The sequence below is a fragment of the Polyodon spathula genome, chromosome 1 (genome assembly GCF_017654505.1).
Source record: "Polyodon spathula isolate WHYD16114869_AA chromosome 1, ASM1765450v1, whole genome shotgun sequence".
NCBI lineage: Eukaryota > Metazoa > Chordata > Actinopteri > Acipenseriformes > Polyodontidae > Polyodon > Polyodon spathula.
Window position 1 is genome coordinate 89,394,780 of NC_054534.1, and position 60,948 is coordinate 89,455,727.

A 60,948-nucleotide genomic window follows, 5' to 3' on the forward strand; every position below is an offset into this window, starting at 1 on the left:
CCAAAAGAATGTGCCTGTGACCATAAGGATTTAGTTGTGGAAGACAGCAAAGGAAAGAAGGTACAATTTACTTAGCAAGTACTGTGGAGTTACTACTATACATATTTTGGAAAGTAACCGAAAACAATAATTTCATACCATAATAAAAGGCAAAAGCCCCCCAAAAAAACTATTTACATGAAACTTGAAAATAGTTCAAAATAAGCACAAAAAATGAAATGAATAAAAACAGAAAAACAGAAGCAATAATCATAATCTATCACTACAGAAGGACACTTTTCCAGAGGATCAGTGTTTTGTCCATTTATCCTGGCATAATTCTCTTTCCCTAAAAGGCTTTAATATGGGATTAAAAGGTATGACTGACTTTTTTTTTTTTTTTTTTTTTTTTTTTTTTATTAACCTGTATCTTAAAACAAGGGAAAAATAAAGCACTTGAAATATAATAGCTGTGACTAAAAATGTACATGGAGACAACAGTCTCCCTCACCCTTCATATCCAGTAGTTATCACTTAAATAGCTGGATAACTGCCAATGGTTCATGCTGTTAGATGGCAACTACTTGTGGAATAGCATAAGTGTGTAATTGTAAGAACATGGTCTGTACCATGGTGCTACTGTGTGTAAAAGAATGAGCATCCCGTCACTGGCTTCTCAGACACTGTCTGCATACCTGCTGAGTTTGGTTGTGCAGGTGGGGATTGGCCAGTTGCAGATCTTAGCTGCTGACACACCTCCAGGCAGTTGAGCTAGGGCAACCAGACCTTTTGTTTTACTTGTGAGTAAAAACTTCAAAAGAAACCAAGCCTCTGATCACTGTGTGTGAAACCGGAATTAGGACTTTTCACACTCTGCATAGAGCAATGATTAATTTTGTGGTTCTAAATCCTGTATAGTCCGGAGTGTGTGTCAGCAGGACCTCCTTTAGTAGAAACAGCACATCGCCATTAAATGACAACCTTTTATTTATTACTTTGTTTTGAATGTTTTATTTTACATTTTAGGGTTTTTTTGTACATTTGTTGTATGTGTAACTGTTATAGGTTATATTTAAATGGTTAATCAAGGGGTAGAAGTTTTAATAATTAGAAAGTCTAAATAACATTTATTGTTAACTGAAAGTGAAGCCCAGTACAATGTGTAAAAGTAAATCAATAAGAGTTTATGATATAGTGTTTGCTAGAGGGAATGTTTTGACAGGAGAACAGTTTCGATTGGGGAGGAGTAAGAGCACATGACTTGTGGTGGTGTGCTCACGTTATGCAGCGAGAGAACAGTCTGTGAGTTTAATGTGGAATGCCTGTAATGTTGGACTGTGATTAAAAATCACCTTGTTGAAGACAATATCTGGAATGGTCTTGATTTATAAATCCACACACTCTCGGCAGTCTTACGTATGATTGCCCGTATTATACTATTGCTGGTAGAAATACATGGCTATGAACTTCTGAGTCTCTCTCTCCCTTCTTTCAGCAGATTACCCACACCCCCTATCACACCAAGTAATTCAAAATATTTTTCACAATGCAATTTTCATGTAATAACAAACAATTTGGCATGGAAGAGCTGGGACTATTTGTAGTTACCCAGTTATTACATGGTTATTCATACCTAATCACATGACTTCACTTGACAAAGTCTTAATCCAGTCTTTAATGAACCCATATTTTGGAAAGGAGGAAAATGATATAATTAAAGGTCTCTTAAGTATTCGTAATGTAACTTAACATTAAAAACATGACCTTAAAACATAGTCACTGACATTTGCAGGAACAAACAGTTCCTGTAAGTAAAATATTATATAACAGGATTATCAAAAAGAACTGTCAAGCTTAATTCTTTCGACATAAAGAATGTGTGATGGAGATCACCATTCACCCAACTCCGTGGTTGCCTTGGTATATAGTAAATGTTAGAACTGGCCTGCTATAAGTACTGTAGTAACATCTCCAGGTTTTGCAAATATTGATACGGGTCACAAAAATACCATTCATCTTCCCAGAGTTGGCATAATATCTGAACTGTGTTAAGAAAGTAACTACTTTGTCTCTCCAAAAATTAGTCTCTCCCATCATACCTTAATTAATGATGTAGTTACACTCGCCTAAACCAGACAATTAGTGTGTTTGCTAAAATCAATTCTTAACTTTGAAGTATGATTCTGAGAAGTATATTAAATACTACTGTGTTCAAAAACTTTTCCAGTTTTGCATTTGCTTTGTCTTCGATGACAGGTGGCTGGAAATACTTTACTACTGTGCTTTGTGAAAAGTTCCTTTTGTTCCACTGGATTGACCTTAAAAAACTATAACCTCTTGATCTGTCTTTACATCCCACTGAGGGCTTGGGAACTTAAATATTCCACTGTGAATTTTAATAAATTCAGCACATAAAAGGACAACATTGTGATGTATACAAATCTCTTCAGGATGTCGATCTGGGGGGAGGGGGGTGGGCAGTTTGTCTGGAGATTTTAATAACCTCAACAGTCAATTTGATAAGCCTGAGACTGAGAGCACAACTGGGAGATAATAAGAATAATAATAATAATAATGTAAGGAGTTTGTTAGCTTGCAGGACATTTTGAATGACCTGGATGATTGCAAAGAAAATATGATTAAAGAAAAAAAAGAGCTACTTTCAGTTTTCATGTTGTAATGCAGACAGCTTTGCAGTTCAATCAACTTGTGTCATCAACTGCAAATCTGTATCTTGCTGTGACAGACACATGCATCGAGAAATGGCCTCAAGTTGTATATTGCCTAAAAATAGGTCAGGATGGAATCAGTCTTTGTAAATTCCCACATGACAAGTTGCCAGAAGTTTGTAACTTTGAAATGTCAAATTACAGCATTAAAGATCCAGTATCACATTTTTATCTGTACATGCATTTTTTTTTTTAATTCTAAACAATTTGACCTTACTTAAAAACTTTTTTTTGTGTGTGTTTATTGTCACACTTTCCTATTTCGGAGAGACCCACCTCCTGCTGGGTTACCAGTGGAAATTATTTGTGTATTTTCGATGTAGGAATAACATTCCAGCTGTCAATGTGCTATTTAGAAATAGCATTGACTTATTTTCAAAAGACTACAGGAATCAAGACTTACCTGTTCACCGCAATAGAAGTAACCTGGCTGTCAAATATTGCCACCTTGTCAGTGGAGGAGAACAACACTTGGGTTAGCTTTTTTTTTAAAAAAAAAAAAAGACTAATAACCGTATACATTAAGTTCTTAAAATCATGTTTCTTATAAGAATTTTCAAATGACTTATTAATAGGTGTGCTTTCAATACCCATGGTCCTGACCTCAGTCAAGAATAAAATGATACAAATAGACAAAATAAAATATAAAAGATTGTGCCCATAAGTGTACACATATTCTAGTCAGAGTGACAATCATGGGGTTTCCAAGAAAAATGTTTCATGTAAAGTGCTTTTTTGGGTTTCCATTCGCTCAGTTTATTTTACTAGAGTAAACCGGGCTTTTTCACCTGACATGCAAATGAATGGGAAAGGTGGGGGTTGATATGTAAATTAGCTATGCGTAAAGTACTTGTGCTGTTTTTGAAGATTACTAGTGAAATTTTGTGAAAATATGGTTTCCATACACAGAAAACTGGTACACAAGTGAATCTAAGCTGCTGTAATAAAGCAAAATACCTCATGTCTGGTTGGTTAATAATGTGTTTTACTGCTCTTGCCCAAATTGTTTTTCAAACATCATTCATGGGGTGTCATGTCATTAGTAGTAAATACTGTTTCAACTAATTTATCTCACAACTCATCAATTTAAAAATAATCTTGGAGGTAGTAAATGAAACTGACCAACAGTATTGCAGATCACCATGGCTGAAAACCGTCGGAGACGTTATGTATATAATCCTTTCATTCAGGAAATACAGCAGGGGATCAGGTGATGCTGCGTGTACTACCCTGGCTTTGATTTAGAAACCCTACCGTCCGGACAGCTGACCGCTATTGATGAAGCATTCAACACCACTCTTGGGCAAATATGGGTAGTGGGCACTTGAAAGGGAGGTGGTGGATACTGATGAAATGGACTGAAGTGCATTAATTCATTCACAAAATTGCCACTGCCTGCTGTATCCTGCACAAACTCTTGTCAACAACAAAATGAGGTGTTTAGGAATCAGTGGCTGCCTGTGACAGACAGGGAAAGTTATCAGTTTTGCCAAGTCTCACGACACAGCCTTTCAAAACAAGCTCAAAACAAGCAAACCCATGTTAAAGTATGGGTGTTTATGCAAGTTCCAACCAGCGACTCTCAAAAACAAGCCCAATTCTGCTTGGTAACTGTGAAGGTTACCTCAGCCACTAGTTTCAATTGGGCAGGAGCGATCTGAAGAGTCTCGTACTGTCAGAGATTCTCTCATTTCTTTTAAGTTGTGTTGGATTTACTGTTGTGTTAAATATTAATGATGTAAACAAATAAAACACTGTCAATACATTCATTTGCAATTTTATTTGGTCAGTTCTGAGAGTGCATCAACAACTTGTTGGATGTTGTTGTGCTGTTTTGGGAGATTGAGCTGGCTCATGACGTCCAGTTCACCAACTATATTTACTAACGTGGCGCACAGACAATAACAGGAATTAATTCAGTTAGACATTTAAGCAGCAAGAGTATTCTGAAACAGCTGCATTACTAAGGGTATTACAACAGGGCATAATGCAGTTCATGGCAAGTGGTTTTATATAGAACTATAAACCCACAAGAGATACAAAACATGACAGACCAGACACAGCAAAAAATTATGAAAACAGCCGCCCGCATTATCATTAAGGTGAACTACACCACGGCTAACCTTAAAATTGCCCATCAGCCACTATTTTCTGCCATCTTGGAATCCACAGTAACAACTGACCTGCTCCCTTGTATAATATAGTTAAGGATAAACACGCTCATTAACATTTACACGTGAAATGCGGGTTTCCATGCGAAACTAGGCATGGATTTGCCTGTGTGTTTCGTTATTTACAAGAGTAAATGAGATTTACCCTATCCATCTCTTTGGTCTTTTTTCTTCGGCCACAGACCTGATTTACACGAGTAATTCTCCCAAACGTGCACGTGCATCGCCATTTCACATGTAAATTGACCTGCATGGAAACCCCATGATTGTTATAATGTTGTAGCAATAATAATAATAATAATAATAATAATAATAATAATAATAATAATAAAAATATGATGATGATGATGAAAGAAAAGAATAAAATTAAATAAAAGTAAAATGCAATTCTCTTTTATTTCACAGTATACAATATGCAGAAAGATACTTTTAGGGACAGTTTATATTTTTTCTAATATTACAGTAATGGTACTGTAACATAAGAAATGAATGAATTAATAAATTGCCTATACAAAATGCTGGAATGACAGTTTGGAATGACCAGGCTTCTTATTAGGAATAGGGCACGAAATAACAACAGAACACTGGGTCTGACCTCAGCTCACAATCAGAGTAGTGTTGGTATGTAATTTACTGTATAGAATTATAGTTGCAGAATACATTTAAAAAATGATGCTTTAATGGTATTTTAGCAACCTAAGCAGCTACTGTATGTAAATGTTAGCTCGGGGGAATAATAAGTGTATCTGCTGTTTTTATCGGGTGCATCATGTTGGAACGAATGAAGACACTGATTCTAGGTCTGCAGCCAACATGTAAACAATAGCTCCAAGCTTTAGAATTGATCAAAGTTGCTGAAAAAGTACTGAAAGTAATTTCAAGTGATCCATGAAGATAGTAAACAGCACAGTGAGGTTCAATACATCTTTTAGGTATCATTATAATGACGTATATGGACATGATACCGACTCTTAAAATGTTAAATGATGGTGGTCCGTTAATGGCCTGTAAGGGTAAAGGGTAAAATGAACCTGTAGGGATAAAAATACTTGGGCCAACCCAAAATGTTAAATCACGGTTTGGACTTTTTCTGAATGAAAATTAATGCCTGAAATGCATTAATGGCACTTTTGGAAAATTAGCTAAATCTCCTAGTCTTTTGTTCACCTATGCAATGGGCTTAGCACTCCTCTGCATTCCCTTTCCGTATGCCCTCTCTTGACTGCTTGAATGCTGCTTTTTAAATTAATGTTCTCTGGGTCTCAGTCGGAGCTAGCCTGGTGACATTAGACGTAGAGGATCTCAAATATGCACGACAAGCTCCACGCAACAGATTGTTTCCTTTAAAAATAAATTGAAAGTCATGCGAAAGTTAAAATTGTACAATTCCCAACTGTGCAGTCTTTGAAAACAAGGTTCGTGCTTTGAAGGTGTTTTTATCTTTACATCTTTTGTTAGTAACATTTAATAATTGCTGAAAACTCATACTCTTCTACCTCCCACACTCTGTATATTGGATTGCAATGCCATGCCAAGTTGAAATGCTGGGAATTTTAATTTAGGGACAAGATGTTATTGCACTTCTGTCAACAGTCTACAGGAAGAGCCTAATTTAAGAGATTTTCCCTTTGGTTGTCATTCTGAGACCCGACAGCAGTACCATGGCAATCAAAACTCCATCCCTGCTGCAGCTTGTTTATTCTAACTACGATAGGCAGGGTTTTAGACTAAATCAGAGATCCTGTCTCAGGAGAGCTGTGCAAACAGAATTAGATTTTCTGGATAATGTGAGCATCAGGTGCATCCTAGTGTTTTTTTTTTTTTTTTTTTTTTTATTGCAGTGGTCCAAAGTTCTAATATAGTTAATGTTAGCTTCACAATTCACTCATACCAATAACCATAAATCAAAAATCATGCCTCTTTCAGTCAAGCCTGTGCAGACTGAATAATATGAAAGGCTGCCTTTGCTGTATACAGTACACCAGAGGACATATTCAGGACATATCTGTTAACAAACAGCAAGGATTAAACACAACGTTTAGTCAAAATAAACCTTCAGAAGCCAGCTTGTGATAAAAAATTGATTAAAAGGTTTTACTTTGAAGCCCCTACTTCCTGAAGTTTTTTTTTTTTTTTTTTTTTTTTTTTTATAACCTCAAGTAGAGTAATGAGATCTCTAATGAGATCACATGAGTGCAATCATGGGGCAGCCCATCCTCCTACTTTCAGGGAACCATCATAATTACTGCATTGATTAATTCAGCAATTTACGGTAACTAGAGTTAAAATTTAAAAAATGTGCTTAATTCGACAGAAAATGTAATACATATTTTTGAAAAAGACAAGGAAATATTGTATTAAAAAAAAGATTTGTAGCTATATATTGGCTTTGTTGTATGTCACTTCATCTTTCTCAAGAATCCATTGTCAAAAAAGCTGGCAACATGGGGTTAATCAACTACATATATCACTAGAAATCCAATGCTCAACTGGAATACATTTACTGGAAAATGGGAACAGCTAATACCACAGGCTTAAAGCATTATTATATGCAAATGTCAAAATTGTCTTATACTCTATAGAATTGGATTGATATGAATAGGATTCTAGGGAAGAGTAAAAGAAGAAAATAATAATGAATGTACATACAATCTGTAACAGTGAGTGTTCCAATGTAATGCTTATTTCATACATTAACTTTCTATGACATTTCTATTCCCAGTATTAGTATTGCAAGGTTAAAGTAACAACATTTCTGTCACTTTATAATTTTTTTTTAATTGTATAATTATCATGTAATTATGTTTTTCTTGTAGTTTTGATACTTTACTGGTACAGTATATATTATGAATGGACAAATTATCTATAATAAATGTGCAATGCCTTGTGAAAAGAGCACACACACACACACACATACCCACACACCCACCCCTTAGAATATTGTATACCATTTTGTACTCACTTAAGCAGTTAATACAGCATGAAACCATTAGCATGAATATACTACTGATTTCCTTAAGGTCTGCCTGGATTTTAATGATTATACAGTGGAATGCTGTTATTGGTCCTCTTCCACTTAGTTTTATAATGTAAGCTGGCTCAGGCACTTTGCATGATGGTTCAATAAAGATCTTATATATCTGTCAAAAGCTCTTCTCTAGCTGCCACTGACTGATCTTTGTTATGGAATCAGGAAGATGTGAATAAATGTGAAACAAGCAGTAAACAAAGGTAAACACAGACAATCAATTCCTGCACATGTGAATAGTGTGCTTGTTCTGTGTTTGAGTTGTGTAAATAAAGTTTTAAAGCATTTGAATTTAATTTGGGCAGGGATGGGGTTAAAATCCCATCTCTACTAAATCCATGTGCAGAATGTAAATGGGGTTTAATTGAATAATTGGTTATCAATTAAGTACAGCCAAATGCTATAAAAGAAGACCAATGTTGTTTCTTTGGAGAGCAGCAGATGGTTCAGTGAAGGTTTTGCCAAGCCAAAACAGTGTAAAGGAAGGAAGGAAGGAAGGAAGGAAGGAAGGAAGGGAAGGAAGGAAATAGAATATTTTAAATGCTGAGAGAGCTGTGCTTCGGTATTGTTTTTGTGTGTGAAGTTTTTTTGTATAAACCCTTTGTTTTGTTCCTATGTTTTTTTGTTTTGTTTTGTAATTAAAAGTGTGGTGAACTGCAGTTACTGCCTCTGAGTCCGGTATTCCTGCTGTTGGCCAGCTTTGAGCTTTGCCACAATACATATTTGCATTTTTTGGAATCCTTGATAAATTTAAAAGTAATTTTAAAATACATGTATTTAAAGGCATAAAGGCACTTTAAGATTGACCAGTACTGTAGTATCATGCATATTTACTTTAACATAAGCTTTAAACATTTTGTCAAGTCATAATTTATTACAAAATTAGAACACTTCCGAACGAGAGGAAACCATTTGGCACCTCCATGCTCGTCCGGTCCCTAGTAGCTCATTGATCTTAAAAATTTGTCAAGTTGGGTCGTCAACAACACGACTAGGTAACCACTCTGTATGAAGAGGTGTCTCCTACAGATATGGTGAATGAAAATTCAGATTGCATTTGCGTATTGTGTATTTCAACATGTCATATTTGCGATTGAGTATGGTGTGCATATGCACAACCTTCATACTTACATACCGAGTATGCGTATGTGTACAGCTCGAAATTTCTAAATGTACCACTTTTGAAAAATTATATGCCAGTAATCATGCAAATACATGCATTTTATGAAAACAGGGCTTGAAATTAAGTCAGATCTTGATATGTCCAGTAAAAATGCAAGCTGTCCGCTAAAATATCTAATAATTCGGCCCGGGGGCCTGATTCTTTTTTTTCTCTCTTTTTTCTTTCTTTCTTTTAAAGCACAGGAAGTTCTGTGCATGCTTGTCGCATGATGACACACTACATGTGAGTCATTCTGGACTACATTGCATTGAAACTTTTTTTTATGATTTATTTTTGACACTTGTTTGTGTATGTCTATCGCTTCAAGAGTGGACAGGTGATGATTGTAGAGATTATGGTTATTACTTTGTTGTGTTTATGTATCTATGATCCATTACCTCAGTTTAGTTAAAGGGTTCTGTTCTAGTAGGTTCCTGGAGTGAGACTAGTGCTTGCCTTGTGTGGCCAACTTTTACTTTTAGCTTTATATCCCATTAAATTTAATTTGTTTTCATTTTGATGAATTACAATGATGGTATGTAGTGAAAAAACTTAAGCTGACAAAAGTTTTTTGATTCAAAAACACTTTATATACAAGAAATGTATACCTCCAACACAATAATATAGCACAAGTTCCAAACTGACTTTGGACAAGGCTTCAGTACAGCTCAGTGCATACGCTTGTATGGCTATCCATGGAGGCTATCCATGGAGTCAATTCAAATTGTGTGAAAGCACACAGCGAGTGGGGCTCATTTGCATACAAACTCCAGATTTAGCTGGTCAGTTAAATATTTCGCTAAATGTTAAATCTAGTTAAGAGATTTAAGATTTAGCTAAATGTTAAACCTTGTTAAGAGATTTAATAGTTAAATATTTAGCTAAATGTTAAATCTTGTAATTAGATTTATAAATGCTATCTGAATGTACACATTTAAAACAATATTTATTTATTTTCACAACATTGAAAATCCTGTGATTGCAGGAAGGCTAACATCACACAAGTATCTGATATAAAAGAAGGCTTGTCAGATCTTCATTGCTGTGCACACTCATCGCTAGCTGCCACTCCAAGTATCTTGCATGGTATCTTAACTCCTGGGGTTTGGTTCAGTGGTGTAATTTCAAAGGGCACTTCCTTTTAGAAAAATAAATTGTCTGTTTCCAGTTTAAGTTTGCAAATAAAGTGTAATTAATGGTAAATGTACCTCTTTAGACAATAGGAAAACACCCATCAGATCGCAATTGATTGCACATGTACCAAAATATTTACATCGGCTCTACAGTCCAGGTCACAGCTCTATCAAAGTGAAAAACAAGGTCCACAAACTTGAACTTGAAGCTTATCTATAAACTCCAGGTACATTCAAACAATATTCAAACTCCAAAAGAAAAGAAGATAGTAATCTAGCTAGAAAAAATAAATAGAAAATATTTTTTGTGAATTATTATTTTTTATTATTTGTGCCTTTTTACCCCAAGGGATATCAGACACCGTCCGTTAGGTAAACTGTTCCCCCTCTACTACCACTAGTTGAATGAAAATTAATTTGAGTTTGTTGCAAGGATTCAGACATGGACTCGAGACTTGAATCAAGGACTTGTGATAAGCATCCTATAAGCATAGTAGGTTGCTGAATTCTAACTGTAGGTGCAGCTGGTTGTTGAATTAGAACTGCAGGAGTTTATGGAAAACCATTTGCATTGTGAAATGTGATTGCAGGAAGGCTAACATCAGACTTTTAAGTGGGTTGGCCCAATTATTCTGCATTGTGGCGGGATGCTGCTTAAGTGCTGAATGTCCATTTCACTTACTATAAAGCAACTATGTACACTATGCAAACCCTCTTGTCACAAAGACGGCTGCAGTGGGTGACGTCAGACCAGAAACAAGAACCGACTCAAACACAGCTTTTGGAATGGTGAAGGCACTGATGCACAGTTTAATAATTAAATAGACAGAAAATAAAAGGTTTGTTACAAAAACAGCATGCGGCATGTGAGGCCAAAATAAATAGACAAACAAAATGAGTAGACACTAACAAAACAGGGTGGACAAAGGTTACACAAAACAAGTACGATGCTGGTGCTTCCAGCACTCGTAGCAATCGATATTTATAATTACGCTTCTCCTCTCTCTCTCCCCCATTCTCCACTTCCGAACACACAACCCTGAGTGAGTGAAAACATGCTGCTTTTTTACAGCTGTACCGAGACTCGAGTGCTAATCAATTATTCATTTGGAGTCATGGTACAACTTCATGTGAATTGATAAAGTGGAATTCCCCTTGCTCACATATTACATTTTACTTGCACGTGAAGTGCTGTGCAATCCTCGTGCCTAAATACAAATATACATTTTAAACACACAGACCCGTTTATATCCCGTGTACCAATGACTATACACCAACATTAACACACAACATACAACACAAAATACACACAGGGGCGGGGCACTTTGCCACACCTCTCTATACGGTTTGGGATCAACATCCCCTAAACTGACCTACTCTGGGTTCCTGGAGTCTTGGCATCCTCATGGTGGCTCCAGCCTCTTCAAACTGCCTTTTCAAACAGCCTTGGCTGGGCAGTGCCTTCAGGAGCTCCATCTTGCAGTGGAAGGGTTTTGTGTAGTAGTTTTCTCCATGGAGCACACTCTCCTCCTTGATGGCAACACAGCAAGCTTTCGCTCAGCGTCTGTCTATATGGCTCTGGCCGTGTAGTAGTCACAAGCTGTGGCGCACATGCTTTTTGAGCTGTGCACAGTCTCCCCAGGCACTCCCCCCAGCCAATCTGAATATGCTGATCAGCTCAGAGACGGATGGGCCTACCTGCTCAATTGGTTGCCTAGCAACACATCTGCCCAAAAACCAGTAACAGGGCTCTCCCTGTCACAGGTATCATTAAAGATTATATAACAATAAAATACACAGCAATTGATGCATAATTGCCTTCTTAAAATAGTAAATAGGATTATTATAAGCCTAAGGAAGTCCAAATAGCCTGCTACAGTGAGTTATTATAATTACATAAGAAAAAGCTGATGTTTTTTAAAGGGTAATTTGAGGCGCCTGGGAGGCATATTCTACTGCAGTGGGATTCAAGCAGTCAGTGCAACCTGCTACTCCCTGTGAATTGTTAAACAAATTGGATGACTTCCAGTACTTAAAAAATCAGTATGTCTTACAATGGCAGTAGCAGTTTGGGGCAGGCCATTGTCCACAACAGCTGTGAATATTCCACATGAAGATTACTGAAATGGTCTGAATTCACCGTTACTGAATAATGGAAATGATAAGACATCGTTTATAACATAGAATGCAAGCCATAAGGACTTCCTGTAAACATTTTATTATTTTTCTTTTTCATCTGCCAGCTTAATAACTGTAAACTAAATGGTAAAATGTGAAACGAGAATGTACTTACCAATGCGGGTGTTGGGATCTTGGGTCTGGCGGGAGGAGGAGACAAGCAGGTTCGTGAAAGAAAAGAAGAAAAAAGTGTTTGTATCAGAACGGCAGGGTACGCAGTGATGGCGGAGTTCATTGAATGGAGGTCTACGATCAATGAACGGGCAGCATCTCTGTTAAGAAAATTAATTAATCAATACTAACTTTAATCCAGCTGAGTTATATGGTGGATTTGCACTTAAAATAACAAAGAAAGATCTAAGTGGGAAGTTAACATAATTTTTATGGGGAGGGAAGTATTGGAAGAAAAATGGTTTTATAGTCCATGATGTACCTCAGCCATGAAAAACAATAACACGTATTTATGACTAGTTAAAAGAAAAGTAGTGCTTATGTATTGCCTAACTTAAAGTAAGATATGCATATTTTTATATTTACTTATTTGGTATGTTCCAAGGGGAGGGGCTAAGTCTGGGTATAAATAGCCTGTATCAAGCAACACACTCAGGCTCAAATTTATTAGGAGGAAAAACCGACCGCAAAAAGTCACGTAATATGCGTGTTCAGTACAACCGGAATCAGTGTCAAAATAACAACCTGTTTTATAAGACTAATTAGGTGAAGCAAGCGATTGCACAATCAACCAATGTAAATACCCCTCACCGCAATTAGCGGTGGAGAATTGCACACCTCTCACAATAAATAACATGTTTGTGTCAACCCTGCATGTGTAGTCTACACATTCCAAAAGAAAATGAACGGCACACAAAGACCTCAGCCTGGTTCTAGCCATGGTGATGAGGATGCTCAGAAGCAAAAAATGAAATTTACCAATATGGAAGTAGAGATTTTGATACAAGCCGTACTTGTAACACATGAAGATGTGTTACAAGCTCGAAATACATCACCGGGACAAAGGAATAAAACATGGAATGTTTGGTGGCTTCTTAATAAACAAATATACCACTTCAGAGTTCGTAGTCTAGGTTGCTTATACATTAGGACGCATCATCCAGTTACTCTGCTTTGCATATTAATTCAGCTTCTTATTTCGTATAGAATAATTCCATGCTGTGACTGGGCAAGGAGCCCTGCATATGAAAAGGGGGCAGGGCAAAACCCTACCACAAATGTATTGGTTTAGTTTAGTTTTGTTATTTAAAAATAAAGGTATTTATTTATTTTTAGAATGGGGCACCCCTCCGCCCCTGTGTAGTTTATTAGTTTGTATTATGATTTTTTTATTGTATTTGTGTATTTTTTAATGACTTTTTGTTATTGTTTTATTAAATATGACTGCAAGAAGCAGTAGCTTTTGTTTGGTAGTGTGGATCGGAAGCCCCATCCACAATTAAAAACCTGGTTCAGAAGATGGCCATCTCCCTATTAATTAATTGTGGTCATCTGCATAAAAGCCTGCAGCTCTCTGCAGTCGGGGTGGGTGTTGGGAAGTGGAGAACGACAGCGGAGGAGACAAGAGAGAAATCAAATTAAAAATAAATCTAGGAACAGTGAAGGCGATTTGCCAATCTTGACCTTGATTACTTATTTTCTTATTGTGATCGAGAATTGTTTTTGTTTAAATATTTATTTTACCTTTTTGTTCTTTAAATAAATAAACAATGCCGCAAGTGTCTTTTGCCCTGCAGTTACCGGTGTGTGTTTGTGTTTGTGCTTGTGCTTGTGTTTGTGTTTGTGTTTGTGTTTATGTTTGTTTTTGTTTCTTCTTCTGGCCTGACGTCACCACATCGGCTACCTTGTCACACAGGTGTAGAGACTTTTCAAACTTCAGAAACAATAAGTTTTATTTACTTACATCCATGGCAGTCAAATGGGTGGAAAATCCTTCCATTGTACAGCAATATGTTCAACAAAAATAACTCCATACAGCTTCATACGATCAATCTTAACGACTTCTTATATCTTCTTAAATTCTTATGCAGTTACAACTCTCATATTTCCTAAGTATGTCTGTATTTCTGACTATGTATGATTTTAAAGCATATCTGTAAGGTCTATAATATAGCTGCATTATGTAGATGTGTCTACAACCAGCTGTATTGTATTTGCTCTAGCTACAAACTCTAGTTTTCTTTCAAACTCAAATTTAACAATACCACCTGAACCTTTATTGTTAAATACCAGAATGCCATATTACAAAACATATATTCTTTAGGCATTGCTAAAATAACGGTGGAGGATGAGCCCTCATTGCATATGAGACTTTCTTTAGTGCGTCTCGGGATATCATTCCATCTTTTCTTAATCTCCTCCACCGTTCTTATAGTAATGCCTACAATCTAGAACTAAAGGCTATCATTAGAACCTTGCCTTGCCACCGTGGGGAGACCTTTCTATAAATCAGGGCCTCCGTTGGGTTAGCTTTGTTATCTGGTTAAAGCTGTATAAAGGGCTGAGGGGGGAACCTGATTTTCAGTCAAGTGTTTTTTGTTGTTTTTTTCTAGATTGTTTTGTTTTGTGGTGTGGTCTTGTTTATTTGTGGCCACAGTTGTACAAAGTTCAATTCTGTTCTTGTGTTCCTCACTCCTGTTTAGATAATACAAGAAAGCCATTTTGGTGCAACAAAAACTCCTCTTGGTACTTTACAACATCTTAGATTTTGTTTTTATAGTTGATTTCAGTAAGATTGGCATAGACCTATAAGTTGAGATATTCAATTTAATTCAGTTATTTATTGTGTAACCAGTACCAGATCCCATTGAAATCTATGTATTTGCAATTCTAGCTTCCAAGGGGTTCCTGGGAGACAGCAATAGCAGCAACATGTAATCACACTCAGTCAGATATAAACTAATGGCAATTAAATTGTTAAAGTTTAAATGAAGTTTTCATTCTACCCAATTATTTTATAAATTGTGTAATTTGGGGGCACATTATATAGTTACCATGGATACTGCATATTTAAAACTAAATAACAATAATATAACAACAAACCAAAACTTCAAAGTAAATTATCTGCCAATCGGATTCATCTCCCAACATAGACATTGTGGTTTAATATTTTAAAATATAGTACTTTGCTAGTGTGAAATGGTGGATTTTCACTTTGCTAAAAGCTTTCATAATGAAATGCTTTGTATATGAGTTTATATATATATATATATATATATATATATATATATATTATATATATATATAACATTTTATATATGCCCCTAACTCAAAAAGCATTTTTTAGCCCCCTTGACTCAGACACAATGAAACAGTGTATGGAAATGACCTGGAGAGTAGTGACCAGGTAAGGAAACTAACAGTGTTTCTAACACATTTCTCTTGATTCTTGCTGAAACTGACATCACCCCTGTTGGTAAAATATACAGATCTCAGAGAAACCCAATCTGTGGCAGGAACAAGCTGTTGGAAAAAGGTCCAATTCTTTGATTGTAGCAGAATACATATTTGAAAGAGCTTTCATGATTTAGACCCACGTACACCCCTTATGCGAACACCAGCTCATTTCTTTGCACTTTTATGGCGCTTTACTGAGATTGACCCTGCAATCACTGTGTGTGTCAGCCATGTCATAGAACATTAATGTTACCATAAACAAGTCTGAGTAATTTAATTTTTGCCTCGGAAGCCAGACATTCATTAATCAAGCATCACTGTAGTTAAGATGGCTGCTTCCTTTATTGTAATGCATACAAATATTTCCAACAAAGATCTATGTATGAATGTAGACCTGTCAATGTTTATATCAATTATAAACCTTGTAATACAGTACAACCAAGTAACCAGAAATCTAAACCAGAAATTATTCAGAATTATAATAATCATATTCCATGAAGTCAGACTATAAGGGGGCTGCCCATCTTATAGAGTACAATAAACTTGATGAGAGAGCATACTATGTCTTCAATAAAAAAATACCCTTAAACCTATCTTACCCATCAAAACTGTAAGTGTACAGTATATATGCTCAGTTCTGCTTTGTAAGAAATACATGTATAAGCTTTATTAAAATTAAGTATTTTTCCTCTGGCTTTGGTTTCAAGATGCAATTTCTATTCAAAATTATAAATATAATTTAATCCAGCTGCTTTCCTCTTCTTATAATTTCAAGTCCAGTGAATGTCTCCCTCACCATCATTCTGCCATTCTGGATCAAGACATATTGCTGGCTACTAATTAAGGATAACTTATGTTGCTGTTTGTTAAGGCAAAACATAAGGAATTGTCTGTTTTCAATGTTATCATTTTTTCTGTTTGCTCTCAAATTGTTTGGAAGATATTTTAACATTTCAGATCCAGACACTGAAGAGATAATAATGTCACAGTACTGCTTGAGTAATTCTAGATTTTGAAGTATCTCATTCTTTTGATAAACTTCCCAGCACTTTAATTTTGCTTGTGCTGTTTCACTGATGGAAGCACTTCTATAACTGGCTGTGGGTAGGGGCACAATACCAAATTGTGTCCGCTCCCTGAAGTGCAGTACATCGGCATACACTAGTTGAGAGATGTTGTTGGGTATGAATGTTATTTGTTTAAATTGCAATTTGAAAAACATCCTAAATGAGATACTGAAGCCGTCTTTTTTTGCACTACAGGTCCACAGCAAAGCCATCAGACCTATAGTGCCAGAGGACAATACAGATTTGGATGGCTCCACCGCAGACCCACGGATGCCCTGCCGGCCACAGGTGTTGCTTGTGCACGGTGGACTCCCTGGATTACCCTGTCGACCCGAGCCCTCCCTACCCGGGCGGTGTGCGACCAATTATGCACTGCCCTCTTGGAACTCCCAGTCACGGTCAGCAAATGACATAGCCTGGATACAAACCTACAATCTCCAGGCTATAGGCCACATCCTGGACAACACGCGGAGCACCTTTACTAGATGCACCACTCGGGGCCTCTGACCCTCATTATGGGTCACTACATGGGTGCAAACAGATTTGAACTATTAAGTGATTTTGTTACCATTTATGCACCTGTGCTTCCACTGGGTGTGTTGGACAAACATTTGGCTTGTGGCCTCATGAACATACTCATCTGAGATGTTTTAAAGATGATGAAGAGGTCTGCCATTGAGCAGGTCTTATTAAAAAGCAAATGATGTTGCAAGGTATTGAACACACTGTCAAATTTGTGTTAGTTAAAAAAAAGGCATTGTTCATTTCAGGATAATAAAAAAGTATATGTGTCCAGAGTAAATATTAAATAAAAGCTATTTTTAAGCAACTATAGTATGTGTATACAATTCTTAGTTATAGAATTAATTGCTTTTCTCTAGACTGCAAAGCATCAGTTTCAAATTCCTTCAGAGTTTGTCTGGCTGGAAATGCTTAATCTATTCTTTCATTGCACCACATGCTGTGCTATTGCTAATGCTTTCACTGTAATATAAATCACATATCTATCTGCTAAGTGGACACTCCAGCTCACACTGCAGTTAAAGTGAGAACGTGAATACGTCCACTAAAATTTATTGTAGCTCTACTTTGCAAACTTGCTTGCACGATAAAAAAGTCTGTCAAATATATTTCAAATATAAATATATATAATATAATATATATATATATATATATATATATATATATATATATATATACACATACATTAACATTGTAGCAATTGGATGCAGGTGAAAAAAAAACAGTGCAGCATTTCTAAGTGCTGTTAATTGTAGGCAACTTTTCCCTTTTTTTAATCTAATCAAATCTAATTCTAATGAAAAGTGAGGAACAAATGGATGGCACGTGCTTAAATTAGACTTGGTGTGGAAGCAATCACTGTAAGAGCTTTCTTCCAAAGCTCTAGAAGCACACCCTAACTTTAATTTAGTCTTCAGCTTATGTTCTTAAATCAAGAGACCCCGGCTTTTTAAGCAGCTGACAATTGCTGAGTTTGAGTTAGCATTTGGTATTTACAGATATATTCTGTGTGAGAGATTCCCTGACTCAATTATATTGATATCTATCACCAGGGGTGGAAAGTAACAAAGTAGAAATACTTTGTTACACTGCTTAAGTATTTGTTTTTGGGATCTATACTTAAGTACTTATTTTTGGGATACTTTTACTCAAGTACGTTTGTTTAGAAAATAGTGTACTTTTTACTCAACTACATTTCTGTGGCAGGCTGGCGAGTGGATAGAGGCCCAGAGACAGTCTGTAGTTCAAAAATATAACTTTTATTATAAATAAACACAAATGAAAGGGCACAAGGGCCAAAATAAAGGGATTTAAACACAAATAAAGCAAGACAAAAAGCAAAAATAACAATTTCCAGGCTGGGCAATGCCTTCACTGGATTCAAACTTTCAAATATACAAACAAAACACCAACCTGCTTCCTCAGCTCCCTCTCCAAATGAGAAGCAGAGGCCTCCTTTTATGTCAGGTGGCTGGGCACTGATTGATCGTTAATTAAACTAATCATCTAATCAACCCCAGCCACCTGAACACAATCAACCCAGGCAGGTAGGGGAATTTAACCCCATCCCTGCCAATTTCTAAAGGGCAGAGCTGTGCTCTGCCACACATCTCCCCCCCCATGTACAACGTACACCGGCCACAATCGGCCAACTCCCCCTTCCCCCACACCCCTGTTATGGTGGGTGGTGGTGGGCGGGGTTGATGTCGAAGTTCCCACGCCTTCTTTGGTTGAGGGGGCCCCGGATCTCCAAGGTAGTACGGCGACGGCGGCCTGGCTCCCTCTGCAACCCTAGAAAACAAAAAGGAGACACCAGCAGTCCCAAGCGATGCGGAGCAGCAGGCAACCCAAGGCGATCCAAATGAGTCATCCCTGAGCGACGCAGGCGTGACACCCCTGGGCAGTGCAAGGCAGGCACCCTTGGGCCATAGCTCCTCCCCTCTGGGCTCAGAGCGGCGGCAGCTCCTCCTCTCTGGCTCTGGGGGCGGCGGCAGCTCCTCCCCCCTCTCTGGCTCTGGGGGCGGCGGCAGCTCCTCCCCCCTCTCTGGCTCTGGGGGCGGCGGCAGCTCCTCCCCCCTCTCTGGCTCTCGGGAAGGCGGCTCACCCGTCTTTATTGGACCACCATGAGGGCAATCTCAAGGTAAGGACACTGGGTGGTGTTGTTCCTCCCACTGTTCCCACCTCTCCCCATCTCGATGCCACAACATGTTGATAACTATGGGGAGATCGTGGACGAGGTCTGCCTCAGGGTGCATCAACCAGTCTCATATTTCCTGGGACGGTGGTGAAGGTGGTGGTGCTGGAGGTAGTAGGGTGGCCCCTGATGCCCGAGGTGAACACTGCATCTCTTCCTGGGCCTGGTTGTAGGGGCATCCTGCCCAGTTGTGGCCGTCCTCCTCACACCGGCCACACCAGTTTGCCAGTGGCACATCTGGGCAGGAACGCCAACGATGGTCCTCCTTCCCGCACCAGGAACACCAGGGGAAGAGGCTGCCCGGGTCCTCCAGCGGTGGCTGCAGCAGCTTACATTTCTTCAGCTGCTGCTTGTCCTGCCTTTGCCACTGTCTGCTCTTCTTTCCCATGTTTTTAAAAAAAAATAATAATTATCCCAAAAATTCCAAAAAAAAATAAATAAATACTGCTCTGAGCCTCTAGGTGGCGCTATCCCACTGTGACACCAAATGTGACAGGCTGGCGAGTGGATAGAGGCCCAGAGACAGTCTGTAGTTCAAAAAAATAACTATTTTTTTATAAATAAACACAAAAATGAAAGGGCACAAGGGCCAAAATAAAGGGAATTAAACAAATAAAGCAAGACAAAAAGCAAAAATAACAATTTCCAGGCTGGGCAATGCCTTCACTGGATTCAAACTTTCAAATATACAAACAAAACACCAACCTGCTTCCTCAACTCCCTCTCTCCAAATGAGAAGCATAGGCCTCCTTTTATGTCAGGTGGCTGGGCGCTGATTGATTGTTAATTAAACTAATCATCTAATCAACCCCAGCCACCTGAACACAATGAACCCAGGCAGGTAGGGGAATTTAACCCCATCCCTGCCAATTTCCAAGAAGCATCTTGTTACTCATTCTCTCAGAACACTGACATTTGCGCTGGCCAGGATTCTGATTGGGTAAAGCAAAGCCGCATGCACAGAGTCTGCTTACTTTAATGATGACATAGTATGTTGATGCCCAAACAGAGACCGTTTTGATTTTTAAAATAACCAATCAACTAACACAATGTTTAGCTGTGGAGGATGCATTATTAGGTTAGAAGAGTAAAAGTAATCTACAAGCAGTTTCTAAACAGGATTTCACATTTTTAACATTTGATCCTAGAATTGCTTCATGAATTATGTTTTATTTGTGGAAAAAGGTTGTTACTAAAATTTTAATTCCTGATTTGAGATTTAAATTTAGCATTTGAGCCTGAAGGAGCGGCTTAATCATGTGGTAATGCTCTCTTCATGCAGTTACATGCACGAGCTGAAGGCGAGAAGGCTCCTGAAGGCTCAAATGCTATTAAAATATGGAAATGTTAGACAAAATTAAAATATTGTGTTTTTCTAATAGTTTTATCATGATTTTATGAAGACCTAGTTTGTGTTGTTAAGCATTTACCTCAGTATTCCATGAGTAATGCTATTTTCTCAAAAAACATTTGTGGTCTGTTCAGGGCCTTTAACCCTGTAGGCTACTTCCAGTTGCGGCGTAAATAACAATTTAATACACTACCGTATTTAATTAAAATATTCTACTTACATGCAGTTGTTTGTATCCTGTTTTGTGAAGTGTTTATTATGCTTTATTAATTAATAATATTTAAATATTATATTATATATATATCTATATTATATATATATATATATATATATATATATATATAACTTATGATATAACTATTTGAGTGCATATTTGTACAGCCAGATAAATATCAGTATTTACTATTAGGCTGCTTTTTTAAATGTGTTATTGGTAAATATGCTATTGCCTTTGTGTTCATAAAGTTCATTCAAAGTACTGCCAGAGAAAAGGTACCATGTCTGTGTTGCTGGTGAGCCGTTGAAATAAAGTTATTGAATGTCGGTCTGCATCCATTTGTTTTACAACTTGTGAATAAAACCATAGAGTAGTTGCTATAGCTGCTGATTAACACTATTTTCGATTGAGTTTACAAAAAAAAAAAAAACTATTTGCTATTCTAAATTTAAATATATACAGTAAGGACAGCTAGGAAGTAGACATTGACAGACTGTGTTCAGTGTGTGTACAATAAGAACGGAGATTTTCAATAAGAATTTTTTTTTTCCCCCCAAGTAAAAGTACTTTTACTCAAGTAACACGTTTTAATACTTTTTCCATCCTTACTATTCACTGTGGTGGCACAACAATTTATAATTACCTTAAACCATTTTCTCTTAAGGCAGCTGCAATTTTGCAACATTTCAACATCCTGGTTAATTGGGCAGTTCGCTGGTCTCACTTCACTGGTATCAAAGCTTTGACCTGCTCTCTTTAAAGCTCTGCTTTTCACCAACTGTAATTTAGAAGCTCTAACCCCCTCCACTGTTAATTCAACCAGCGAAAGCCAATTATAGGTGAGGTCGTCAAGTCTTGTTGGCAGCAGGAAAGCAGATGTACAACAATTTTAAAGAGAATGACTGCTCATGGCCTATCCACAGGCCTTTGTACTTTACCATCGTGCTCGCCCCACTTATTTGGGAAAAATCATGGGCAAGAAAAAAGATTGTTTTTAGATCCAATAACAGAGCCAGGATTAAAATCATTAATAAAAGAAGATCCTCATCCTTAGCAATAATAAGCCCCCTAAGAAAGCTGACCTAGATTTCAGCTGTGGGAAACTTTTTAATCAAAGCTGAACATGTCCCAGGCACTCACAGTGTAATTGCAGATGCTATTTCCCACTTTGAATTTAGGAAATGGTTTTCTTTATTTCCTAATGCCAGTAAATCTCCCTCAAACTGTATAATGTTGTCAGAGTTAGTTATGTTTTAATCCTAGACTATGCAGGCCTCTGCTCGAAGTATAATGATGTCTGAAAATGTTTACTTATACTTCCCATGCTAATTTCGATGACCAAATAATTTCCATTTGAACTTTTACCATACACTTAACCCTCCTATTATGTTCAGTATTTAGGTACATCTGTTATGTTTTGGGTAATACTGACCAACATCGATGGACATAGAATAGCTACACTCATACTTACAATGTAATGGGGAAAAAAGTTAATTTTTCCAATTAAAAATGTAAACATTGCATCCTTACAACCACTGTGTATAACACATCAACCTCTTAACTATGCAACAAATATATTTTAGTACTACTTATGTACATAAAGCTTAATTAAAATAAAGATTGTTACTATTATAGGATTTAAATTGATTTTTTTAAGTAATGTTTTGTATTTTAATCCAAGTCATACCAAATACAATTCGCACATAGCAAAGTAATTAACAGTAAATGTATGAATATTTATAGGTCTGTTAATGTAAGCAAAAATGTATTGTAAATAAACAATGTTTTGGTAGATAAATATGTGTATAATTTTAAGCAAAACAATAACTGGTGAAATATACATTTCTTTAAATATTTATCACTAACCGATTTCTCTTCAGCAATTGACTTCACTCCACCAACTCAGTATGGGTACAACCTTCTTCTCTGTTAAACAATAACACTGCGCATGTTCACAACACAAAGCAAGTGATCCTTACTATGTGATTGGGCTGTAGTGTAGAAAGATGACGTGACTTAGGAGCTGCGCAGGCATGGCTACAGGGCTGGAGCTACATGGCTGGTGCCTCCTGTCTGCAGAGACACCCTTCTCACTGCGATTTGCGAATTTGTGTTTTGATTGACAGTTCACCAATACCACACACACACACACACACACACACACACACACACACCCCCCCCACCCATTCCGTGTTTTTAAATTACTCCAGTTGACTCTCAATTTGGGCGGGAGCCGAATTATCTGGTCTGATTTCACTCCTCCGGTTGGCCTGAATTCTAAAGTCTGAATTTGAGCTGGGATGAATTACATCACTAAATGTCAATCAAAAATATTGTAGGGGGCTGGAACATACCTTATAACGGGACATTTGGGCTGGTTTTAAATTCAGCGGATTTGCTACCTTGGGGGATTTTTGCGGTTTTTGAATTGCCATTTTTTCATTTAGCACGGTCACAAAGAAACTTGTTATACTAGCATCTACAATGTCACTGCAGCAAAACTGTTTTATACAGTACAGAACTATGGAAACGCCTCCTTTTTCACCAACTCGAGTCATCCATCAACTCGAGTTCTGGGAGAATTCAGACAAATTCGTTGTCCATGAGTTTCCTACTGTATGTTGTTTCACTGTTGTTTTTCTTTGAGGGGAGGGATTCTCTACTCTGCACCAAATAACTATCTACAAGGTGGTAGTACAAGCCTTGTTTCTTAGGTACCAATAAAATAGCAGTGGTAGCCCACATATATATGTGTGTGTGTGTGTGTGTGTGTGTGTGTGTGTGTGTGTGTGTGTGTGTATATGTGTATGTGTATATATATATATATATATATATATATGTTTATATTACTATTAGGAAAATGTAGAATACATTTGATTGGTAGAATGCTACTATGATAGTATGATACTATCATTAGGATTAGAGAGCATCTCTCTCTCTCGAGCAGCGCCAGGGAAGACGCGAGGAGAGAGATCTCTATCTCTTATATATATATATATATATATATATATATATATATATATATATATATATATATATATAATATAACTATCTAGATACTCTAAAAAATACAATCTATTTTCTAATGCTTTAATTTAGCAGTCAATCTCAGGAGTGAGTTACAGAGCAAGTTACTGTGTCTGTTGGCCTCCTGCCCACACCGTATTGTCTCTATCTCAAAGCCAGTCTGTCCAAAAACATTTTTTTTTGTTCACATTGAAATAATTTTAACTGTTAAGACTGATCTTTTTTTTTCCATATTACCATATCACCTTTGCCCTCCATAGGTTCCTTATAGATTTCCAGACTTCAGTACATCTCTCCTGGTCTAAGACATTGCATTTTGCATTATGATACCACTTGCATGGTTATTTAGAACACGCCATACTATGTACTGTATTTAACGGTTTTCTCTAAATTGCTATGTATTAGTTAATTGTATAAACTGTATGTGTTTATTTATCTGCACATAAAGTACCGGTATAGATGCATTTCCAATAAGCTTTAATTAGATGTACCCTATATGATGAAAAACTACAGCAGGTGAGGTAAATGTATAGATTAGACCATGTTACAGACTTGCTCAAGTGGTCTAGTCTGATTTTCCTGAGATTTTCTGAAAAGGGTCCAACACATTGTAAATCTTTGAAAGCAAAGTTGTTGCAAACAACACTAGTTTCGCTCAGAAATGCACAGCAGCGTCACTCTCTGAACGTGGTTGAAATATCCTGTAAAGCGGACGGTATTTTCACTATAAACAACCTCACAGTTATCAGTCAAGCTACTGCACAGGTCTGGGGGTCGGTCACACGAGATAACGTTCTTTCATTTCAGTTGGCTGAGAGTGATTCTTGTTAACAAGACTCCAAAGGAGCCTTTTTTTCATCAGGCTTTTCATTGCGCTCTGAGATCTTTGGCTTATTGTAACAAAACTAAGATTCCCGGGAACGGGATTAATGTAAATCTTCAGCAAAAGTGTTTTATAAACTGTTCGTAGATCACATCCTCCATAGGGAGAGTGTGTTTTTAAAGAGGAATTTCATCAGATGCCAGAAGACTGCTTCTCTTTTTCTCTCTTCTTTCTACTGGTAGGTGGTTTATTTTTTAAACCAGTAATTCAGGCTATATCACTCTGCATCACTGCTTTTGGTTACTTCTGCGTGTTTGTATGCATTTACCGCCTAATGAAGACATCCGCTGCAGCACTATGTTCTATTAATGTTTTTATTCTTTTATGTGCGCTAAGTGATTTATTTCGAGCCACTCTGTGCCTTCTCTCGAATGTATTGTTAATATTTTAATAAATGAATTATCTTCAATGTGTGTGTTAAAATCCGAAGCATCGTGTGCAAATACTTACTATATAAATACTATATGTTTAATACTGTGATTCTAAAATTACACGCCTGTGACATCTTCTTTAAAGCGCATGGCTTGTTGCTGATGAAAAAGATGAACTTACAGAAGCACGGTTTATTTTCAGTCACTTAATATATATTTTCCTGTTTAGTGTTGTGCTGGTATTTGCCGCTCATGTGGCCGACAGGAGTGGGTAGCAGGCTGCCCTGTCCCCGGGACTCTTCACTTCGCAGGGCGGCCCTCTGTGGAAATGTCCTCGCCATCTCTCCTCACCACGTACCGACAGGCAAGAGTGTCCGTGTCTTTATGTGTGCCAACCCCGATGGTAAGTCTACACAAAGTTTATACGGCAACAGTAATATTATGTATTCAAGATATACAGCCTCAGTGTTGCATTTATGCATATTTGTTGTTTTTACTGTTATAAGTAGGGTGGGCGAACAGTGCATGATCGAGTTCATCCCCTATGAGAAGGGCAGTGTGTGTGTGCATATCGTTAGTACATCAGTTTTGAAATCAATGTAAAAGTATCCCAGTAACAATCAATTGCAATATATATATATCATTATATATATATCTATAAGCTATATATAATATATATCTAATATATAGATATATATATATAGATTATATAATATATATATAGATATATATATATATATATATATATATATATATATATATATATATATAGATAGATAGATAGATAGATAGATAGATAGATAAACAAATTATTGTTCTGGTAGGGGTAGGTATATTTTCCGTTAAATCCATATACTGGCATTTCCAAAATGTACTAAATAATTGAATGTACTAAAAATGTAATTTTACATTTGGTGAATAACTGTTGCCAGTTTTAATTGTTAATACCTCCTGCCTCATTAGTCACAGAAAATTAATAAAACACATGAACTCCAAGTTTTAGAGATCTGTTTAACAAACAATATATTGTTTTACAATATGTCAATAATCTAACTGTGCAGTCATTAACTCAGCACTTGCATTATTTAAGATACCTGGTCACTCAGTGACCTCACTGACCAGCAGCAATAGCAGTTAGTTGGGGTGGGGTGAAAATTCCATCCTGTGTGGTATAGAAAGTCATTTCCCTAGCCAGTCTTTGTATGTGAAGGAAGACCTCCAGGGAAAAGCTGTAGCCCAGCTGCTCAGTCATCAGCTATATTGCTTGTTTGGCCCGCAAGGTACTGGTCTTACTAAAATGTTGAAAATCATTCAAATGAACTGTGACACATTGTAACCAGACAGGGTCTGTATCATAACAAACCGCTTTTTGTCTTGCATATCTAGGTAGATACCTTGTTACAGTAAATGTCAGGCATACAGCTCCTGGTGGTATTTTTCAGCACCATTTAATGAAGTCTCAAATTGGGCTGAGGATAGAACTAGAGTTTACTTAATCAAATTTGACTGTTATAATAATATGTGCCCTTGTTTTATTATTTATTTTTCGTTTTTTTGTTTTTTTTACAGCATGTATTGTATTTAATAATTACTTTAAACAGAGAAATGTAAAATGTTGTTTGTGCAAATTAAAAGTATATGGGCTAAGAAGTGAAGGATATACAGTTGGTGCAATGGTCTATGGGTGCCCATTTGTTATCTTTCATTGCTAGACCCAGTGAAATAAAATTTAAAAAAAACCTGAATGAAATACATTTTCAACCACTTTTTGCAGTATGTCTTAACTGTATTGTTGTAAACTGACAATTACCTAGCTAATTTATGTAAGAATAAACACTTTGTTTTGTTGAAGCTTTGATTGTGGACCTGGATTTTTCCTTTCTGTGCCTTTTACGGCTTCAACTGTACTTTTTTTAAATACATTTTTTCCCAGGACAAGGCACCCTGGTTGAGAAAAGTTTGTAAACTTTTGCTTAGCACTGGTACACACATACTTTAATAGTTCCTATTGACCCTGTTGATCTATATCCCTGTTTTTCCCCTTTGCGGCCCATATGTTTGTATATGATATCCCCGATTCTTTTTTTTTTTTTGTATTTCCCACTGGGGAAAAAAGAACAAAAAAAAAAAAAACCTCTTATATAGATATATATTATATATATATATATATATATATATATATATATATATATATATTATTATATATATATATTATATATATTACTTTTTTTTTTTTTTTTCCTACTAATCATACATAATTGGAACACAGAACTACAAAAATAAGTTCACATGACATTTACATTATACCTTAGCCTGCATATTAGTTGATTTAAAAAAAAAATGTAATTAAATGTACCAAAGTCATTTATTAAAATATATACATTTTAAACATTAGCAGTGTTCTAAGCATTTCTTGTAATTCACTATAATTGTATTGTTTTCTTCATCATTGCAGACACAGAAGCTGAAAGAAATGCATTAAGAGAACACGTTTATCCTAAACTAAGGGAATTCTGCAGGGAAAACTATGGGATAGAATTTCAGGTATTATTTATTTTTCAATTATTTGACAGAAATGTTGTAATATACAGATTGGGTACATATTACAGAATGTATGTGTGACAGGGGGCAGTGTTGTCTTAATTTCCGAAGTTGCTGCTTTTTTGTTTCCGCCGTCGCACAAAGAGATGAATTTGAGAAGCGATATGTTGGGTTCAATGATTGAAAACAGCACCATACATGAGCCAGTCAATCACACAATGAAATGGTGCTGTTGTTTTATTTCCCTATTTACAAAGAATATGAAAACTACATATGTTTTTGTATATGTCATGTAACCTGTTCTCAGAACCTAAAAATAATAAGAAGAAGAAGAAGAATATGAATGTGATACTTTTACAGCTGTTTACAGCAGTGTTTTCATTGATCCACAAAAGGAGTGGAGGTGAGGATGGGAGGAGGACATTGATAGGCTTCCCCTTGATATCTATAGGGGGAGATTTGCTGCATAATAGCTCATTTATTGACACAGCAACATCTTGAAGACAGGCTTGTGAGCTAAACATCTCTGACCGTATATTGTACGTGAATTGCCATATATGTCAGTATGAAAATATTTCAGGAGCCCAGTACAGCATTTGTATATATTTGCATATAGTCATAGCTTGGATTCACATCACAGTATGTGATGTCACAGTATGTTATTATGTCAGCAGCAATATGGAGTTTTCAGTATCTTTTTGTATTGTAAATTGCTAGTGTCACCTTTTCGGTCACCCTCAGTGGTTACCTGTGAACTAGTCCCTTATAAGGACTTATATAGCTGATACTGCCCTGGTGAGCTCTACCACATTTGTAATAAACTTGTCAGGCTGTGAGTAGTGTGGGAATAATGGAATATCCAAACAGTGGGTGTATTTACAAATAACTGTCTGTTTATTTAATAAATAATCCACCCTCTATACCAGCAGTGGTTGAGGGAAAATGTCAGTACAGTCCCCAAACAAAAAGGTTTCACAAAACAAATACAGTACACTGATCCACCAGTGCACAGGTTGAAGGGGTGTGCAAGGGAAGGTGCTCCAGGTGCAGGTTCAGTTTGCAGGTGTGTGGCAAGTCATGTGATCCGAGTGAAAGTGCTGACTCGATAGCTTCAGCTCCTGAACGGCTCTCCATCTGCCAATAACAAAACAAAACACACAGCGCTCCGGAACATTAACATTTCCTCGTAAGGGGCCGTACTCACGTAGCTGCGTCCCCTTTGTACTGCTAAACTCCTTCCTGTGATCAGTGCAGCGCCACGCTCTATCCAATCACAATAAAATCGGTCAGCAGTCTTACAGCTGTGCCATAGATATAGAAGGATTAGATAAGACATGATGTCATTTGGATGTGAGTTTAAACGCCATCTTATCTAGGTATCAGTACAGTGTTTCAAAGCCACTTCACAACTACAGGTATGCACAGTGGTCCCGTTTTTCTGTTTATTTTTTGCATATTATTTGTCGTCTTAGCAGTGTGTTATGCCTCATAAAATACAAACCACATTTACATAATTTCACTATGTACAAGTAAAATATTTTATGTTTTAGAGAAAGTATTGAGCTGTGAAAGTAGGAAATAATGCCTTTTGAGGCGACAATTTATTTTACACGCCTTTGAAAACTAAGTAGACTAGTTTCTTTGAGGTTTTTTTTTTTTTTTTTAAGAAATCAATCTGTTATATTAATTATTAAAATCCTAGTATAGCATTTTTTAAAAGTTACAGCTCTTAGAATATGTAGTCCCATCATTTCTAATGTAAAGTTACACAAATGTGAGGCTGTTATATCCCAGGTGGGACAAATGGGTACCAGAATTTGTAACTAGTTGTACCCCTGTAAGTTGCTTTGGATAAAAGTGTCAGAAAAATAAGTACATTATTATCCATCCATTATCAATAACCGTTTAACCCTTTACAGGGCTGTGGTGAGCCAGAGCCTAACTCGGCATACACAGGGAGCAAGGCAGGCCTACACCCTGGATGCCAGTACTTTTTGGAAAAACACTATATTAGTAGTTATAATAGATTCATAGAATAGATTTTTTTTTTTTTTTTTTTTTTTTATATAGCTGTGGTAGTTCATTACAAATTATTATTGGTATCCATGCCTATAAAAAAAAAATAATAATAAAAAACTGCCAATCGTAAGAGTTGTGTTGAAATAATCTGGTGTACTTATGTATGTATGTACAGAGGTATTTATTTTATTTATTAACATGACAATATCAAAACGCCTGTGGAGGAAAAAATCCCCTAAGCTGTTCATTAGCTGTCTGACCTTCTCTGTATATTACCACCCTTCATTCTAGGTTTTTATTTAACGATTAAAAATCACCTGTTTTGTATATTTTCACATAATATTTGTGATTTTAATGTATTACCGGAACAAGGCAAAGTTTAAACAACAACTAAACACCTTTTCTCTAGCTCCGCTCTTACCTGTTGCCGTATAAGGAATGGAGTTCCTTAGTAGGGATGTGCTTTTGGTAAATTTTTGTGAACGTTTAAATTCTACGCAGGTGTCAGCGTTTAAATCATATACACACACACACACACACTCTCTTTTATATTACATTCTGATGTATACTGACAGCTCCGGTTAGTATTTTCCAAGGGAAGAACACCTAAATAAGCAAATAACATTTTAATATCGCCAAGACTTAACTACAGAGTAAAATAAAAATAAAAAAAAAACCAACCACATACACACCAAAGGCTATATTGAAATTAGGGCTGTCACTCAATTCAAATTTTTGATCATTTAATTTATGGGCATGAATTGATTAACCGGTAGATTACGTGCACATTTTAATAAAGGTAACACAATATATTTAGTTTTCTACATTAAATTAACTTGAGGAAACATAATTAAACCGTTTAATTTGCAGTTGTAAATGTTTAAGTAGAGCCTCAATGCCTGTTGAAAACAAGGCATATAGAAGGGTTAAATATAAGCAACTTACCTAAATCAACAGTACCCATGAAAAATAAAACAGTAAATAAAAAATAAAACATCTCAAAGAAGTTGTAGTGTCAGATCCTCTTTCATGTGCTAATTTAACAGTCCCTGTAGGCAGTTTAGATGTTTACTTTTGATTTTGGTTGAAAGTGCTTTATGAATATGGACCATATTGAAACAGAAACTCATATTAAAATGTACATTTTCTATAGGCTTACATTACCATTCCATATTCAGATAACAGCTTTGTCTCAATACATTTTCATTCCATGCATATAATATAGCACTAGTTTTGTTTGATTAACTTTGATTATAGAATTTATCAGTTTTTTTTCTATTTTTCTATTCAAGCAGAGAATCGGTGAAATTGACCTTTATGCTTTAAAAAAAAGACTTTTTATGCCATTGAGAAACGTCTTATTTAGTGAAATCCCTTCATCATATTCAACATGCAACAAAATCATGGTTACCAACATTCTAATTGAAATAATGTTTGGTGACAGTGGAGCTGTACGTATAGATAAAGATCCTACACACATTTAAAAATTGCCTCAAATAAACCACCGAAACCGCAGCATATAAAAGTGTATTACAGACTTTTACAGCAGAAATGTACAGGTAACAATAATATGCACAGAACAAAACTAGAGATAGTTGAACAGAACTAACTTGCACTTATTATTAGGAGTCTGAGGTCCACCCCTCTCCTGCTTCAGAACAGCTGGACTCAGAGTCACTGGAAAGCAAGGCAGACAGGCCCACTTCATCCTGCGCAGAGACTTCAGCCGTCGGTCAGGTTATTGTGCTAAGGTGACCATATGGCTCTGTTTTCAGTGGGACAGTTTGGGATAGTTCACGCTTTTCAACTCACAAACCAGTGGGCCTCTTAGAACTACATTTCCCATCATCATCCTGTTCACATATGTTCAGATGATTTACTAGTGAGTAGGAGGATGATGGGAAATGTAGTTCTGAGAGGTCATGCATGACGGTACAAATAATGGGTCAAAGTGACGTGATCTGTTCCTTCAGTTATGGTTAAGGAACGACCTGGAAGGACTAGTGTTGTGAAAAGTATTGTGAGTGTTTTGTTTATTTTGTCTTGTCTAAAAATACTGTTTATTATTGTTCAGACGGCTAACACGATCCGGAGCTGTCGCTAAAGGCAGCACCAATCCAGACAACATCACTGCACTTTGTTTCCTTAAGGACTGTATATTCACTATGAGCACTCCAGCACTCACTATGGACTTGTGTTTGTGTTATGTGTTACGTGTGGGTGAATAACAACAGGGCTATCTATTATTTGGGGACCAACCGTGGATTTAAAAAGAGCAATACACGCCGCTGTATTGTCTGTTAACATTGTTTATTATTTACTGATGTTATGCCATCAGGCAATCTGATTACAAACCATTAAACAACATTGCACCTGGATTATAATCGTCTGTCTGTTTATTGATCACCTGCACCTGCACTCTGTTAACTACTTTGCCACAGTAACGCAATAAAAAAGGTCCTTATGTACCTTTTAACCCACTAATTTCAGAGTAAGTACTTTGAATGACAGGCATTGTAGCTGGCAAATGAAGTAAACAGGGTGCAGGTCTTGATGATTAACAGTCATTTAAACAAATGAGAGCATTCTAGTGCCTCTTCACTCAATGAGATCTGTCAGAATAAGATGAAATGACTGACAGTGAAACTACACTAGCCTATTATTATTAACTGAGTTGACTGACAGTGAAATCTGGCCATTCAGAGTGGAATGGAGATGGGACAAACAGCAAGTATAAAAACTACACAAACTAGAGATGATTTCTAAATTATTTTTGGTAAGAAAATAAAAAATAGCAATTGGTTTTACACCAGTTTATCCTATATAAATGTATTTCAAAAAGTTAAAAAGTAGCAAGCCTAACTATAACAAAATATGTTTTTTTAGTTACTATTTTGTTATCGTTTTACATTATTTTTTAGTTACTGCTATGGTTACTATTAACGGATATGATTTATGTTCATTAATAGACATTTTCGTTATCGTTACAGTTAAAAAAACACTTGATAGTAACCCATCAGTACAATAAAAACATCTCAAACGCAAATTTGAACAAGTCCTCTAAATAACTCATCAAGTATATTGGTGTGACTAATTCTGATTTTCTTCACCCTAGTTCTGGGGATTTCAAACAGGATTATCATCATTGACTTCAGACCCTAACTGCTGTCCTCATTAAGTCAAATGTATGCATAGTCATCTGTTTTAATAGGATCAGTCAGTCGAGACTAAGCTAAAAAAATATTCCAAACAGCACCCAGGGTAGTTTGCTAAAGCATAGTAATAATGTTATTTGTAGTAGTAACTAGATTTACATCAATAAATCCATTCCAGTATCAATAGCCTGATTGCAACAAGACGATTGTAGTGCCATGAAATCAGGTTTTATATTTTTTTACTGTATACTGCAATCGTCCAAAGAAAGCAAATGCGGGTGGCATTTTTTCCTGAGATCCAGTATCTGTTTGTCATCTCTGGGAAATAAGTGGATACAGTGCAAGCACTAAAATTAACTGACCAGTCAAATAACTGATTTTCCACTTATACCTTCTTCAGCCACACATGAAAGAATGGAACAGAACATGAACACTGAAATAAAAATAATCATAACGTTCTTTATTACGGACATTGTCCCAGTCTTATTTTTAATAGTTCTTTGAACACAATACACATGTACAGTACACCCTCGATATAATGAACCTGTTGGGGTCCAAGCCTCCGTTGTATCGAGGGGTTTGTTATAGCAAAAGGACAATCAAAATGAATGATAAACCATTGGAGTAAGTTAATGAGATGACATTGTGAATAAAAGTAGAATTACAAAATGTCGACTGGCTGAACGCTCTAAAAGCTGACCACATGCGGACCTATGGCCTGTCACATACAAATAATAATTGAAAAAAAGAGTAAAATAAATAAAAAAACTTAAACCCCAGGTCCCCGGTCCCAAGATAATCGGCTTCCAAGCAATATTATTCCCGTATTATATCACATCCCTCGTGACATAATACCGAACACTAACCAATTTTCGTTTTAGCTCTACACAGAAAGTAGTATCCTCAACTGATTTTATCTAACTGATAGTACACTAACCAAGTGTACTGACAGTCGGGACTGGGAAAAGCCCTGTTCCTTGCGGAAAATCGGGATGTGTTGTTCTCTTTACTGACTTGTGGTTGAGACTGAAATTGTGATCTTGGAGGGTTCTAAAGCCTGATACATAGTTGGCGACGTGCGACGTGCCACACTGAGGCAAAATGGTTACCTAAGCTATACTTTTACATTTTTCTTGTTAGCCTATGTTGAATTAAAAAATAAATACTTGTAGTTTGTTGGATGAACATCTAATAGTTTCGTTGTTTGAGGGTTCTAATGAAACTAACTTTACATTGAATAAACTTTTTTATTCTGTTGATTTGCCACAGAACGCCTTGATCTAAAAATGCGTTATTTCAAGCTACACATTTGTTCACATCTTTCGACACACTGTTATTGTATTTTGATATGGATCAATATTTTACAGACGTAGTTTGTTTTTATGAACATGAAACAAAAATTTAACTTGCATGTCTTACCTTGTGTCTTTGAGTTTAGCGATTTTACAAGAAATCCAGAGTTCTATTACAGCTTTCTCAGTACAATCTATGCAGAAAACACGCTTTTCAACTGTACCAGTGCATTTGCCACAGACTGCCTTTTCACAATTAGACATCAAAAAGCTGACCACTGCGGAGATGGCATCCTTTTATTCCATGGGTACAGACCAGGATGTCCAAAACATTCTAAAAAACATCCACAGGCCCTCTGCGAGTACCACCTTTGACAGCCGTGCCATTTTATCCAGTATATCCACACCGTACTGCGTTGTGTTGTAAAATGCAACTGTCTCTAGCTTTCGTTTAGCATCAGTCCTAATGGTCACTGATTTGTGCAGAGAGCTTAGAATAAGCACTTTTTTTTTTTTTTTTTTACACCTGTTCACAGTCAGGGTGGCACAGTCGTTCTGCTTGAGGAGTGGAGTGGAGTGCAGGGGGGCTCGCATGGCTTGAGCTGTTGGTGGTAACTATTCAGAGGACAGGCAGGCAAGAAAAAAGTGGCACACCTATATCACTCTGTATTGTGATTCAGTGTGTATTTGTTGTACTTACTGCTAACTATAGTCATCCCACCCCGTGTCAGCAAGACCGAACTCCTCAACTCACCTCACCGTACCCCGAGCGTACCAAAACCAAGCTCGCAACCACCATTGATAACGTCGTCCTGTCCGTCCGTTCTTTACCTCACCGTGTGCGATATAGATGAGACATAACACTAACGTCACACATAAACAACATTCCGTCGTAATAATAATAATAATAATAATAATATATGATGTGTAGAATGACTTTCATTAGTGTTTCAGCACTCGACAGGAGTATATAATATGTTCTTTCGCAGTGACTTTGATTTTATTACAAAGCCCGAGCATCCTCATCACATGGCTAGTACCAGGCTGAGGTCTTTTTTTGCCATTCATTTTCTTTTGGAATGTGTAGCCAAACCCTCTATTTATTGTGAGAGGTGTGTAATTCTCCACCGCCGGGGAGAGGTATTTAAAATTTTTGATTGCGGAATCGCCTGCTTCACCTAACTGTATTTTATATTATTTACCAAAAAAAGATGTCCTTTTACTCTTTCAGAAATGCAAAGCTTCCATTCTCATTAAGTATTTATGAGATATACATTCCTAAAATACTCAGTTTTATACTTATGTTTTTTTCCAATGGACCATCAAGTATATTTACTCAATGTATTATTGATAAATAACACATAAATAAATAATACCACTAATAATATTTTTTTTAAATGAATAATATTAGGTTTTCAGCAAGGCTGGGCAATTTGTAAACAAGCTCAGTTCCGTTTTAAAAGCTAAGAATGTGGATGAATTATAGTGTAAGAAATGGACACTATGATACAAGGCTGTTTTTTTGTAAATAATTTGATGTTGAAAATGAACCATCCTTTACTTTACTTTTAATTATTTTATTTATTATTTTCATGCTTTTACCATTAATTGCAACTAATCAAGGCAAAAGTAAGGTAAGATATGTTTTTAGAGGAGTTATGCATAATCTGAGGTCATTTATTTGATAAAATAGTTTTCAATAATTTAGTAGCTATTCAGTATGTGTTACTTCTGGTAGGTTTGGTGACTTCTTAAGGAGGACACTGATGCATCAATGCATTGGCTGTTCTGGTAAATGTTGCATCAATGGTAAAAAAAAAAGGAGGCATCTTCCCAGACCTATATCACTATCCAAATAACATCATGCAGACAAAAACAGGAACCGCAAGGCAAGGGTTTTGTCAAAAAAAAGATAGACTCCATTCAGTTCCTTTTTTTATGCATCTACAAGGCTTATTACCAATGATGGACTGGCCCTCCAGGTGACTTGGGAAATAAGTGCATTGGGGAAAAAATGATCTTGTGTGAATTTGCAGCCTTTGGAAAGTAAGGTTTTACTGTAAAGATATACAGGTAGTATGAACATAGTATTTAGTTACGATCCGAAGTAGTTCCGCAGTGGAGCCTTTTCAAATATGTGTTTTTGAAAATAAGTCATTTATATTAGTTAGAGATGCTGCTCTTGGCTTTTAAAAAAATGTCATTAGCATGTGCTTATTTGCTTGAATTAAGACCATTTGTTAATTGTCTAAAAAAAAGCCTTAAAACCTTATCAAAGTTTTTAATTTCTATCTGTCTTGGTAACCCCTGACAATCTACTCTAGGTCTAGATCCACCCCTGCAAATTACTTAATCCTTTGTGGTCGGATGTCGGACCAGGTCCGACATTACAAAAAATACCTCAAACCGTCAAACAGAGTAATTTTTTCCCCGGAAAAAGGAGAGAAAACCTTTCAATGGCTGAATGGACCAATAGGAGCCAAGAGAAGACGAAAAAAAAGGGACAGATCTGAGCAATACACATAGCCCCTGCACCACAGAGATAACACGGACACAAACAAAGGAGATAGCTGCTTCCGCGTCCAACGCGCAAAGAATATCACAGACATTTGCAGGGCTTTTTGAGATGTTGTAATAATAAAATAATGACTTGGATCGTATTATTGAGGAGTTTGGTGATAAAATGAGTGATCAGGAGATGGTTTGTCAGTATGCACGATTATGAAGAGGTATGTGATCAATACAGCAAACAAGGGGTGGGGCGGGGCTGGAGATGCAGCACTGAGTGTCCTGTTGATATGCAGTGCCCTTTAAATACTTTTAAACAGCGCGTGTAAAATAAACAGCACGTGTGAAAATAAATTGGGTCTGACGCACCTGATAGGCGCTGAATAAATGGACCGCAAAGAGTTAATAATATAATTAAAGCTCTCTAAACCTCTTCCGGTATTAGTTTCATTTTTGTTACATACAGGAAAAACTGGAGTAAATGCTTGATGTCGGTTTGAAGAAGCAATACACACTGGTGACTCACTGCAGTACAATAATACTGTATGTCAGTAACCATACTGTAACAGTCACCACAGATACTGTGCAGCATCTGATACAGCAATAAAGAAAAAAGGGGAATGTCCAGAGTTAATATCCGAGAGTACACCAAGAGGCTTAAATTTATTGGGTTAGCACTCTAGAAGTTAACAATAATTTCCCAAATATCCAACCCATAGTCACACAAAACAAAGTAAGACAACTGAAAAATAAGAAACCTAATAGAAACGAAGTAGGACACCCAAAACAGCGCAATAGCTTAAGCTAAGGCTATAGCATAGTATTCTAATAAGCTGTAGGAAAACAGTTAATGAATAACTCCTGCAAGAAGTCTCCTTAACATCCTACCCAGCTAATACAGATGCAGAACCCATACTCCGCCTCTAAAAGGTACGCGAAAAAGCGTTCAGAAATTCAGAGCCAATACACACAAACCATCAAACAAACCAAAGCCTCTCAACCTTCGTGAATAACTGCTTTTCATAAACACGTTCATTCCATATATTTAGATACTCATATTTATTTTATTTTTGTATTATTATTAAAACGAATATCAAGGAGTGAATAAGACTAAAGTAAATAAATCTGTCTGGCCAGGTTTTCTCACCTTGCACTTAAGCAAGGCAAATGAGACTTTCATTGCCCATAATAAATATGGGGCACATGCCACAATACTACCATACGGTATCAGGACAGGACTTATAAACAATATTTGTTCCAAAAACAGTGTTGCTTTTGCTAGCATTGCTATGGTCTGCTAATGGGTCATATAAGATTTGTTGTGGCTTTATTGTGGTAGTTCTATGATTCTCAGACTTTTCTGTCTAGACTACATATCACAGTTTAATATATGCAAAACAAAGACTACAAGGTGGATTTCTGTTTATAAATCAGATTGACAAAGTTACAAACAGTTTATCTACATACACTCAAATTAAAGACCATAATGGTACCGCATGCCTTTGTGTACTAAGAACCTCATTACAGGAATGAGCCTGGTATCAGATTGGCTTTTTCCCCACTTGAGTTCAAGCACCTTGAAATTGCTTTTTTGGTATATGAGAAGGTGCACTGAGAATTGCACTTTCACTTCCTGCTGCAGAGCCTTTATAAGATGAAGGCCTTTGTGGTTCAACTTTGTGCATATATATATATATATATATATATATATATATATATATATATATATATATATATATATATACACAGCTCTGGAAAAAATTAAGAGACCACTGCAAAATGATCAGTTTCTCTGGTTTTACTATTTATAGGTATGTGTTTGGGTAAAATTAACATTTTTGTTTTATTATATAAACTACTGACAACATTTCTCCCAAATTCCAAATAAAAATATTGTCATTTAGAGCATTTATTTGCAGAAAATGACAACTGGTCAAAATAACAAAAAAGATGCAGTGTTGTCAGACCTCGAATAATGCAAAGAAAGTAAGTTCATATTCATTTTTAAACAACACAATACTAATGTTTTAACTTAGGAAGAGTTCAGAAATCAATATTTGGTGGAATAATCCTGATTTTCAAGCACAGCTTTCATGCGTCTTGGCATGCTCTCCACCAGTCTTTCACATTGATGTTGGATGACTTTATGCCACTGCTGGCGCAAAAATTCAAGCAGCTCGGTTTTGTTTGATGGCTAGTGACCATCCATCTTCCTCTTGATCACATTCCAGAGGTTTTCAATGGGGTTCAGGTCTGGAAATTGGGCTGACCATGACAGGGTCTTGATCTGGTGGTCCTCCATCCACACCTTGATTGACCTGGCTGTGTGGCATGGAGCATTTTCCTGCTGGAAAAACCAATCCTCAGAGTTGGGGAACATTGTCAGAGGAGAAGGAAGCAAGTTTTCTTCCAGGACAACTTTAGAAATGAGTGAGGAAAGATGAATAGAAAACCAGTTTATTGTTAGAATTGTTAGAGTTGATAAAGAGAGGCACGAGCGGCGAAGAGGAATGGCAGCGGGCACAGCTGGATAAGCGGAGGTTGATGCAGCAAGATTGTCGGAGGCTTGATGGAAATCTTTGGCAGCATTATCAGATGGAGAAGCAAGAAGGGCAGATTTCTTTGTTTTTTTCTGTAGATTATTTGTTGCAGGCAAACAGCCAGAAGGAGAGAAAAAAATCTTCATCTGAATCAGACGAAAACGAAAGCTTTGCTTCAGTCTGTAAGTCTGCGTGGTAACCACAAACTGAAAAGCAAAACGAGATTTAGGAAGAAGGCTACAGTTTAAATAGGTTGACTGACAGATATTTTAGCGGGATGACACAAGGGAGGAGTCCTGGCTCTAACCCCCCAAAATACACAAGGTTCTACTTACTCAAAAAAAACGTTTAAATATAAATACCTGACTTTATGAAAGCTTTGAAACCCTTGTTATTAGTTTAATGAACAACAGGTTTTGTTAATTTTACAATATAATGCCCAATCGGTGGACTTACATTAGGTGTAGTTTGGCAGTTTTAAATATTCTAAGGCTGGTTATAAACAGATAAATGCGACCTGTTCACAACTATTTGTGTTAAAAATGAATTACCAACTTAAGGAATAGCCGTAAAAAAGCAAAACAGTAATAAAATCCCCAGAAAGCATTGTCATCTGTGTCTACTGAAGCAATTTAGTTGTAATCACAATAATCTAAAATCTTTTAAAACTTGAATACAAAAAAAGCCATGAACATAATTTAAGTACAGAACTACAAAGACTATGGAATGGGTTACCTGGTCGTGCTATTTATGCTGTATCACTGGAATCCATTAAGACACAAATTTACAAAAGTTTTTAGCTACTAGAAGCTACTCATTATTAAAGTTCCTTATGTTTATCTAGTCATGCGTTTATATTCAGAAGCTGACAGTAATGTGATTGCGGAACCAAGCACCTTTCAACATTCCATTATTTCAAACCAGATTTTGAAGATTCAATATTTTGGATTCTTGTCTACATAGATACCACTGATAATGCCTGCATACGGTATATGCAACTGGTAATGTGTATATCAGGACAGCAAGCACTAATCGAAGCCAGTCAGGTCAACATTGTGTTCATGGTTTACATTTATACACTATGGGTGATTGTCAGTGCACTTCTGTTGACCATGTGCACTGCAATGGATTACAGTGTCTTCGTATTGATAAAATTGTGATGTAATTGTTATTCAAAATATGAAATGACCCTACTGTGGTACCAATCTAACAATGAGCAATTATTGTTTTTATAATATGTGATACCCACTTAATGAATATACTTAATTTGCTCAAATATAAATATGCTATCTGTCCTATTATGTGTGTGTGGAAGGGTGGTGGGTAATTTACTGACACAGGAGACAGACAGGTGGATTTGGACGCACCGCACAGGTGCCCAGTTTTATTTTCAGGGTGCTATTTTCAAGTTTATCCCGCAGATGGCGATGTGGGTCCGTGGTCTGATTTACCAACGATGGTAAACAGAACCACGGGCATACCAAGCAATGGTACACAATACCGGCACCCTTGCAGGTGCTCAAAGAAATAATAATGAAAACAGAAGGCAAAAATAACAAAGGAAAAATAACACAATAATAAAACTACAAATAAAAGGCGCTGCACTCTGCAGCAATATCCCGGTCGCCGCTGCCCGTGTGACCCGGATCTCCGTCCTACGCTGCCAGCTACCTAGCCTGCTCCGCTAGACTTTTAAGGGGTCTGCCCAAGGGTTCCCCGCCCTCACTGTCTCGCCGTGACACGTTCGTGTCTTTTTTTCTCTCCCGACTGGTTCTCGGTCCGGGACCAGCATTTCCGCACTCTCAGCACGTCTATAAGGGTAGACCTGAGGAAACAGCAGAGCATTATTTTATAGGACCAACAATCTCCCAAGACGCGCCTCTCAGCCATTCAGAGAGGGGGAAAGTCCACACACCCACTTTCCCACCTCCCCGTGTCACTGCTATGACTCACAGGCGGCTGTTAGACGATTCCCACCCTCTTCCTGCAGCCCGTGAACACGCAAGCAGAGTCAGCACAGATCTCTCCCTGTTACAGTGTGTCTTAAATTATCATGTATTACTGTTGAAGCAGTCTTGAGTTTCTTTCCTGTCCATCATCTTAAAAATACTAAGTTCTAAGAATTATTCGGATCTGTTGTTTATGTGCTTATGTGGGCAGTCATCCACTTTTTCAAAAAATGAGAAAGTGTCATATTTTTGGGTCAAACCATGTTGACAGTATGTGATAAAAGTATGTGACTCTTGGAATGTGACAACAGTATCAAGGATTGTCAATTAGTTCATCATATTATAATCCCCTATTGGTTTTAAAGGGAATAACTGAATGCTGCTACTGCATATTCATACAATAAAATCCATGTAGTAAAAAATGAAACATTGCAAACGTAATTCAAACTTTATTTTTCTGTATACATCATTTTGTCACATCATGGATGGTGATCCTAGAGCAATCAACTGATTTTACATATTATTGCTCGTTATTGAAGTAGAATCTTCAGGTTTGAATGCTGATCTGCTTGCATCCACTGTACTGGAACACATCATTTTCTTCTGAGTCATTTCTTTTTTTATATGTGCCTTGCAGGTTGTGGACTTATACTGGGGGATAGAGCCAGAAGAATGGGATAACCCTGAGCTTCACAGGATCAGAATGAGACTGCTGGAAGAGTGCCTAAGAACATCTGCAGGTCCATGTTTTGTTGTGGGTATATTAAAATAAGCCTTAATGTTGTTTGTCTTTTCAGTTTGTTGCTGATCTGTTTAAAAGACTCCTAGAGTTAGCGGTCTGTAGCACAAGTCAGTGATGGTAGCAGCACTGAGATTAACCATGCATTAATAATTGGGTCTATTGAAAATCAAACCTTTAAACAAACTGATCACACTTGTATGTACTGCATGCATATGGTTGCCACTGAACTAGAGTAACTTTGCTTTCATTGAAAGAATGTTTAAAATGGCATTAGCATGTGTGTGTAAAGTAAGCTTTGTGTTGAGAAATGTAATATTCTGACATATTAAACTGAAAAAGAAGAACGTAATTAAATAATAACATGTATTTTTAACCTATTAAAGCAAGCTCACCAAAATCATCTATTCTCTAAACAAAAGCACAGACAGGATTCCGGATATAGACACAGTGACCTTTTTGTTCATTACAACTTATTATGATTTGCAACATTACTAACGTCTGTTCAATTTATATAACTTCTAAAAACTTGTAAATCTTATAAGAGTGTTGTCTTGCGTACAAAACTGTACATTCTGTAACATAAATCCCAACAGGAAAATGAAAACAGCTCACCTGAAAGAGATTAAATTAAAAAGGCAAGCCAGACATTGTTATCATATTTTTATTCGTGGCACAGGACCTCGTTTTATTTGAAGTGCTGTCTTGTGTATTCTTTGTAAGGCCTGCTTGGATGATTTGCAACACATACGAGTGATGCGAATAGAGCAAGACATGGCATTTTTGGCCTGATGTACAGTAAGACCAGCAGATGATGCCTCTTTGTTGACCCTGAGCAAAGCTGCCTCAGTGCTGTGCAATGGTGTAGATCCAGACAGAAATAATTCAAATAAAGTGCTACAATTTAGTTGAGGGTAGATCTGTAAATGTGGATGTATACACATGTGACAGCAAACACAGAGGAAACTTACTGATCACAGACTCAAGTGTTATCAAACTTACAGCTCAACATGGTGTTTTTGATCTCACAGCATCATTTATTGTTTTGTGTTTGGCAAGAGCGGTCGCATAGCATCATTTGTGTTTATGGTCATAATTACATTTAGGAAATCTTTTGGTGGTGAGCTCATATAATTTCATATTGCAATTTAACGTGCATAGATCAATGAGAAAATGTATGACTGAGGAGAAATGAGACTATATCTGGAATGGTGTATCTCATTAAGAACCGATGTTTGTGCACCCATACTGGTTTTCAAGAACAACAGCTTACACAGTGCATACAATAATAATAATAATAATAATAATAATAATCATCAAGCAGAAACCTTTATGAACTTTCTGTAGTAATTAGTGACCACAGCATTCTATTGAATGTTTTCCTGTTTGACTTTTTTTTAGTTTTATTTCCAAATTTATGATTAGAGTTTAAAGTTTTACCCTTTTGTTATAAATATATGTCATTTTTACCATGCAGTCATATGACATGAGCATGGTATGTTACTGGCTGGCATTGCTTCACATGTCTGTGAACATAATGCAAGACAATGTATACAATACAGGGAACATAGAAAAAATCACATGGGATAGCTTGTGACAGATAAAAAAAAATCTGCATGCATCATTTTGCAAGATTTAGTACTTGAGGCAAATCAACACATGCCACATAATCGCATGGCCTAGTGCATGCGGTTCTCAAACTGAGGGTTGTGATTTTTATTTTGAAATGCCTGTTAAGTCAATTGCTCTGAATATTTAGCAGGGTGATGTTATGAAAGTGTGTACATATATTATTTTTAATTCTTAATAAATTTGGGGGGGGTGGGGTCGTGAGAAAAGCTGGCTTATTGTTTTTAAGCTGTTTATTTAATGCTCATAAAAGGTGAGGGACAATGCCTCGATGCAGGGAGCCAAGTTGAGTCCACCAAAGTCATTTCACATGTAACCTGAGCCAGATTTGAACCGATGCATCCAGGTGGCACAAAAACACTGCCTGATGTGACATCTAGCCCCTAGACTGTCATTCACATAGGACAACTGTTATGCTATCATTTTATTGCTGTCTGTTTTTACATTTTATGATAAAAAAAGTTATATTATGCACATAAACTGTAAACACACAGTGCTTGAAGTGACTGTATCATCAGGATAACATGTAAAGGAAACCCATTCATAAATTATGTCTGGAATAAGTAACTTAAATTCTCCTGTACAGAAGAGGTTTTTTCTCCTGAGGTACTAGGGTTATTGTGCTGTTTAGAGATATGTTTTACTGTACTATGGAATTATACAAATTGAAAGAATAATTAACTGTTTATATTTTGAAAGAATATATTAACATAAAAAACCCAGAACTATGATAATTAAAAAAACAATGCTTCATATTTATGAAACATTTCTTGACAGTTATTGGATTATTTGCCAACAGTCAATGAATTTAACAATGAATAAATAGCTACATGTATTCTTTCTGTCTTTAAAAAAACCAATGCGTTCGTCTATAGCTGCTTAACCACTGACACCAGGGAGCACACAATGAATGCTGTGTGTGTTGCAATAAGTTTTTACACTGTAACAGTCTGCTCAGTGCTGTTAACTTGTACTTTAAAAGTTACATGTTTATGTAAAAACTTGCAGTAGACCATGAATGCTAAACAGACTTTTTTCTTTCTTCAACACAGGCACTTGTAGGGGAAAAATATGGCAGCATCCAAATTCCTGGTGAGGTTGAATCATCTGAGTTTGAAATGATTTTGGATGCTGCAGTAGAAGCTAAGTTAGACACAAGGATTTTGGAGGAATGGTACTGTAGAGATGAGAATGCTGTCCCACCAGCATACTACCTCAAACCCAAATCTGAAATGCTGAAGAATTATCATAGTGCAGTAAGTATTCTTATAACGGAAAGCTTTTTGTTTTATATTTCATTTCACACAATATTTTCAGTTCTCAGCTTGTGTTGCCTAACATTATCACAGGTCCCCCTTTTTCTTGTTTTGCAGCTAGATCTCTCTAGATGGTTTAGCTGCAATTGTTCATGTGACATATAGCACAGAAAGTGATTAAGCATCACAATTTGACTGCCTTTGAACAACGTAACACATAGTAGGCCTACTGATGATCATAGTAAAAGAATAAACAAATACATGTATTAAAAACAAATTAGTGATCTAGACGCTAATCCATGACACTACATGGCCTAAATCACAGGAAATGACATGCTTTTCTGCCCGAGGGAGATACTAGAACATATTGGAATTGACAAAGAAAAAAATAGTTTAAATGTTTTTAAAGGGCTATATATTTTAAAGAGAGTTTACACCAACAGCATACAAAACTATTACATCATTTATTACACGTTTTGCCTTTGCAACTGGTCCCCAAGCAAGCCCCTTAACCATTGACTCAGGAATAGATCACTTTGAACTACGAAGGGAGGAATGGGGTAGGCATCATGCCATCGAATGCATCTTGAGTTCTGACCCGGGTGACTGCATCCTCGAGGAATAGGTCAGTGAGCACACAAGCACTTCAAAATATCTTTCTGCTGCCTCTATGATTCTCCTGGAGAGCAAGAAGAGCGTTACCAGCTCAATGAATATTCATGACCTGTGATGTTAACACACATATTGGAAGGGTGCCTAGCAATGCTATGCCTGTGCTCTTCCAGATGTGAGATCCCGAAGAAAGAAGAAACTAAAATACAGTACAAATCTGCTTTCATAACGCAGTACTGGCTATTGCATGAATGATGATTGGATTGTTTGCCACTGCACTCTAGTGGCGGCGGCAGGATTTAATTCCTGGCTGGGCCCGGATGGGCCGTTTATGACTTAGTGATAATTACCAACGTGCGTACTGAGGACACTCTCTATACAGTCAGAAATAGCACCATATTCTCCAAGACCGCACACTCTACCAAAACATTTTGACAGGCATGGCAGCATAAATTCCGTAAAGTCACTACCACACAAAGAAAATGACGATGAAAATGAAAATGACAGAACTCTCAAAGGTGTATTTGACTTCCCAAAGTGAGCTTACATTTAAAAAAGCTCACATACAGTGACTAAAGTGAATGTCAATTCTTCCCTTTGAGCTTTAAAAAAGTGTCAGTTATATGGGAACAACAACTAAACAGGAATAGAGGCATGAGTTGAGCATAACATACATCTCAGCTGCATCAGTCAACTGAATTCAAATTGATAAAATTAAATGTAGGTACTTACATTACTGGCGCCTTTGTGGATTGTTGGTTTGTTTTCTTTTTACAAAATTTATCAGGACATAGCTAATGCTATTTAAGATGCAAGATCTCATATCTCAGCTGTCCAATCACTATTTTTTTTTCATAACCATGACAACAGTACTGAGGTGGGACGAATATATTTTTTGAACCACAAAGATGAGCTAGACTCGCCGCAGCGGATTACAGTCTGATACAGTTTGGCATGAAATGTTTTTAATTGTCAATCGCTCCATAACAGGGTGGACCCTTGAGCAAAATGGGTGGGCCCAGGCCCCTCAGGCCCAAGTGTGGTGCCGCCCCTGCTACACTCATGGAGAATTATGTTTATATAACAAGTACAATTAATGTAAAATAAATTATGTTTAAACCTACATTAAACTTCAAAATTCTGAGACTGTTTTATCTTTAGTTAAAACAATTAATACAATCCATTAATTTAACAGGAACTATCAAAATGCAATGACTTAATAGGTCTTGAAATAAGTTTGAGTATACAGATGAGTAAAAGAAATTTCTGAAAAAGGATAGAAAAAGACAAAATATTTTAAAGTAAAGTGCGATACATGTTGTAGTGTTTGTTATGTTTTCGTTAGATTTTGTATCGTATTCACTATCTGGTCGAACCTTACTTACAAATACCTGATATTAATATTGTTTTTGATTCATACTTACAGGCCGATCCATTGGATAGCCTATTTCGTATGAAGCTTTTCCCATTTCAGTAGTAATTAAAGTATTTTGGAGACAGCAATGTTTGACTTGAAGTTAGAATACAGGAGTGACAAGCAAAAATAGAAAAATAAATGCAATGTATTGGGTCATTAAAGACTTCTGAGGATCTTTCAGTCAATCAGAGTGTGTGCTGTATGCCGCCACATTAAAAAGAAACCCTGTGACATCAAATATACTTTTTATTTACTTTCTACCAGGTTTTATTCTCAATATCAGCAGTTGACACCATGTATCTCAACAGTTTAACTGTATTATCTTCAATTTTCAATTATCGAACATTAGAATGGACTAAAAAAATATGTATTTTTTTAAAAACTTGTATATTATCAATAAGAAGGACATAACAGAACTACAGGACTGCAAGTGTCAGTGTGTGGGTAATATCACTGCATAAACATGTGCTCATGACGATATTCCCCCATACATAACCACTATAACATGATTAAATAAATGTAATAACTACAGCGGGAGGATATGAAGAAACAACATACACTTCTGCCCTTTAAGACTGGGGTTCAATGAGAAAAATCTAACATACCTGCTACAGAGTTGTTGTTTGGTTCTCATATTTTGTCCGCACAGCAAGACAGTTTTGTTTTATGATGAAATGTAGTTTGAAAAAAGACCATTTGTCACTTTTTGATTACATTCACAGGTTTCTCATGGAATGTAGAAACTAATCTGTAATGCCTTTTAATTTTCAGATGGACTCCACCAATAATTCACAGAATGACAAGATGTGGCAGAACATATCTGAGGAAATCAAAAAGATTTTCAAAACAGCAGTTTCTTTACTACAGGGAAAGGGAACCATGAATTACAAACAAGCAAAGAGATTCTTCTGCTCTGGTATTATAGTTTTTATTTCTGCATGAAAGCTTTATCAATAGAAAAGTCTACAATGTATATAGTAAGTCTCTAAACCAAAGTAAACAATAAGGTGGAATTAATAAGGCTTTTTAAACTACAAAATGTAAAACGCTTTCTAGCAACAGGAGCATATGTATTAATGAACCTGCTGTACTAAAACAGTTACTTTAATTATGCCTGAATGTACTGCTTTTATGTATGGACGCTAGGGATGACTACAGAAGATAGAGCGTGAATATATTCAAGGGATTCTGATGATGTCATTGTCATGGTCTCTGAAGTCATTTAAATCCTGAGATGGAAACACACCTTAAAGAGTAAGTAGCAGGGTTAAGAAAAATATAGTGTTACACATCCCAACGTGTTGCTACAACGTTTAAATAATGTACATGTCATTTTTCTAACATATACATTTTTTAAGGTGTAGCAACGCATGGGGACTTAAAACAATATATTTTTCAGAAACTGCTACTTACTCTTTAAGCATGGTTTTTGGCCATTTGCTGTTTTATATTGTATATTATCACAAAAACTATTTGTCAGCGTTTCCTAGAAATCCTCTATGTGGCATAGTTTTCAGGTGAGTGATGATTTTTAAACCCTACTTTGTATGGACCACTTGTGGTCTTGTGGTCACTATTCATAAGGTAATAGGATAATTTGGCTGGCACAATATTGTTATGCTCCCAAAAGTTTTGTTCTAGCAAGCATGTACATTTTTTATGAAATTACACCAGATATACAAATGTGAAGCTGCTATAAAGAGCAAAGCGTGATCATATTTAAAAAAAAATCTCTATTATTGTGTTGTTGTTTTTTTTTTTTTTTTTTTTTACAGCAATTGAACATGAATTGTGCTTTGCTTTGGGAAAGCAAATGCCTGCATTTCTAAAAAACTGTGTGTGTTACATTCGGAAAATCGCAAACTTTGACAGGCATGCAAAACTCCCAGAGATGGGCCGATATATGGATACAATAGTGGTGAATGATAAAGTTGTGAGAAACCAAGAAGCCCATGAGAGACTCATTAAACTCAGGGATGAATTTATTCCTACTGTTGTTGCATCTTCCAGCTTTCGAGTCTACACGTCCGTTACACATTGTGACATGAAACTTGGCTATTCTCAAGAGGTGGAAAGCCGTTATGTGGAAGGCCTTTGTAAACAGTTTTATGAAGATATGGTTGACATAATCCAAGCTGCAGTCCAGCAAAACTTTGACACTGAAACAGATCCACTCTACGATGAAGTACTGCAACACTTATCTCTGTGTAAAACGTATGCCTCTTTCTATGAGCACAAATGTGAAGCTTTGGCTATGATACACAAGTATATTTTGCCCAGCAAGGCAGGACGCATGAACCCCCTAATAGTATACGGAGGACCTTGCACAGGGAAAACTTTGCTTCTCGCGGAGGTGGCAAAACAGGTAAAAAGTCTTTCATTAGTACAGTATTGCTTAAGAAACTGTTAAAAATACAGTATTCTTACCGTTTAGCACTTAAAAATCTCAACAAACAAATGTTAAGCAATTGTCAATGTTGATATTATTTATCAATCAACTTTTGAACTGAGTATCCACACTTATCATAGGAATTGGTTTTGCAGTTAATCATTAATTGATAAAGTTACTGCATTCATTTTTTCTTCTTATTACCTATAAGGCCTTACATGGTCTTGGACTTTCTTATCTTCAAGATCTGCTCACCCCATATGTTCCTGGTCGTTCCCTGAGATCGGAAAATTCTAATCTTCTTACAGTCCCTAAAATTTGTGCGTTAATAGGTTAATTGTCAGTCGTCCTATATATATATATATATATATATATATATATATATATATATATTATATATATATATATACATGTATCTAGGATGTTGAGAGTCCAAGCAACGGGGCCCTTGAGTCCTAGGTCACAGTGTCTTTAAGCGCTAAAAAATTCGCGAATGCCCGTAAAAAATAATATTTGTGTATGTCCTATTTCTTTGTTGTGGACATCGAGAAACAACTCGTGATTGCACAGGAACGTAACTAACACAGGACAGCTAAACTGTTTACCTGTACACACATTGACAAAACACACCACACAAAAAAAGGCTCTCACACACAACTTTTTTTTTTTTTTTTTTTTTTTTTTTTTTAACTACGATTGAGCACACCTTCAATCAGGCTCCTCACACACCAGCGGCCCTGAACAGACTGACTGCTTTCTTTAAATACCCTGCACCTGGCTGTAATTTACAATACACACCAGGTGCAGGGGATAACTAATAATTAAACAATAAACCCATTAAACACCCAAATGTGCATTCTCACATGTTTTAGGCAGGGAAGGATTTTAACCCCCTCCCTGCGTATTGCTCTATATATATATATATATATATATTATTATATTATATATATTATATATATATATATATATATATATATACTACTATATATATATATTAACATTTAATGATTTATATCGTACGATTGTAACAATTTCAAACTTGAACTTGCACTTGTGCATTTTGACTTTAAAGCAGAAAGTAATAATAGAAATTGATTGTCCTTGCAAATCTTGAATTAACTTGTTGTTCATTTAGAAATTCACTTGAATCCTAACCGTACTTTAATACTCTTATCATTCAGACTTTTAATGTATTACTAGCTTCCTTTCGATGAGTCATTCATGTTCATTGACCCTCAGGGTTTATTCTTATGACATCATCCTATGACACCTTGCCAGGGCCAAGTAACTGTGACACATCTTTACAACACTGGCATCAAGCCAAGTTATTTAGTAGTCATGTTAACTTTCCTATTCAGACACATTTTCCTTTTGGCCATCCAGAACATGATGTCATCATTTTAATGACATAGATTTACATCCCACACTTTGGCATCTTCACTTTCACATGACCAGTTTGTTATTTGCTAAGCATAGGACTTTTTTTCCTTTTGCTCACCCTTTTGTTCACCTTTGGCTATGGAAGCGCCAGAATGCACAGAAAGGAAACATTGTTTGGAGTGATTGCACAACACTTTGCTGTCCCTGTCTTATGGTTAATGAGCAGTGACATTGCAAGTACATTATATGTGTGTGAGTTTGAAAAAATGATTATTTAATTCAAACAGGAGACTTTCAGAACTTAATTTCTCAAAACCTAAATGAATTGATAGCACGAAATTGCCTCCTTTATGGAAGATTGTAATTGGAATTCTACAACGTCAAACACATTGGGATATCCTCCAATAATACACTTGCTTCTTCTCATAATTCAGTTGCTACAACATGTATTATACTATTAAACTATTAAGTTACAAAAATGTAAGCACCCATATATATTTGCTGTCCACGACTGTGTAGTGCAATACACACATTTGCCCAGAATAATTTTATATGACAGTTTTCTGAACTGCCTGACCCTTTCTTACTTTTGCTTTGTTTTAATTGCCTGGATCTGAACTTTAAAATATTGGTAGCGGTATATATTTAATGATTGTTTTTAACTACATACAGTAGAATGCATTTAAAAACTGTGACCCAAATATAAGAACTTACATCATCTCTCAGTCTGGAATTTTTTTAAACAGTGTATTTAAATATTTCTTATTTCAGGCTTATGCATGGCTTCAGCAAGAAATGGGACAAGACGCTGATCCAGTAGTAATTGTAAGATTTTTGGGATCCACTGAAGTTTGTTCAGAACTTAGAAGTCTACTACAAAGCATCTGCAAACAAATAGCAATCAACTACAGATGCCTTGTCCATAGTAATCCACACAAGATTCACGATCTCAAGGAGTTGCTTGTAAACCTGATGAATGAGTCTTCATTCCATAGACCCTTGGTAATTATATTGGATGCTGTAGAACAGCTTTCAGACAGTGATGAAGCACGCAAACTGTGGTGGCTTCCCATCCACCTTCCACGGTCTGTAAGGATTGTTGTCTCAACACTACCAAACAAACATGGGATTCTACAGAAAATTAGGTGCCTTATTCATGACGAAGACAATTATGTTGAGCTGATGCAGCATGACAAAAAAATGTGCAGCCAGATACTGAAACACCAACTGTTAAAAGTGAAACGTAAAGTCACCTCAGGGCAGCAAATCTATGTAAACGAGGCACTGGCAAAGTGCACTTTGCCTATGTTTGTAAATTTGATTTTCAGAGAGGTCATGCATTGGAGATCACACAAAGATGTTGACGATTCATCTCTTTGTGCAACTGTACATGAAAGCATAGAGCAGCTGTTTTGGTCTCTTGAGAACAAACTTGGTTCCAGGTTTGTGGTAAGAGCACTTGGTTACATCACAATGGCCAAAACTGGTCTAAGTGAAATGGAGTTGGAAGACATACTTTCCCTTGACAATAGTGTTCTCAGTGAAATCATAGTGAGCACCAATCTGCAAAACCCATTACGGATCTCATACATTCTCATTGCAAAACTGAAGGAAGAGTTGAATGGTTACCTTGTGGAAAGGCAGGTAAGAAATGTGACTTTGCTTGTGTGGGCCAACAGGCATCTTCAGCTGATTGCCCAGAAACTTTACCTCAGCAATGAAGAGGATATACATCAAATGCACAGTCTGTTGGCCGAGTATTTTCTAGGTGTTTGGTCTGGAGGAAGAAGGAAAATATTCCACTGTGAAAGTAATCACTTTGGTTCCCTCGACAAGAATCAAATGAACCTCAACCACTGTGAAAAACCAAGTGTGGAGGAGTCTTCCTTTGATAGACAGACACCAGAGCAGCCATGGGTGTTTCAGTGTAACTCATTAGAACCAGACATCTTCTTTGTCAATCACCGAAAAATGACAGAGCTCTTACATCACCTGACAAGTAGTGGGCGGACAGAAGACCTGATGTTTGGGGTCATCATGAATTTCAGCTGGCTCTACACAATGATCAAAATAGGTCAGTTTAACAGAGCACTCTCAGACATTGACGCTGCTTATCATTATTCACAAGAGAAGGAGCTCAAGTTTCTTGCAAGCACTCTTCGCAGTATAAAGTTAAAGGTGATGAAGAACCCAAGTTCCCTTTCTGCCGAGTTGCAACAGAGACTTTTGCCTGTCGTTACCTCATTGCCAAAGCTTAGACACCTCCTGCTAGAGTGTGACAAAGATGGTCCCAAATATTGTTCTATTGTACCTTTGCATTCATCCATGGATGTCACCTACAGTCCAGAGCGTCTTCCTCTGTGTTTAAGTTACATGCAAATTGTTGAGGTTCTCCCAACCTTCAGCCCTGGTATTGTCATTGCTGCTTTGGAAAATGGATCTATCAGCACCTGGGATGTTGAGACTCGTCAGCTTCTAAGGCAGATCGACACAGCTCACTCTGTTGTCCTTGGGATAAAACTTACTTCTGATGAAAAATACCTTGTTGTGGCTACAACTAAAAACACACTGCTTGTATATGATAACCATAAGTCCTGTCTTTTGTCTGAAGTTGAGATAAAAGGTTCAAAACACTGTGGAGTTGGTGGAGGGATCGCATTTATAAATGGTTTCACATTATCTAGCAATCATGCTCTTGCATGGCTGGAAGCGAGCAAAGATGTCAATGTGATAGACCTGCTCTTTGGATGGCCTTTGTACCAGTTTCACTGTTGGTATGAAGTCACTTGTGTTCAGTGTTCTCCGGACGGAGTATATGCATTTTGTGGGCAATACCTCAATACCACAACTATATTTCATTTAGGAAGTGGTGAAAAGCTTTCTACAGTGACATCTGAATTTTCTGGAGGATTTGTGAAATCTATTCTTATTCTCGACACACTTCAAGAAATGATGATGATTGATAATGAAGGAAATCTCTCAGTTTGGAACACCGAAGAAGTTACAAACCCCCAGATAATTGAGGACTTTGACTGCGGAGGAGAAGACAATGAAGTCATTAGTATTGAGCTGTCTGAAGACCAAAGGGCAATTCTTATATGCAAGGCAAGAAGCATAGAGGTTTTAGACACTGACTTGTGGAAAATGGCAGAGAAGTTTAAGGCAAAACGGAATGAGCGTTTTGTTTCTGCAGTCCTGTCCAAAACTGCAGATTGTATCATTGCTTCCATGGAAAATACCTCAGCCATTTTTGTGTGGCGGAGAGACAGTGGCCAGTGTATGGCAAGCTTAGAAGAAATATCAGGATCCATTGTCAAGTTAGTTAAATCTAATCATCACAACTTGCTGCTGTCCCTTAGCACAAGTGGCGTAGTTTCAATTTGGGACATAGATATCATTACAGCCATGTCAAACATAGACAAAACTGGAAAGCCGATCCACAACCTGTTGTTACCTGGTAGAGGTGAACTGATCTATACACTCGATATGTCTGAAGAAGTTCACAAGTGGAACTTTAGCACAGGTTTCATTGAGACTGTGTTCAAGCATGAGGGGATTGTGGAAAACTGTGTTCTGACGTCATCAGGTGATTTAATGGTCACATCAGATGACAGATGTAGTCAGTATGTTTGGCACACTGCTACCGGTGAAAACATTTTCCGTATTAATGGACAGAAAATATCCCAGCTTCTGATTACCCACAATGATCAGTTTGTTGTCTCGCTTTGTGAGCAAAATGCATCTAGAGTGTGGAGATTAGCTACAGGTCACAAAGTATGCAACATACTTGTAGCATTACAGAATGCATTCATCACAGCTGCAAATACGTTCCTGATTGGCATGACAAAGAACAAGCTGTTAGCTGTGAGCTTGTGGTCAGGAAGTGTAACGAAGAAGTTTTGCTGCGATGATGGCAGCACCATTGTCAGTTTTAAACTTATACCTGATTGCCCTGATTATGTAGTTTTTATTACGTCCACAGAAACTGTTTACATCTGGAGTGTGGCAGAAGAGTCTATCTGCAGGCGAGTACAACTCCCTACCAATTTTCTGAAAACTCTGGAAGACTTTCAAATTTCCCCCAATGGAAAGCTGGGAATTGTCTCCCGAGGGGATGAGAATATAAATGTTCTGGATTTACACAGCGGGAAGCTCAGAATTGTTCATGCCTCTGGTGTTGTCTGGCGCCAGAGGCTGTCTCGGGACGGCCGTTACCTTGTGTACATTTGCTTTCAGAATGGAGATGATGATGACGACAGCGGTGCAGCCTCCAGTCTGATTGTAATGAGACTGGCTGATGGCAAGAGCATTGGTTCTTGTTCACTTTACAAAACTCCAACCTTCCTTGGCCTGTCTCAGAGACATTTGAATATCATAGTGGGATTTGAGGATGGAAGCCTGGGTACCTACACAGTTGTGGATCGAGTTGATGCAGCCTTAAAGATCAAGATTGCTACTTCAAATAGCCGTCAAATTGTCAACAATGCATCCCAAAAAGTGAGACCCAAGTGTGGAACTGTTCCTTTTAAGACAATAGCAGATTGTGTTTGGAGGGAATCCACTGAGGTTTTTTCAAGAGACAGCCCCATAAATGTATCAGACTCAGGTGAGACAGAAAAAACACCAACAAAAAAACAGAACTATTGCTACGACCGGGTATGCTCTACAGTTGACTGCAAAAGCCAGGGCTTTCCATCAGAGAATTAAGTTTACAAATGTAATACAACTGAGAAAAGTACAGTGCAGATACTCATTTTGAAATAGTGTTAATCAAAGTGATCTGACTACTGTTTCAAAAACAAATATTTTACGTGGCGCAGCAGGTAAAAAAAACAGTGTTCAAAAGTGGACACTAGTTCAACATTTTGCAGAAATAAAGATTCTTACAATAAGACACAGGGGGCCCTATTTTAAAATTGATAATAATCACATTGAACAGTTTCCTGAATGTCAAACTACATACAAAACATAAATAGGTAAAGCCTTGTGAATAGGGCACGTGGTTTTCAGTCAAAATCTTGAATAAATTTATCAATAGCAAGCTTTATTATATACTTAAAGAGCAAGTTTTATCAAGTGGGGAATTGCTGCGGTACGGAGAAAAGCGATTGGGAGAAAATCTGGGGAAAATGATAGTGCACCAGAGCGGATATTTTGACGAGAGCTTTGAAACAGACTTTAAAGTTATAAGTGTAAAATGTTGTCAGGATGTTAACAATGAAAAGAAAAATTCAATGTACGTTATTTAAACAGTTGTAGCAACATGTGGGGACGTGGAATGCTATATTTTTTTGAACCCCACTATACTCTAGTGGCTGTTTGCTATCTGTGTATATAGTTTTGGTTAATCCACCTCAATATAACATAATCCCATGATGTGCTTTTTCTGCCAAAAAGGTATTATAAATGAACAATTAATATTTCAGCCATTTATGATTATGTCGTCATTAATTTTTCTAAAAGTGTAATTGTTCTAACACAAGCCCATTATAACAAAAGATCATTCACTGAACTTATCCCGATTAAAACAGTCCATGAACTTCTTATTCACCATAATGTTTTATGAATTTGCATCAGCCAATAAAACATATACATCATATATCAACGTTACAATATGTGGCTTTCATATGTACATGCACTAATTGCTTGAATACTTATATAGTTTTAAAAAGCAGTAACCAAATTTAAGTTTATTTAACCAAGTTTAAGAACTAAGCATAAAGCTTACAAAACAGATTCTTAGTGATGTTCTGTTCATTTTGTGGTTTTATGTGCATCTAAAGTATGTGCTTAAACAATTACAATAAACACAAAGATGTATGTAAAATCTGTTTAAGATTTATTTTTTAATTCTTAAACATTTGATTTTATAGTGCATATAAGACACATCAAACCAGTAACTTAGCAAAAATTTCATCTCGTCAAAAGTCACAATTTATTGGTTATACAGTGGCTTAACTTGAGTGAATTTTTGTGGGACCAGACATTGATACAGTACATTCAGAACAATGTACTAGGAATGGAATTACTGTCTCCACCTTTTAACCTATACAGTACTTTCTCTTTTATGTTGTAGTATGGTTCTGTGTATATTGTCCAGTCTGGTGGTGTTTATTCAGGGGTATTTACTATTTAAGCTATAATATATACCGTTAGAGCTTAATACATTGCCTTTGCCTCACTAAGAGGGCAATACCCTTAGTTACCCAGCACATAACTAACCCCTTGCCTTTCTTCAGGCTTGTGGCTTAAGAAAGAAATGGTAATACAAATAGTTTAAGAACACATATATCATTTGAATAGCATGATTCAGAAATAAAAATGATGATTCTGGTAGAGTTAGTTTCAGCTAATTGCTTGAATTCTGTACATGATGGGGTTGCTGGTGCAGCATGAAATTGATTCCCATGTAAGGGAAATATTAATCACACCTTCTACAATGAAACATAATGAACACTGACCAATATTATTGTTTACAAAATAAATGATTTCAAAATGTATATTTTTAATGTTTTAAAGTAAATTAAATGAAAAAAGTTTGACCCATCATTGACTTGTCAGATTTTTAAATGTTTTAATATTAATTTGTACATTTAAAAGCATATTATAATACTTTGATATTTTTTATATAAATTGTCTTCACAAGTAAGACTAAAGGGCTGTCTTTGTATTAACACTTTGGTTCACGTACGTAGTACAGAGGGCATTTAGGTCTGTATTCAGTCAATTATCTGAGACTAATTATTGATTTCCTTTAGCAGTACAATAATATTGAGCATATTGAAGGCTTTTTTTTTTTTTTTTTAAATATTTGCCAAAGGTCATCAATTATATATTTTGAGTTTGTATATTTTTCATTGAGTATGGTTGGTGTATAGTTGTGTAAGGACAACATGCTGCTTTAACAATTTTCATCTTGTTTGTAAAACTCTTGTGTCGAGTCTATTTTTGAATGCTAGTTTTAAAATTAACAAGTGCATTTGAATGTTTTGATCTAAAAGCCAATCTACAGTATATGGTATGTTATCAAACTTGAATGAATTTGAATATGTTTGCAATCGATATACTGTGTACAGCTACTGAATGTTTTTATGGTGTTCTTTATACTGTTGGGAGTTACTTCCCTGGTTAGAGATTTATATTTTCATAAATATAGCATTTAAAATCAAATTTTGTTACAGACTTGTATAATTATAATTATTCCAAAATGATGTCAGAAGCAATATAAGCTAGTGTGTATGCATTGTTTGTATGAATCATTTTAACGTAATAAAATTGTCAAAAGTTCTCCTGTGCTTTTTAAAGTGTAATAAAGTAACCTAAGTTTAATTTTGGGTCAAGTACAATTTTTTTGTATATTCAACCCAAGTTTACATTTCAGATGTTTTTTAATCTTACTTTTTCATCACATTAGTTAATCATCAATACAGATAGCAAATGATTTCACAGTATACATTTATACGTGAGAATTTACCAGAGTGCGGCAGTCATAAAGGATCCCTTCTATTCCTTTGTTTACCATGGTAAATTTGCACAGTAATTGTGCAGTTTACCCATGCTTTTCTGATGTATACTATGCATTTAGTATAGTACCAGGATTTGCCATATTCATGAATGTGATTTATCATACCTCACTGGACTTTACAATGCTTACCTATGTTGTACTGTGCTTTCACTGTGCTTTATTTTTACTTTGTCGTGCTTTTACTAAAGGAAACTTTTATAAGGGAGTGCTTTTTGACTGCTTAAACCCTGAGAAATATTATAATTATTGTTACTTGTGAACAAAATGGTTGAACTCAAATGTTTTAAAAAAGTGTTTATTAATGTTTGGCATTCTTTGGAGAAATTGAGCATTTGTCCAATTAATTTCAAACATGTAAAGAAAAATATATTTTAATTACACTAAAAAGAAGGCGGTCCTAGTGTTAACAAGTTAATAATAGGTAAGAAAACTATTTTAAAACATAGGTAAATAAACACTAATTTAATTCACACTAATAACTGTGACAGAGCGATGAAGACACCAGTTTAAAGTCACATAGTAAAGAGGGCTCAGGGGACTGGAACAAGAACACCCCCCCCCCCATTCCCCCCTTGGCCATAGACACTACGGCAAATTCATGATTGTACAGTTGCATTTACACAAAGATATTCTATGCAATCAGTATGGCAAACAATGCTTCCAACAACAAATGAAAACCATGAATCTAGGCAGCTTACAAAATGCGGTAAGGTGCTTGACTATGGTTACACATAAGAACATAAGAACATAAGAAAGTTTACAAACGAGAGGAGGCCATTCGGCCCATCTTGCTTGTTTGGTTGTTAGTAGCTTATTGATCCCAGAATCTTATCAAGCAGCTTCTTAAAGGATCCCAGGGTGTCAGCTTCAACAACATTACTGGGGAGTTGATTCTAGACCCTCACAATTCTCTGTGTAAAAAAGTGCCTCCTATTTTCTGTTCTGAATGCCCCTTTATCTAATCTCCAGTTGTGACCCATGGTCCTTGTTTCTTTTTTCAGGCTGAAAAAGTCCCTTGGGTCGACACTGTCAATACCTTTTAGAATTTTGAATGCTTGAATTAGGTCGCCACGTAGTCTTCTTTGTTCAAGACTGAACAGATTCAATTCTTTTAGCCTGTCTGCATATGACATGCCTTTTAAGCCCGGAATAATTCTGGTCGCTCTTCTTTGCACTCTTTCTAGAGCAGCAATATCTTTTTTATAGCGAGGTGACCAGAACTGAACACAATATTCAAGATGAGGTCTTACTAGTGCATTGTACAGTTTTAACATTACTTCCCTTGATTTAAATTCAACACTTTTCACAATATATCCGAGCATCTTGTTAGCCTTTTTTTATAACTTCCCCTCATTGTCTAGATGAAGACATTTCTGAGTCAACAAAAACTCCCAGGTCTTTTTCATTGATTCCTTCTCCAATTTCAGTATCTCCCATATGATATTTATAATGTACATTTTTATTTCCTGCGTGCAGTACCTTACACTTTTCTCTATTAAATGTCATTTGCCATGTGTCTACCCAGTTCTGAATCTTGTCTAGATCATTTTGAATGACCTTTGCTGCTGCAACAGTGTTTGCCACGCCTCCTACTTTTGTGTCGTCTGCAAATTTAACAAGTTTGTTTACTATACCAGAATCTAAATCATTAATGTAGATTAGGAATAGCAGAGGACCTAATACTGATCCCTGTGGTACATCACTGGTTACCACACTCCATTCTGAGGTTTTTCCTCTAATCAGTACTTTCTGTTTTCTACATGTTAACCACTCCCTAATCCATGTACATGTGTTTCCTTGAATCCCAACTGCGTTCAGTTTGAGAATTAATCTTTTGTGTGGGACTTTGTCAAAAGCTTTCTGGAAATCTAAATAAACCATGTCATATGCTTTGCAATTATCCATTATCGATGTTGCATCCTCAAAAAAATCAAGCAAGTTAGTTAGACACGATCTCCCTTTCCTAAAACCATGTTGACTGTCTCCCAGGACCCTGTTACCATATAGGTAATTTTCCATTTTGGATCTTATTATAGTTTCCATAAGTTTGCATATAATAGAAGTCAGGCTTACTGGTCTGTAGTTACCTGGTTCAGTTTTGTTTCCCTTTTTGTGGATCGGTATTACGTATGCAATTTTCCAGTCTGTCGGTACAACCCCTGTGTCAAGAGACTGCTGCATGATCTTGGTTAGCGGTTTGTAAATTACTTCTTTCATTTCTTTGAGTACTACTGGGAGGATCTCATCCGGCCCAGGGGATTTGTTTATTTTAAGAGCTCCTAGTCCCTTTAACACTTCTGCCTCAGTTATGCTAAAGTTATTTAAAACTGGATAGGAACTGGATGACATGTGGGGCATGTTGTCAGTATCTTCCTTTGTAAAAACTTGTGAAAAGTAATCATTTAATATATTTGCTTTTTTTTTTTTTCTTCATCTACGATTTTGCCATTTGTATCTCTTAAACATTTAATCTCCTCTTTGAATGTTCTCTTGCTGTTGTAATATTGGAAAAACATTTTGGAATTGGTTTTAGCTCCCTTAGCAATGTTCATTTCTATTTCTCTCTTGGCCTTTCTA

At 36.5% G+C, this 60,948-nt stretch overlaps 1 protein-coding gene across 1 annotated transcript; it reads left to right on the forward strand.

Moving 5' to 3' along the window:
• Window positions 1-25,072: 25,072 nt before the first annotated feature.
• LOC121323847 (NACHT and WD repeat domain-containing protein 2-like) lies at window positions 25,073-56,075 on the forward strand. Its single transcript, XM_041265129.1, has 8 exons — window positions 25,073-25,227; window positions 25,650-25,823; window positions 27,876-27,964; window positions 42,062-42,178; window positions 44,845-45,048; window positions 47,849-47,993; window positions 48,853-49,442; window positions 51,618-56,075. The coding sequence occupies exons 2-8, from the start codon at window positions 25,673-25,675 to the stop codon at window positions 55,551-55,553; spliced, it is 5,232 nt and encodes a 1,743-aa protein (XP_041121063.1). The 5' UTR covers window positions 25,073-25,227; window positions 25,650-25,672; the 3' UTR covers window positions 55,554-56,075.
• The last annotated feature ends 4,873 nt before the right edge of the window (window positions 56,076-60,948 follow it).

Excerpts from the sequence above, each read along its gene's own strand:
- LOC121323847 (XM_041265129.1), top strand. The coding sequence starts at position 25,673 with ATGTGGCCGACAGGAGTGGGTAGCAGGCTGCCCTGTCCCCGGGACTCT. Across the intron at positions 25,824-27,875 it reads TATGTGTGCCAACCCCGATG|ACACAGAAGCTGAAAGAAAT; the intron begins GTAAGTCTACAC and ends TCATCATTGCAG. Across the intron at positions 42,179-44,844 it reads CTGCAGGTCCATGTTTTGTT|GCACTTGTAGGGGAAAAATA; the intron begins GTGGGTATATTA and ends TCTTCAACACAG.